This window comes from Artibeus jamaicensis, unplaced genomic scaffold (assembly GCF_021234435.1).
Source record: "Artibeus jamaicensis isolate MK-2021 breed Jamaican fruit bat unplaced genomic scaffold, CSHL_Jam_final contig_452, whole genome shotgun sequence".
In the NCBI taxonomy this organism is placed as follows: domain Eukaryota; kingdom Metazoa; phylum Chordata; class Mammalia; order Chiroptera; family Phyllostomidae; genus Artibeus; species Artibeus jamaicensis.
Genome location: NW_026521837.1, coordinates 16,158,620 through 16,230,708, shown reverse-complemented (window position 1 = coordinate 16,230,708; position 72,089 = coordinate 16,158,620). Strand labels below are relative to the sequence as shown.

The 72,089-nt window shown below is 39.3% G+C and overlaps 1 protein-coding gene across 2 annotated transcripts; it reads left to right on the top strand.

Annotated features, from left to right (window-relative positions):
• The first annotated feature begins 28,291 nt into the window (after positions 1-28,291).
• LOC119054086 (all-trans-retinol dehydrogenase [NAD(+)] ADH7) lies at positions 28,292-55,820 on the top strand. Of its 2 annotated transcripts, XM_053666436.1 has the most exons (10): positions 28,292-28,427; positions 32,254-32,355; positions 33,204-33,342; positions 33,648-33,735; positions 33,833-34,049; positions 37,044-37,133; positions 39,691-39,951; positions 41,375-41,510; positions 53,364-53,502; positions 55,413-55,820. In XM_053666436.1, the coding sequence occupies exons 1-10, from the start codon at positions 28,410-28,412 to the stop codon at positions 55,435-55,437; spliced, it is 1,215 nt and encodes a 404-aa protein (XP_053522411.1). In that variant the 5' UTR covers positions 28,292-28,409; the 3' UTR covers positions 55,438-55,820. The 2 variants fall into 2 exon arrangements, with proteins under 2 accessions (XP_053522411.1, XP_053522412.1); XM_053666437.1 differs by lacking the exon at positions 37,044-37,133.
• The last annotated feature ends 16,269 nt before the right edge of the window (positions 55,821-72,089 follow it).

Sequence of the window (72,089 nt, the reverse complement as noted above, 5' to 3'; positions counted from 1 at the left end):
TTATGGCTGGATTTGAGTCTTTAGTTTCCTGTTCAGCCAGCCCCACATCGTCCATGCAGTCTTCCACCTTGCTGCACATCCTCTCTGCTCCACTGCCCGTCTCTGACCCTCCTACCAGTCTGGGTGAATGATTCCTTAACTTCTTGGTTGTTGGAGTTCTATGCAGTTTCATTTTCTGGCACTTCTGGTTGTTTATTGTTTTTAAATTGCTTGTTGTCCTTCTTTTGGTTGTGTGAGGAAGTAAAGCATTTCTACTTATACCTCCATCTTGCTGGAACAAAGGGTTACATATGGGACTCCCATTATAGACAGTACTCTTCTGGCTACCATCACTTTATCCTCTCCAGATGTCATGATTATTAGTGGTATAGTTGTATTTTCTGTTTTTTCTATGTATTTGGCTCCTTTGAAACACATAAAATATATGCTTTTCTCATAAATGGGGATTATATTATCAATATTGTGGTGCATGCAATATGTTTCTTATACTTAATGTCAGGTGTAATGGCATGTTTTGGTTATTTACTGCTATTTAATAAACCAATCTAATACAGTTATTTATTGCTATTTAATAAACCAACCTAAAATAAGTGGCTTAAAACAAGAACAGATTTGTTGTTGTTTCTGTAATTTTGTGAGTTGACTGGGTTGTAGTGTTTTGTTGTTTTCTTCCAATTTTATACCTGAATAAATTCTTTTTCTATTTCCTCTAGATTTAAGTACTTCCAATACAGAATGTCCAAATTAAGGAGTCCAAGTCTAATAACTCTTCAGGTGAATGCATTTGTATCCTTCACATGCACCATCGAATTATGTAAACAATGCTTAGCTACCCTTCCAGTCACTCACTTCTTCAGTACCTTGAGATGCTCCCTTTGTCCTGTCATCTAAGAAATCAAAGGGGGTTATTGAGTCTAGAATGCAGAGAAGTCTTCAGTTCCAGGTAAATGTTCTTGAACTATTTTAAATTCATTAAAAATGTTAATGAATGTATTGGGGTGACATTAGTTAAAAAATTATATGAGTTTTAGGTGTACAGTTCTATAATGCATCATCTATATATTGTATTGTGTTGAGCACCGGAAGTCAAGTCTTTCTCCAACACCATTTCTCCCCGCTTTCCCTTCTTCTTCCTCTCCCTTACTTCGTTTCCCCTCTAGTAATCAATGTATGTTGTCTACCTATGAGGGTTTTTTCCTTTGCCTAATCCCTTCATCTTTTCCACTCAGTGCCCCAAGCCTCCTCAGCTCTGACAGATGTCAGTCTGTTCCCTGTATCTGTGAGTCTGTTTCTATCTCGTTTATTTTGTTCATTAGATTCCGTCTATATGTAAAATCATATGGTATTTGTCCCTCTCTGCCTAGCTTATTTCACTTAATGACACAGATTTTAAAACTGCGTTCAAAGATGAAGACACCTGTTCTGAAAATTTCCACAGCTGATTTGATATGCAAGATCACCAATCAACAAACAGAAAGGGGGAGATGCCAAATTTACTTTTTCCTGCTTGTGGATGTAATTACCATCCATTCCTATTATGTGACCTCTCTAACTGTGAGGTTCATCTCTGCTGGAACTCAAAGTGGAGTGCCTCTGAATTGTTCTCCTGGCTCTGACAAGAGGTATTTTGCCCACTGAGAGAAGAGCTATATGTTTGATGTTTAAGTACTCATTAAAAAGTTTGAAAGAGCATTTCTGCATTTGCAAATCCATGTTAGATATTTTATGTATTGAGAGGTTAGGATGATAGTTTGTGTCTGCTCTTTTCTTTTGTTAACCTAAAACTACAACAGGATGTGAACAGAGAAATGTAGGGAAGGGAGCACTGGCATATCCCTGTTAAAAATAGCTGATTATATAATATGTAATCTTGTCAAACGATATATCAGGTCATTTCCTGTGTGGATGTGTGGAGGGCGAATGGGGATTCAAGATTGTTTTCCAATCCATGTTGCTAATCCACCTCCTCTGAGAGATTTTTAGATCAGTCACAAAGTAAGCGCCATACTTACCACTAGGTGGCGGCAACATGCTACACATAGGCTTGCTGTACCCAGCTCAGCCCAGGCAGGGAGGAGCCCTTGGAGAAAGCTATTGCTGTGGCCTTCCAGTTTCCTAAACGAATAAACCCCTTCGGAGGTAAAAATCAATAAAAACTCTGTAGAGTCCTGTCAGTAAGATACTCCTGATAAATTTGAACATCTGCAATAGGTTGCTGCTGCTAGTGGAGCTGACACTCCACTACTAGATATGGCCATTTATTAGCAATGATCTTCAGTTTTCTCTTAACTAAAGTAAGGCTATAAATACTTGTAATATTACATCCCAGGATAAGCAGAGTGAGCAAATAAAATAATACAAATTGTATTTCTATAAATATGCCTTACAAGTTTAAAAATGCTAGAGGAATATGGGTACCATTGACTATTAAATTTATTTTTCAATTACAGTTAACATACAATATTATTTTAGTTTCCATTTTAACAGTAGTTAAGCATTACATATCTTATGAAGTGATGACCCCAATAAGTCTTGTACCCACTTGACACCTTTCACAGTTATTATGATATTAGTGACTGTACCCCCTGTGCTGCACTTTGCATCCCCTGACTGTTTTTATAACCGACAATTTGTACTTCTTAACCCCTTTCATCCTTTTAACCCGTGTCCCTCCCCCCTCCTCTTTGCCAACCATCAGTTTGCTCTCTGTGTCCATGAGTCTGTTTCTGTTTTGGTTGTTCATTTATTTTGTTTTTCAGATTCCAAATACAAGTAAAAGCATATGATATTTCTCTTTTTCTGTCTGACTTATATCACTTAGTATAATATCCTCTAGCTCCACCATATTGTTGCAAATGGTAGGATTTCATTTGTTATAGCCATGCAATATTCTATTGTACATATGTGCCATCTGTTCTTTATCCATTTGTCTATCCATGGACACTTAGTTTGCTTCCCTATCTTGGCTATTGTAAATAATACCACAGTGAACATAGGGGTACATGTATCTTTTCCAGTTAGTGTTTTGGATTTCTTTGGATAATGCTCAGAAGTGGAATTGCTGAGTCATATGCTAGTTCCATTGTTTTCTGTAGTGTCTGCAGGGTCTGTATTCCCACCAAAAGTGCATGAAGGTTCTCCTTCCTCTCCACACTCTCACTGGTACTCCTTGTTGTTTGCGTGTGGGAAATTTTTTTGTGTTAATTTGTACGAGTTCCTTATATATTTTGAATATGAACCCCTTAACAGATGTATCATTGGCAAATATTTTCTGCCATTAAGTAGGTTGTCTTTTTGTTTTGTTAATGGTATCTTTTTATGGGCACAAACTATTAAGTTTGGTGTCCTATTTGTTTATTTTTTCCTTTTGTTTCTCTCACTTGGGAGGCATATAAACACACACACACACACACACATATGTATATATATGTATATATATATGTTTTATACATATATATGTATGAGTAATGTCAAAGAGTTTACTGCCTACATTTTCTTTCAAGAGTTTTATGATTGGGGACCTTGGATTTAAACATTTAATCCATTTTCAGTTAATTTTTGTGTGTGCTGTAAGTTGGTGGTCTAGTTTCAGGGTTTCTTTGTTTTGTTTTGTTTTGTTTTTGTTTTTGCATCTGTCCTGTTTTCTCAAAATCATTTATTGAAGAGACTGTCTTTACCCCATTATATGTTCTTGCCTCCTTTGTCATAGATTAAATGACCATAGAGGCATAGTTTTAATTCTGAACTCTCTATTCTCTTCCATTGATCTATGTGTCTGTTTTTATCCTGGAACTATGCTGTTTTGATTACTACAGCATTGTAGTATAGTTTTTTTTCACAGTTAAAATTGGATTTTTTATTTGATTGTGTTAATAATCAAACCATATGTTTTGAGTCCCAGTGATTAAAGTTTACTTGATACAAATCAAAACATTTAAACCCATAAAAATTAGGTCCTCTTTTAAAAAAAATTATTCTCTTGTTGTTCAATTACAGTTGTCTGCATTTACCGCCCACCACTCCCCCACAACCCAGCCAAACCCTCCTACCTCCCTTGCTTCCACCACCCCTCCTTGGTGTGGTCCATGTGTCCTTTATAGTTGTTCCTAAAAACACTTCCCCCAATTTTCTTCTCCCACCTCCCATCTGGTTACTATCAGATTGTTCTTAATTTCAATGTCTCTGGTTATATTTTGCTTGCTTCTTTTCTCTTGTTGATTAGATTCCTGTTAAAGGTGAGATCATATGGTATTTGTCCCTCACCACTTGGCTTATTTCATTAAGCACAATGCTCTCCAGTTCCATCTGTGCTGTTGCAAAGGGTAGAAGCTCCTTCTTTCTTTCTGCTGCATAGAATTCCACTGTGTAAATGTACCATAGTTTGTTGATTCATTCATTTGCTGATGGACATGTAGGTTGCTTCCAACAACTTGGCTTTTGTAAATTTTGCTGCTATGAACATTGGTGTGCATAGGTTTTTTTGAATTGGTATTTCAGTGTTCTTAGGGTATAATCCCAGCAGTGGAATTGCTGGGTCAAAAGGCAGTTTCATTTTTTGATTTCTGAGGAAATTCTATACTGTTTTCCACAGTGGCTGTACTGGTCTGCATTCCCACCAACAGTGCACTAGGGTTCGCTTTTCTCCACATCCTCTCCAACACTTGTTTGTTGATTTGTTTATGATGGCCATTCTGAGCAGTGTATCTCATTGTGGTTTTAATTTGCTGTACTGGTATCTCATTGTGGTTTTAATTTGCAGCTCTCTGAGAGCTAGTGTTACTGAGCATCTTCTCATATGCCTCTGGGCCCTCTGGATGTCCTCCTTGGAGAAGTGTCTGTTCAAGTCTTTTGTTCACTTTTAAATTCGTTTTTGTTTCTTCCTGGGGTGGAATGATGTGAGTTCTTCATATATTTTGGAGATCAAACCTTGTCTGAGGTACCACTGGCAAATATGTTTTCTGATACATTTGGCTCTCTTTTCATTTTAATGTTGTTTTCTTTAGCCATGCATTTTTTTAATTTGATGAGGTCCCATTTGTTTATTATTTCCTTTCTGTCCCTTGCTCTAGGGGACATATCAGTGAAAATAGTGCTGTGTGGAGTATCTGAGATTTTCCTGCCTTTGTTCTTCTCTAGGACTTTTATGGTGTCATGGCTTATATTTAAATCTTTAATCCACCTGAATTTATTTTTTGTATGGTATAAGTTGGTGCTTGAGTTTCATTTTTTTTGCATGTAGCTGTCCAGATCTCCCAACACCATTTATTGAAGAGGTTATTTTTACTACACTTTATGCTGTCTACCCCTTTGTCAAATATTAACTGACCATAGAGAGTTGTGTTAATTTCCAGGCTCTCTGTTCTGTTCCATTGGTCTATGTGTCTATTCTTATGCCAGTACCAAGCTGTTTTGATTACAGTGGCCTTGTAATACAGTTTGATATCAGGTATTGTGATCCCTCCTGCTTTGTTCTTCTTTCTCAAAATTGCTGCTGCTATTCAGGGTAGTTTAGGGTTCCATATAAATTTTTGAAGTGTTTGTTCTATGTCTGTGAAATATGCCATTGGTACTTTAATAGGGATTGCATTGAATCTGTGGATTGCTTTGGGTAGTATGGACATTTTGATGATGTTAATTCTTCCAATCCATGAACATGGTATATGTTTCCATTTGTTTGTATCTTCCCTGATTTTTTTCTTCAGTGTTGTGTAGTTTGTTGCATACAGGTCTTTGACCTCCTTGGTTAGGTTTATTCCTAGGTATTTTATTTTTATTTTTGCTATGAAATGAGATTTGTTTTCCTGATTTCTGCTTCTGCTGTTTCCTTGTTGGTATAAAAAAATGCCTTTGATTTCTGGATATTGATTTTGTATACTGCTGTTTTACCAAATTCATTTATTAGGTCGAGCAGTTTTTGGGTGGAGTCTATAGGATGATCTATGTACACCATCATGTCATCTGAAAACAATGACAGTTTGCTTCCTCCTTTCTAATCTGGATGCCCTTTATTTATTTTTCTTGTCTTATTGCTGTAGCTAGGGCTTCTAATATTATGTTGAATAGGGGTGGTGAAAGTGGGCATTATTGTCTTGTTCCTGATCTTAGTGGGAAAGTTCTAAGTTTTCACCCATTGAGTATGATGTTAGTGGTAGGTCTCTCATATATGTCATTTATTTTGTTGAGGAATGCTTCCTCTATTCCCACTTTGCTGAGTGTTTTTATCGAAATGGGTGCTGTGCTTTATCAAATGCTTTTTCTGTATCTATTAATATGATCATGTGGTTTTTGCCTGTTCTTTGGTTATGTGATGTATTATGTTTATTGATTTGTGAATATTGTATCATTCTTGCATCCCTGGGATGAACCCCTTGGTCATGGTATATGATCCTTTTAACATATTGCTGGATGTGGTTTGCCAATATTTTATTGATGATTTTAGCTTCTATGCTAATCAGCAATATTGGCCTGAAGTTTTCTTTCTTTGTTGTGTCTTTATCTAGTTTTGGGATAAGGATGATGATGGCTTCATAAAAAGAGTTTAGGAGTCTTCAACTTCTTGGATTTTTTTAAATAATCTGTGAAGGATAGGAGCTAACTCTTCCTTAAATTCTTTGTAAAATTCCCCTGTAAAACCATCTGGTCCAGGGCTTTTGTGTGTTGGAAGTTTTTTGATTACTGCTTCAATTTCATCTGCTATTATTGTTCTATTTAGGCTCTCTGCTGCCTCTTCATCCAGTTTTGGAAGATTATATATTTCTAGAAATTTGTTCATTTCACCTAGGTTTTCAAATTTCTTGCAATATAGTTCTTTGTAGTAATTTCTTACAATCTTTTGTTGTCTTGTGGTATTAGTTGTACTCTCTCCCCCTTCATTTCTGATTGTGTTTATTTGGGTCCTTTCTCTCTCTCTCTTTTTTTTTTTTTGAGGAGTCTGCTTAAAGGCTTCTTGGTTTTGTTTATCTTTTCAAAGAACCAGCTCTTGGATTCATTGATCCTTAGAATTGTGACTTTAGTTTCTATGTCATTTAATTTTGCTCCTACCTTGGTTATTTCTGTCCTTCTACTTGCTGTGGGCTGTCTTTTTTGTTGTTCCTCCAGTTCTTGTAGGTGCAGGGTTAGGTTGTTTATTTGAAATGTTTCTATCTTTTTTAGGTAGAGTTGTATTGCTATGAACTTCTCTCTCAGGACTGCCTTCGCTGTGTCCCATAAGTTTAGGGTTGTTGTGAGTTCATTTTCATTTGTTTCCAGAAACTTTTTGATTTCTTCCTTGATCTTGTTATTATTTCATTCTTTGTTTAATAGCATTCTATTCAGTCTCCATGGGTTTGAGTGCTTTTGAGTTTTTTCCTTGAGGTTGGTTTCTAGTTTCAGTCCCTTATGGTTGGAGAAAATGGTTGATATAATCTCAATTTTCTTGAATGTGTCAAGGCTTGTTTTGTGTTCTATCATGTGGTCTGACTTTGACAATATTCCATGTGCATTGGAAAAAGAGTTATACTTTGCTTCATTGGGATAAAAGGCTCTATATATATATCAGTTAAATCCATTTTATCTAGGACATTGATCAGTGCTGCAATATCTTTGTTGATATCTTGTTTGGAAGATCTATTTATTTTTGACAGTGGGGTGTTAAAATCCCCTACTATAATTGTGTTGCTGTCAATATCTTTCTTGAAGTTCTCTAAGATTTTTTTTATGTATTTGGGTGCTCCTATGTTTGGTGCATATATGTTTACAATGTTTATGTCTTCTTGATGGAATCTTTTCTTGAGTATAATGAAGTGGCCTTCTGGGTCTTTTTTATGGCCCTTGTTTCAAAATCTATTTTGCCTGGTATGAGTATTGCTACTCAGCTTTTCTTTCCTGTCCATTTGCTTGGACTATTTGTTTCTACCCCTTCACTTTCAGTATTTTGCTCTGAGCTGTGTCTCTTGTAGGCAGCATATATGTGGGTCATGCTTTCTTATCTATTCAGCTGTTCTATTCTTTTGACTGGAGCATTTAATCTATTTACATTTAAGGTTATTATTATTTTTTAAATTTATTTATTTTTATTGATTATGCCATTACATTTGCTCTATTCCCCCCTCCCTTCCCCTCCACCCTGCATACCCTTCCCCCACCATTTCCCCCTTTAGTTCATGAACATGTGTCTCAAATTCTTTAGATTCTGTATTTCCCCTACTATTCTTACCCTCCCCCCTATGTATTTTCTATCTACTGTCTATGCTACTTATTTTCTGTACCTTCTCCCCCCTTCTCCTCCTCCCACTCCCCTGTTGCTAACCCTCCCTGAGATCTTCATTTCTATGGTTCTGCTCCTGATCTAGCTATCCTCTTAGTTTGCTTTTGTTTTAGGTGTGGTTCTTAATAACTGTGAGTTTGCTGTCCTTTCACTGTTCATCTTTTTTATCTTCTTTTTCTTAGGTAAGTCCCTTTAACATTTCATATAATAAGGGCTTGGTGATGATGAACTCCTTGAATTTGGTCTTATCTGAGAAGCACTTTATCTGTCCTTCCATTCTAAATGAAAGTTTTGCTGGGTAGAGCAATCTTGGTTGTAGATCTTTGGTTTTCATGACTTGGAATACCTCTTTCCAGCCCCTTCTTGCCTGTAAGGTCTCTTTTGAGAAATCAGCTGACAGTCTGATGGGAACTCCTTTGAAGGTGACTGTCCCCTTAGCTCTTGCTGCTTCTAGGATTCTCTCCTTCATTTTAATCTTGGCTAATGTAATTATGATGTGCCTTGGTGTGTTCCTTCTTGAGTCCAACTTCTTTGGAACTCTCTGAGCTTCCTGGATTTCTCGGAAGTCTATTTCCTTTGCCATCTTGGGGAAATTCTCCTTTATTATTTGTTCAAATAATTTTTCAACTGGTGGTTGTGCCTTTCCCTTTTCTGGCACCCCTATAATTCGGATGTTGGAACGTTTAAAGATGTCCTGGAGGTTCCTAAGCTTCTCCTCATTTTTCTGAATTCTTATTTCTTCATTCCTTTCTATTTGATCATTTTTTTCTTCCTTCTGGTTCTCTCCCTTGATTTGAGTCCCAATTTTCTTTCCATTACTATTGGAATCTTTTGTATCCCCATCCATTTCAATTAATTTAGCTTCCATATGTTTCTCTAATTTGTGACTAAAGTCAACCAGTTCTGTAAGGATCCTTATAACCAGTGTTTTGAACTGTGCATCTGAAAGACTGGCTATTTCTTCATCACTTAGGTCTATCGGATCTGGGGCTCTGAGTTGTCCTAGAGCCATTTTTGGTCTATTCATGCTGTTAAGTGAGCGGAGCGAAGCCTTAGTTGTTTACCAGGACGGGGCGACCCAGGTCGCTGGTTTGTGATGCTGTGTGTGGGGGCGTGGTCAGAGAGGGAGCAATGGCGTTCCTCTCCGCTAGCCCAGCACTTCCAGTCACTCTGCATGCCTGGGGTTTATCCGATCGGAATTGCGAGAGCCTGCTGCCCCGAGCCGGCTTCCCTTCTCACTGGCTTCTCCGCTCGTAAATGCGCGTGACTGAGCGACCCACTGCGCCCCTTCTTTGTGCGCTCCGGCAGCCAGCTCGCTCGCAATCGCGCCCTCGGTTCCCTGCGCGCACCGCGCACCGCCCCGGGAATTTTTTCTTGCTAACCTGCTCCGCTGCTGGCCTCGCTCCTCGTACCGGTCCAGCCGAGTATCTAGTTGTCCTTTGGACTCCGTATTGTCGATTTTCCGTGTGGCTTGGTTGTGACTGCTGTTAAAAATAGTTGTTCTTAGATTTGGTTGTGCACAGAGGCGAGGTGGATCCTCCATCTACGTCTCCATCTTGGCGGAAGTCTCTCTTAAGGTTATTATTGATAGGTACTTATTCATTGGTATTTTTTGTGCTTGTGTTCTTCTCTTCCTAAGTCTATTTTTTTCCTTTTCTTAAAGCAGACCCATTAGCATATCTTGCAGAGCTGGTTTGGAGGAGGCATATTCTTTGAGGCTCCTTTGTCTGGGAAACTCCCTATTTGGCCGTCCATTTGGATTGAGAGCCTTCCTGGATAGTGTAGTCTCAGTTGCAGACCTTTGCTTTTCATTACTTGGAATATTTCTTGCCATTCCCTTATTGTTTGTAGTGTTTCTGTTGAGAAGTCAGATGCTAGCCTTATTGGGGCTCCCTTGTATGTTACTTCCTGTTTCTTCCTGGCTGCCTTTAAGATTCTCTCTTTGTTTTGGAATTTTGCCACTTGAATTATGATGTGTTTTTGAAGTGGGCCTCTTTGGGTTCCTTTTGATTGGGATTCTCTGTGTTTCCTGGATTTGTGTGACTTTTTCTCTCATTAAATTAGGCAAGTTTTCCATCATTACTTTTTCAAACAGGTTTTGTATCCCATGCTGTTCTTCTCCTTCTGGTATCCCTATTATATGGATATTATTAGGTTTCATGTTGTGCTGAATTTCCTCTAACCCCTCTTCATTCTTTCTGAGTCTCTTTTCCCTTTCTTGCTCTTTCTCAATGTTTTTTCTACCTTGTCCTCCAGCTCACTGATTCACACCTCTGCCTCATCTAGCCTGCTTTTGATTCCTTTTACTGTGTTCTTCACTTCAGAAATTGTATTATTCATTTTCTCTTGGCCCTAGTGGATAGTTTTTATTTCCTTTTTCATCTTCATATAGTTTGCAGTGAGTTAATTGTAGTTTTGTGTAGTTTTTAGTGATTCTCTCTGAGTTCTTTGAGCTTCCTTATGACCATTGCTTTGAACTCAGTATTTGATAATTGACTTGCCTCTATTTCATTTAGCATTTTTTCTGAGGCTTTCTCCTTTACTTTTATTTGGGTGTTGTTTCTTTGTCTTTCCATTGCGTTTGAGGCTCTTCTTATTAGCCTCTGCTTCTTAAATTAGTCTGTTCTGACTCCCTGGGTTTATGGTGTGAACTTGTATGGTAGGAGACCTGTGAAATTCAGTAATGCAGTCTCCTTAATCTCCTGAGTTTCCTGGTTTTGGTCTGTTGTTTATGTTGACTCTCTGTATGTCTTTGGGTTTTGATTGTTTTTGGGTCTTTCTTTGGTGGGTCCTTCCCTCCAGCTGTTAACTGAGGGTGACCCCATCCACCACATTTTGTATTCTGCTGTGTGGGTGTGGATAGGTTGTGTTGAAGCTGATTTTTGTGTCTGTACAAGGTTTTGAGGCTTCTCTCTCCCTATTCAGTTGTTTGTTCTGGGTAATTTCTCCATTGTTTAGGTGAATTTCCAGACTGGTCCTGGATGGAGGTTAGTATAGCTGCCACTCACTCCTTCACCTTCTTTTGTTATTATCTGTTGGTGGTTCCTTTGTTGGTGGGTTTCCTCTTCCAGCAGGTATATTGATGTTTGCAGCTTCCACCTACTCTTTTATGTAATCAGTTGGAGGGGGAAGGCAAAATGGATTAAGACAGCTGGAGTATTTAGAATACCAACCCATAGAGAAGAAATAGGGGATTCTTTGGATATGTATAGTGTTAACTGTGATATTTCACCCAACTAGTCACATTTTAGAAAGGGTGGAAAAAAGATAAGACTCTTGTTAGTGGTGGGAAAGGATTGCGAGTTAGATCTAGAAAGCAGTGAGCTTGTGGGAGGTCAGATTATGAGATATAGTGAGAGTAAAGGATAGAAAATAGATGTAGTGTATGAGAGAATAGAGTTAACCACAACAGTAATAAAGTTCCAGCAACAATGAAGTGAGCTAATGTTAAGGAGGGGTGCTGTGTAGTATGTACAATTGAATGGGACAGCAATTATTTAATAATGGAGCAACAATCATATGACATAATCTATGTAATCTGAATAAGAAGAATAATAAGTACATGACCTAGAGTAGTGTGCTATTGGAACACAAGTGAGGTGAAAGACAGAAAATTAAAAACACACTGTGAAAGAGAGAACAAGGAAAACTAGTCAAACTGCAATTTAACGAAGCACAGAAGACTAAACAGAAGAAAAAGAAATAAAAAATACTAATACAATAGAAGATGTGAAAATAAAAAAAATAATAATACAAATATACAATAACTTGCAAGTTGTCTGGAATAGCAAACTAAAATTTGTATCACTGTCTCAGTTGTTGAGGTGACCCCTATTTGGGTCTAACTGTGGTCCTTTTGCAGCTCCAGGTTTTACTGTTTCACTTGTGGGAATAAAAGAGAGAGAGAGAAGGAAGGAAAGAAGGAAGGAAGGAAGGAAGGAAGGAAGGAAGGAAGGAAGGAAGGAGAGAGAGAGAGAAAGAAAGAAAGAAAGAAAGAAAGAAAGAAAGAAAGAAAGAAAGAAAGAAAGAAAGAAAGAAAGAAAGAAAGAAAGAAAGAAAGAAAGAGAAAGAAGAAAGGAAAAAGGAAAGAAAGAAAGAAGAAAAGAAAGGAAAGAAAGAAGAAAAGAAAGTCTTCTGCTGGCTTTAAACTGGCCAAGCCAGTTCTGCTGATCTTCATGGCTGCAGCAGGCTGAGGAGGGATTGGTTTCACTGCTCTCCCTTCCTGTGGTTTTGCGAGGATGGGGACCAGGTCTGAGTCACACTGTTTGCAGTTGCCCAGCCTCCAGTCCAGTTCCTCAGTTTGCTGCCAGGCCCCCAGTGCCCTTCTGAGCCTGGCCTATGCCTTCAATCCACCAGCTATGCTGTCCTTGAGATGCTTCAATTAGGGGAACTCACACACCACCTTCTCGCTCTTTGCTGTCCTGGATGCTAGGGACTCTTAGAGTCTCTTCAGGGTAGTTCGGCCCACACCCCCATTGAGTTAAGTCTTTCCGAGGGACTCTTAGAGTCTCTTCAGGGTAGTTCGAACCCCCCCTCCACTGAGTTAAGTCTTTCTGAGGATTGCTGACTCCCTGAGCCCTGCTGCTCTCCTCTGCAAGGGCATCTCTGCCTTTCTCTTAGAGAGCCGGTCAGCCCTGCAGGACAGGGGCCCACAGTGGCTGAAGGGGGAGGCCCGGGCTAGTGCCTCTGCTGCTGTGCCCAGGGAGGTGGAGTTGGGTTAGTGCCTCTGAGTGGCAAGGTCAGGCATGCGCCATCCCTGGGGCTGTGGTCATGAGGGCTCGGGTGGGGCTGAGGTGGGGTGGGCTGGGTTATGGGTTCAGGACTATAGTATAGTTTTATATCAAGTGGTGAGATACCTCCAACTTTGTTCTGTTCTTTCATTTGGGACATGTTCTTTTGGCTCCTCATTTTGGCTGCTTCACTGTGTGTGTTTCTATGTAGGAGACAGGTCTTGGCAGACTGGCCTCATGTAGAAGGTGTATATGGGTGGGATCCAGTGGAGCCTCTCCCCTGTTACCTGAGCCATGTGTTCCAAGAATGGCCCCTTTGTGGGCTGCGTGCCCTCCTGTGCATTTGAGCTGCATCAGTGGAGTGATATTGACCCTCAGGCTGACCAGCTGTGTGGCTGGCTATGCCAGTAGTGGATGAACTGTTATGTGGGAGCTGACCCCACAGAGTGAGGTTCACTTTTGTGGGGCTCTGGTGCCAGCCAAGCTTGCTTTTCAGATGTGTCACTTGTGGAGCTGCTTAGGTTTGTGCTCCGGTGTGGTCTAAAGCCAGCCACCAGGTGTGTTAGTTTTGGACACTCTTGGGAGGGGGTCAACTGCTACTTGTGCCTGGTTTGCAGCCTCTTTGTAGTAGCTATGGTATGAAGTGGATTGCTGCTTATGCTGGGCTTGGAAGCCCTTGGGAGAGGCTGTGCTTCAAACTGAGGCTGGCTGCCACTTATGGCAGGCTTGTGGTCCTTCATTAAAGCTATATTTCAAGCTGACTGGTTGCCACTGATGCCAGGTTTGGGGACACGTTATGTGGGTTACAATGCAAGTTGCAACCAGTTGCCACTTGGGCTGGACTTGGGGCTGCTTAGCAAGAGCTACAAGGAATGCCAATGCAAGCTGCTGCTTGTCTGGTGTTTGTGGATCTTTGAGAAATTTTGCAAAAGTCCTCTGTGTGACCTGAGGCAGGCTGCTTGTATGGGAGAGCTGCAAAGAGGCTTGGATTGGCTGGTGAGGTGAGCAAGGCAGGGCAAATGGTATTGGCCAGGTTAATGGAGAGCACAGATTGCTGCCCACCTGCACCAGTTAGCAGGATGGAGAGAGCTCTACAAAGGAACTTGTTCAAGATATGGCAAGTACCTGGCCAAGTTCAGACACTTTAACTGTAAAAAAGTTTTTCACTACAAAACACTGAAAATGCACTGAACTGAAAATGACTAAGCAAATTACTTTATCTAGAAAGACCTAGATGGGTGGGAGGAAAAAATATAGTTAATAATTTTTAGATGAATCATTAATATTCAAAGTTTAACAGTATAAACATTCAAATATATGAAACATTTCTGTCGTTGTCTTCTCATTTTTCTCTTCAAAAGGCACTACTTCAAACTAATAGTGCACTTCAAACAGTTAATAATTTGTTTATCTTGATGAATAATTTAAGGTTCTCCTAATTTGTTTTGTTGACATTCGCATCTCCACCAGGGATGGGTAGAGGGGAGGAACAGAGCTGCATCTCCAAAGTGGTTGTATTTTAGCATGGACTCGGGTTGAGCCAGTGCTAAGAGTATGAACACTCAAATAAATGAGTGACACGAAGGGATGCTGGTGAAGAGTCTTTCCAGACAAAAGCAGAGGTGTGAGGGGAGGCTGAGACAGCGATCACGTTTCGCTTCTAGCTTTTTTAGGAATGATTGCTAAGTCAGGCAGTGCCAATTACTGGTTTTATTATATTGGTTAAAATGCATGCAATTCTCAAAGCCTACTCACTGGAAGCACCTCATCGTCCTCAGCCACTGTCCTTGGTTGCCCTCTTTCCTTATTTCTCTACCGTGCCAATGTTCCCAGATCTTAGACACTTCATTTTCTTAGCTGTGAAAGAAATTATCCTTTATGAGAAGTAATCTATAGGAACATAAGGGAAACAGGGAATTACTGCTTAGAAAAATTTTCAGTGTGTTTATTATTCCTTCTTTCAATGATTTACTGGGTTAGAAAAAAGTAAAACATTCACTTTATTTCCAAGCAAAGATTTTTGCACTTAAATCTTCTAAGAATAAGAGTCTGTGGGGAACTGGTATCCAGATTCATGACTATTATTGAAAAGAAGGTTAAATTTATAGTTTCCAAATTGTCTTTAACCCATGGAACACTCCCCCCGCCCCAACTTCACTTTGGCTGTTCCTAAGAGGACCTAATAAAGAATATTTGAAACCTGTTTCTAGATGATTGGAAAAGGTAAGATTCCAGTCCTACTTCCAGCTAGTGGAGTAGCTGGCAACTGGGCTGAAGGAAATATTTATAATCACTAGCTTTTTGAATTAAGTAGATGTTATGGTTCACTTTGTTGGGGTAGCCCACGAACGATAGGAGTGTCAGTCTGGATGAAGTTTGCATTCAAATTCCACTGCTTCCTAGCTGTGTGACCTTGAGCTGCTTAACCTATCAACACCTTAGTTTATTATCTCTACTATGGAGATAATAATATTAATCACTTCATAAAGTTAATTCACTAGAATAAAATTATATAAACAGTGTAGTGCAAATGATATAAGCACTAAACACTGTATCTGGCATGTGATGAACATTCAATAAATATTAGCTAATATTTTTATAATTATATCTATTAACAACTCAAATTACTTTCTATCCATGCACAGTACAGGAAGTCTACTGCCCAATACAACTTCAAGCTATTGTTGACGCCTTTAGTCTAAGACTTCTATCTGACTGGATCTTTTTTATGCTGTTGAGGTTCTCACTAATTACCTTGAGCATCCTTATAACAAGTCTTTTGAGTTCTGCATCACAATTGCTTATCTCTATTTTGTTTAGTTCTTTTTCCGGAAATTTGATCTGTTCTTTCATTTGGACCAGGTTTCTTTGCTCCCTCATTTTTGCAGCTTCCCTGTGTTTGTTTCTATGTGTTAGGTAAAGTGGCTATGACTCCCTGTCTTGGTAGCAAGGCCTAATATAATAAGTGTCCTGTAGAGTACAGTGGCACAGCCTCCCCTATCACCCAAGATGTGTATTCAAGGTATGTCCTTTATGTGGGCTGAGTACGCTCTCTTCTTGTAGTTGAGCCTTATTACTTTTGGCAGGTCAGTGGGAGAAATTTACCCAGGCCAGTTAGCTGCAAGGACTATCTATAACCACTGACCACCAACCACCATTCTCTGTGGGGTATCAGCTGTGCAGGGGCAGGGTGGTGGTGCTCTGACATGGTCTGTAGCTGTCCACTGGATGTGCAGGCTCTGGGGTTTCCTGGGTGGTGCAAGCCAAGGTCAGCTCCCACCTACATTCTTTCAAGCGTCTGTCTGCCTGAGCTCTAAAGCAAACTGAGATAGCTGAGCTTGGAGATTGTGCTGAGCTTGGATATTCTCAGGTGCAGCCAGGCTGCAAATCCAGCTGACTACTGCTAGTGCTGGGCCTGGGACCACTAAGCAAGAGGTATGGGCACTGGAGGCTTACTGAGGCTACCTCTTGCTTGTTTGAGAGGATTTAGGAGGTTGTGAAACATGGGCTCCCCAAGATCAGTTCTTCATATGGAAAAGCCACTGTCAACAGATTGGGTGGGCCAATAGGTGGGGTGAGATGGAGTTTCAGGGGAGCTCCTGGGCAGGGCAAAAAGTTTTAGGCAGGTTGATAGTCTCCAATATGGCATCATCCTGCTGGCTCTGTGGCTTTGTGGGAGGAGGGTTCAAAAAAGGGACAATGGACTCAGCATATCTTTCTGTCTGAGAGAGAGCTGTCCCCTAGCTCTTGCCTTAATGCCAGATACTTCAGTTCCTCCCTGTATTCCATTGGTGCCTTTCAAACAGCAACCCCAGGCTGGAGCTCAGAGGGAGCTCTGAGCAAGTCTGTGTGTGGGTTCTTTAAGAGGAACCACTTGAGACTCCAGAAGTTTCTTACACTGAATCAATTCTCACCAGTTTTTGCAGCCAGAAATTACAGGGATTTATCTTTCTGGCATTGGAACCCTGGGCTGGGGGTCCTGGTGTTGGGCTGGAACTCCTTGCTCCAGAGATATCCCCCTCGAATTTTTATTTATGTCTGGATGAATGTGGGTTTTTATTTCCATAGTTGTCTGGCTTCCATTCAACTTGATTTCTTATTGTTCTAAGTGATAGTTGTTCTATAGGTTAGTAGTAATTTTGATGTGGTTGTGAGAGGTGAAGACCATGTTTACTTATGCCACCATTTTGACTGAAAGTTTGCATAGTTTCTGAGTGTCAGGCATCAAGGAAGGCTGAGGTTGCTGATCCTGGCTCAGCATCTCTCATGAGGTCTCATTCAAGCTGTCAGCTAGGGTTTCAGTTCCCAAAGACTTGGTTGGAGCCAAAGTTTAACTTCCAATCTCACTCAAATGGCTGTTGGTAGGAGGCTTCTGTTTCTCTCCACAGGGATGTTTACTACTTAACTTACCTCAATGTTAGTGATCCAAGAGATAGAGAACATAGAAACAATAAGTTCCAATGACCTCTATGATCTAGTCTCAGTGCCATACATCATACCTCCACCTTGTCGTCTTCATTAGAATCAAGTCCAGCCCACTCATGGAGAGGGAAAGCACCACTTTCTCCAGGGAATAATATCCAAAAATTATGGACATATTTTTAAATCACCACATGGAAAAGCAGGATGTTTTGTCTTTTTGTTACTTGGACAATATTCTTGGAGTGTGTTGTGTGCGTGTGTGTGAGTGTGTGCATGCATGCATGCATGCTCAGACATGATTATAGAGTGGCCATGAGTTGTTGCTCATATTTTATCTTTACCTTTCTTTAAAATTTTTTTAATGTTATTTAGCTGAGACAAAAGATTATTGGGAATCTGTTATCTTCTAAGTTTCTTGTAATAGATGCTACCTCATAATTATTTTAGCACCTGACCCAACCACCAAAATCTTAGCACCTATATCCTCAGTAGAAATTGATAAAATTTTGTTGAATGCATGCAAGATTCACTGAGTGATTGAATAAATGAATGAGCACTTACACTGGTAACATCTGTGACTTTTAGGAGATACAACTGAACTCAGTTACTCATATTCTGATTTGATTCAGTTCTTTCCTTTTTTGTGTACCCAGTCAGGCTTTCTTGATCATGCTGTTGCCTTTGATTCTGGAGAACTAGTCAAGTAGTCGTTCATATTCTTTGGATTCTTCCAGATGCCAGAGGGAAGTTCCATTCTCACCAGGAGTTAGCTCTTTTCCAATGCTTGTTTGATGAACTACTTGCTGAATAGATTTCCTGTTTGAGTTTGACAAGAAAGTTTTCCCAGTGGGTGTTAAAGTGAGGTCTTGGTAAGGTGTCTCTGGACAATCCCTATCCTGAGGCTGAGGACATCTAAAGTAATACAACATTCCATTTAAAATGTTTTAAAGTTTTTGGTTTACAGGCTATCCTTGGGTTAAAATGTGTAAGCATTAGATTTAAAACTGGCTTACACAACATGCTTTAATACAAGATAGTAGCAGTGTTGTTTTCCCCTCATAAGAAGGAAATCAGCTTTTGGCTATGTACTTAAAATAATTTGTGACAGTGTTACCTGGAGTGCCCCAGATCTGCCTGGTGGGTCAGCTTAAAATTCTTGGTCAGTCCAATCTCTGCATATCTGCCCCCTTTTAATACAATTATGCTTTCTTGACCCTTCATGCCCTGCAACTGCTCTTGATGGTATAGAACTACCTAGCATCAGGTAGACCATGACTGAACATGTACCAGTACCCTTTGCTGAGACCCATGGAGGTCCTGTGTGTTTCTGCATACATTGAGGACCCCGTACATACACCTCTTCACCCCTCCTGTCTGACCCTACCTGAAAAGGAGAGATGTTATAACACTTATTTCTGCTTTTGGCTAGAGATCCCTCATGTATTAGTTTTCTAGAGCTACACTTAAGAATTACACAAATGTGGTGGCTTAAAATAACAGATTTATTCTCTCATAGTTTCTGGATGCCAGGAGTTAAAAATTAAAGAGAGTATTGGCAGGGTTGAGTCTTTCTAGAGTCTCTGAGGCAAAATCTTTCCCATGCCTCTCTCGTGGCTCCTGGTGGTTGCCAGCAACCTCTGGATTTCCTTAGCTTGTAGCTGCATCGCTCCAATCTCTGTCTCTGTGATCACATGACATTCTCTTCTGTGTATCTGTGACTTCACATAGCCTTCTCATAAGGACAGTACCCTTCAGGTTTAAGGCGGACCCTAATCCAGTATAACCTTATATTAACTATTTACATCACATCTGAAAAGACCCTATTTTCATATAAGGTCATATTCTGAGGCTCTATTGAATATGGCTTTTGAGGGGCAACATTCAACCCACTCTTTTCTTCCCTGCTAGGATCTTACAAGAGCTTGGTTGAGATTTTGCGCACTCTTTGAACCTACCATATTTTTTCGGACTATAAGATGCACTATCTATCCCCTCCCCAAATTTGGGAGGGAGTTGAGGGTGTGTCTTACAGTCCAAATGTAGCTTACCTGGGTCACTGTGGCAGGAGCAGGGGTGGGGGCCGTAGAATGGGGTCACAGGTTATTAAATATTTTACCACATTTTTTGCTTCAAAATTTTCCCCCTATTTTCTTCCTCTAAAACCTAGGTGCATCTTATGGTCCTAAAAATATGGCATATCTCTGCATGAAGACTTATTTATCTAAAGAGAAAAGACCTGGAAAACTAGTGTTTTATCATTAAATATGTATTTGAGTGGCAGCTCAGAGAATATAATGTACATATAAATCATTCAATGCTCGTCATGTATACCTTAATAAGGGCAGTTACCATTCATTGGGCAGCTACATGGCATGGCATTTATCACTGATCTTTAGTGATTGTAATAAAAGCTAACAGTTGTCGATCAGTAATTATTTATCAGGGAATATGTCACATGTTTAATATATGGTATCTCATTCTATCCCCATAGGAATTCTGTGAAACGAATGAATAAATTAAGGCTTGCAAAAATTAGTTATTTTTCAATGGTAAACACATTCTCAAATGGATGTCAGAATCCAGAGATTGAACTCTTCAACTCTGTTCAACAGTCTCCCTAGAAAAAAGGTGTTATCTTTACCACTTAGCAGATGAGAAATATGTGGGTATAAGAAATTGAATCATCTGCCCTGGCTGGGATAGTTCAGTGGATTGAGAGTGGGCTGCGAACCGAAGGGTCACTGTTTCGATTCCCTGTCAGGGCGCATGCCTGGGTTTCAGGCTAGGACCCCAGTAGGGGGCATGAGAGAGGCAACCACACACTGATGTTTCTCTTCCTCTCTTTCTCCCTCCCTTCCCTTCTCTCTAAAAAGGAATAAATAAAATCTTTTAAAAAAGAAATTAAGTCATCTGCCCAAAACCTCCTGGCCAATAAATCTGAAGTGCAAATTCTAGTCTGTTTTGCTTTAATCTAAATTTGCCAGTTTGGGCTCTATAGAGGCTCAGGTAAAGATAACAATGGAAAGAAAGAGGGTAGTTTGGTCTTTGAGGATTCAGTTGGTAAAAAAAATGAGGAAGTAGAGACATGGATAATAAACAGGTAGGTTTACCCAAGAGTTTGTTTATCCCAGCTAACCTTGCAGTGCCTGATGTTTTGTGTTCACAAGCCCTTTCTTCCTTGTTGAGGCTCATTGTCTGTGTGTGGATGTTGGGGTGGGGAAGACAATAGAGGCTCATACTACTCTCTTCCTTGGATTTAGGGCTATGGGACTATCATAGAGGGTGCTCCGTGCTCTGAATGATGGCTGCACACACAAGATGGTGTCAGAAGTCAGACCACTTGCTTTGCTTCTAGCTCATTTCCTCCCCCCTTTTTCAGCTTTGCTTCTGCTCTTCTCCTCCCTCCCCCTTGTTCAGCCATGTTATAAACACTTCCACAACTGACCCATAGTTCTCATGTCACTCAGTAGCATATCAATTCCTCTTTGGGATTACCTTTGAGGTTTATTTAAATTGTGTCTTCACTCCTCATCTCTAAAATGGGCTTAATAATACCATCTGCTTTGAAGCTGTTATATGAGTATCAAATGAGATAATGATTTACTGAGCCAATAAATATTAGGTACTATTAATAACGTCATGAAGAGGAAGTTTCAGAGCATGTTATGACCAAGTTATTTTCTACTCTCCTTCTTTAACATTGGCATAAATTTGGCCATATCTCTGATTTTCAAATATGCTCTGATATAAAATATTCTGTTCCACTTTTTTCATAAAGCACTGAAATGTTTCACAAGCATTTGAGTGTCCACATTACATATACAAAATGAGGTCTCAAATCTGAAAAGAAATGACATCAACAACATCAAAACCAAATCTTTTATTAGACTCTCAGTTGATTTTTATTAGGAAGATAAATTCACTATATTTTAAGCATAACCAAGCCTTTTTGTAAAATTAGAAGTTGTTTGTTGAAGTAATCAAGTACAGATCACACCTATGTTCTCAGTTCAGTCATTTCCTACAGGATCATAACTCAGACCTCAATTTAGCCACTAACTTTGCCACATTATACAATCCCAGGTCCTGTCCTCTGTGAGCACTGCCATACAGCTTGATCCTGTCCCATAACTTCATTCCTAGGGCCAGGAAAGAAAAGCAAGGCCACGGTTCAGCCTGACTGCAGGTCTTCAGCAACACCTGGGGCTCTTCGACCCTGAGCAACTTTGGCTGAGGAACCCCATATTTCCTATGAGACAGGCACCCACTTCTTCATCTCAGAGTGCAATTGAACTCCTCATTTCACTGTTATCACATAGAGGTACTCTGTGTTTTACACTCACACATTTCCATTGTTCTTAGGTGCCTTATAGAAGTGAAAAAGGGCTGCAACCATGTCCTCTAAGAGAAACTGGGAAAGATAAGCCAACCCTGAAAGATGCTATCTTTGACACTGATAATAAAACAAAAAAAAATTGATAAAGGATCCAGTAGCAGTCTTAGAAGGGCAGCAGATGCTGGTGGCATTTCCCACAGAGTGTGACCTTTGGGATGAAGCAAGGTGATCCTAATACCTGCTGCTGAGCTGTGCTTCCCAGTCCATCTTCCTCCCCTCCCCTACTCCAGCACAGACTGACTTTTTTGTGAAATATAAACAAATTACTAAAAAAATAAGATGAAGATCAAAAACATACAAAACATTAGCCTGTATTTTTTATTATCAGATTCTATTGAAATATTCTTAATTTGTGAAATTGCTATAAAAGTTTCTAAACACTCTCAGTATTGGTGCTGTTCTCAGCATGGACCAGTAACGGACGGGATTGGCATGGGGACATGGACCACAGTTTGAGTGGCAGGCAGCACTAGACTGGTAAAATAGTAAGTAGTTCCATACAGACTGCATACTAGCATCACCTGGGAAGATGTCCCAAATTTGTTTTTAAATGAAAGGGGTGGGAGTGTGACAGCTGGTCTGCTATTGAGTTTTTGAAGGTTTTTCTAATGTGCAATCAAAGTTGAGGAACATTAATAAAATACCTCATTTTTATTTCAGCTTCATTCCTGCCAAGCACTGACAAACAGCCAACTCTGCCACATGTGAAATGACCCTGAAAGTCCAGAGATCCTGGACATTTGAGCCCAGTTTTGTCAAAATAAAGTAAATGTCTAGCTCGTCTTTTTACTAATAGTCTTGGCATTCATAAGGAAAACTATTTAAGAATTCAAAGAATTCCTTAAGAAAGCCTGGTATTTTTCTTTTGCTTTAATCATATCAATACTAGCTGACTATCTGATCTAAATTTGTTTCCTATGTGTATATACCAGGAAGGTTGGGGAGGGGCAACTTTCCTTTGCAATATGGTATGGACCTGCATTTAATAGCAGACTGGACATTTACTATTTCTGAGACCAAGGACAAGTTCTCTAAAGTCTCTGAGTCCTAGTTTCTTAAATGTCTTTCTCAAAGGGTCATTGTAAGCCTTCAATGAAAAAATTGTAAGTTGATTATATAGTTGTGTCTGGCAGGTAGACGAGTACCTCGAATATTAACTCTTGCCCCCATTTCAAGGCTGACATCTCCCTAATATAAGCTGAAATAGCAAATCAACTGGCATCTACCATAATGGATTGTGGAACCATTATGATTAATTGATACCCATGCCTTTCAGGCTGATAAATATTTTGAGTATTATATCTGTCCATTGTGTTTCTTTGGCAGAATCCATTCAAAGTTATAATACCTGGCATTATACATTAAGAAATTGGTATCTAGTTGATCTATTTTTCATGAGTGTGATTCATGTGAATCAGCCTTTGGAATCTAATCAATCTAAGCCACACCAATTAAGTTCTTGAACTTGCAAAGTAGAGACATACATAGAGCCAAGATGACCTCATCATATTACAGACTCCCATGTAGGTGAGATTCAACATGATCCTGGATCTGCTCTCTAACTTTCTAAAGATAATAGGAAACACGAGGAGCAGAAGGAGCAGTGGGGTGGAGGCACGAACACAAAAACAGCTACTCACTATGAGAGCAGCATTTGTACTGTGCCTGGAAGGCCAGGACAGCAGGAAAGCTCTCACTGGTTCAGTGAAATGGAGGAAATGGTGGAGAAGTTAAAGAGTGTTGTGGGTTTTATACAATTTAAGATTCTTTGTACCTCATCTTCCTTTCTTTCACTTTGTTCACCCATCCTTGCAAAAAAGGCTACATTTCAAGGTTAATGTCATGTGACTGTTTTAGAGACTTCGACCCCAAGGTCCCTGCAGTCTACCTGAGAGACATGTTGATCCAAGTGTGGCTTCTTATTTCTAGCAGCAGAAACAGCAGCGCGTCAGAGTGAAGGAAGGAAGGATTCACAGTGACCTCCAGGGGCTGGAGCCCAGCTATGTGCTGTCTTTGCAGGTCCTTGCATTTCCAATGATCAGTTCTTATGTTCCTGTCTTAGCTGATACTAAGGCTAGTCTAGCTTCCCCAACAATGCAGGAGTTTGCTTTCTACTGTTACTAGCAGGTGGTTCTGCCCTTTTAACAATAAGCAGCTCAAAAGCTTTGTAAGTTAATCCATTTAATGTTGGAAAATTCTTCCTTCTACTGAGACCAAGGAGCTGGGATGGGATGGGGGCTGAGCAGCCTGCCTGTAAGCCTGCTCTGACCCACCACACTGATGCTGCCCCAGGGACTTCTGGAAGAGCCCTCTGACTCCGCAGGGACCTCTGCAGTGGAGACATGGTCTGCAGCCACTTTGAGCTGACCTTCTGGAGTCTCCTCTATGTTCTACTGAGACAAGCCCTGAGGGGAGCTCTGAAAATAGGTGCCAAGAAAGAACAGATTACAACTTGTGTGAGACATGCAGTGCCTTCCAGAGCCATGTCTGCCTTCTTCCCAAGGCCTCTGCCTTCCAGTCCTTAGCCACACTCCCAGTTGTGATAGTTTGTTGCCTGACCTACTCTGTGAGGAACAGCCCTAAGGCTCCTCTTTGTAACCAAGAACCAATGTCCAGCCCTGCCACCTTGACTTACTTTCCATGCATCCTCAGGAAAGTCATGAGGGAACAAAACGACTGGGATTCATATTTTTCCACAATTCTGATCTTTTTTAAAATTTTATTTAGTTATTTTTCAAGTACTTTTTTTGTCTATTTCTCCCATCCACAATTCTGATCTTGAATGGAAACTCTCATCAGCCAGCACACTCAGGTGGTGGGCTGAGCACAATGGAGAGTTCACAAAAGCAGAGACGAAGCTCTCTGATTTAGGAAAAATCTGCTTTGGATTCTCTTCATGGGCAGGTGTGTGTGCACAAGAAAATTTTCTGAAACTGCCCAGCACAATCTCACATGCAGCAGTTCCGACAGCTGGTGCAGGGGACCTGAAGGATTAGAAAAATCTGTCAGGGCAGAGCTGTGGAAACCCCACCCTGACCCTTCTTTCCAGTAAAAAAAAGGCCCCACCCTCACAGGGCTTGGCAGAGCACAAGGATCAAAGGATGGGTTTCAGCTTGCAACCAGCTGAGCTGCAGGGTTGGAGAGAGAAAATGTTAGGAAGAAAGGCCAGAATACAACCTCACCCTGTTTGTTTGGCGTTGGCTGAGGCAGATCAACAGTTGTTAATGTTCGTGGTGATCCTGGACGACTAGCAGTTGAATGCTCTTTAGCATTACAGTTGCATAACACTTTCTGCTACTAAGAATGATTCAGCAATAAACTAAATTCATTTTCCTGTGACACAAAGGACCTTTTCTTACTCAGTCTTGGAGATATGACTTATTGTATTTTTGTTTTCTGACTGTGTGACAGTGTAATAAGCAGGTTGGCACACATGACCTCACTTAGGCTCATGACAAGCCTTCAAGTTGTGAAGTTTTGAGCTCTTAGTATGTTGCTATTAGTTCTTCCTGGTCACTGCTGGAACTGATGTTTCACCTAGTTCTTCTGACTCTAGTGACCATCTCTCTTCCCTGCTGTCATCCTGAGGCCAGGGTGAATAGAGTCCTAGTTGGTGTCCATGACAGAAGGCTGTTTGTTACTGAGGGTGAAGGATCAGGGCTGTGAATGGGGAGGGCCAGCACTTGAAGCTGACATGACCCTGTGGACCACACAGGCTCATGGACTTGAGGTGAAGCAGAGTGTGCATAGGATGATAGTCCCCATTTGCCCAGACTCTCCTGGGTTTAGCACTGACTTTCCTGCATCCTGGATCTCCCTGGATCAAACACACGTTTGGATCATATTGTGCCCCTTTGATTCCACCTGAATTTCTGGTAGCACCTGCAGGTGCAGAAGATTCTCAGCGCCAAGTTCTTAGGAAATCTTGGAGGCTCTGGGACCACACCATTGATTTCTCTAAGACAGTTCTACTGAGCCTGGACTCTAGGTCATTTTGTCCCCACTAGCTATGTTTTAAATATTTTTAAAAATCTAGATCTTTGGTTAGCAGTGGGAACCAAATCAATCATAATCTTATTTGCTACTGAACCAGGCAGTATAGGAAGTGCTTCACCTTGATCCCCAGGACACACACACAACATATACTGATCTTTATTCCCATTTTACGAATGTGGCAGCTGAGGGCATGCATGTTCCAGGTCCTGAACCAGGTGTATCTGACACCATAGTTCTTACTCCTGCAGCATACTTCTCAAAGTCCTTCCTGGTGTGTTCTGTCCAGAGAAAATTAGAGTTCCATGGGTACTTTGAGATTTGCACGTTTCTTTGGAGACTCTTGGAGACTTTTGGAGTGGCATCAGGCTCACAGCTTTCGGAGATTCAGTACCCTGGGAGATTTGGCCCCAGAATTTTGTGGAAATGCTGTGAAAAGGTTTACAAGAAGGAGTCAGATGGTAATTTCTGCAAACCTAAAATTAGGACTGACATGCTATATTATCCAACACAACCCTGAATTTTTTTAGCTCAACTTTAAAAAAATAGGTTGCAGCTGTTGACATTTATATCATCCAAGCAATTCCCCCTGAGAAGGGATGTAGGGTAAGTGGAGGCAGTCTGGCTTCCTCACCCAGGTGTCTGGGTAACTAAGGGAAGCAGTGTTCCCATAGCCTTGGAAGGGCCTGTTAAGTAGTGTTCTCATAGCCTTGAAACTGAGTCTGATAAACTGTTCCCATAACATGAAGTGGGCTGATACGCACAGAATTATGCTATGTTATATAATTTCTGGCATCTTGCTGGCTTTGTTCCCCTCTAGTATTTAAACAGGTAGGAATTCCATGCTGGGAGCAATGATGATGAAAGACATGTAAGGGGGCAGGTGCCAAGATGGGTGCCTCTCTGAGGAGCAAGGGCCAAAACTTGAGATCTGCAGATAGACACAGAGCTTGCAGCGTCTGTGCCTCACCCACCTGTGAATACATGCAAGCCAGACAACCCAGTGGCTCCGTGCATATTTTCCATTTGCACGAATACCATGCACCGGACTGACCTTGGAGGGTCACAACACAAGGGATTGGGGTCATAAAGATTATAGAGATACTCACTCACTAACATTGTTTTTTGTAAAACTTTTTTCATATTAATGCACTAAAAGGTTGTGCCAAGACCTTAAGAGTGAGTTCACCAAACCAGTATTTTTTGTGTTTGTTCTGGCACTGCCTATGTTGGTACTCTTTTGCTCTTGTCCATAAGTAAACAACTTTTCATCGCTGAGACAAACTGGTTTCTTTGTTTTAAAGATTGGGACACAGAATAAAATGTGCCTGATTTCATCAGTGTTTGCAGCTAAAACAGTGGCTCACACTAAAGCCTCACAGATGGGTAGTACTTTCACCTAGTGCTTGTAATTTGGCTACAAGTTAAAATAACTAATTGTAATTGCCAGCTCTCAATTAGGCAGAAATATATGTTAAGTTGAACCTACTACACTTACTATATATACTACGTTGAGAGAGATCTTTGTGGTACAACTGATAACAGTTTTTCAAAATAAAGTTTTATTCATAGCTGTTACCTGAAGAACATTCCATAGTCTAAATACCATTGTCTGTCGTGGTGGAAAACCTGCCCCACACTTCCAGTCCACAGCGTACAAATGTCTTTGTGTAGAATGAATTTACCTGGAGGTGACTGTGACAGTGTGTCTCACATACTGTAATTAATAAGATCCGTCTTGGACACTCCACATCGATCCTGGCAGTAAATTCAGGAAATTCATGTCAGCTGCTTCAGAAGTGCTTTGCAGCACTTGCCCAAGTAAAGCTCTTTGGCCTCTGAGAGCTAGTAAGCAAGCTGCATTTCAGATTTCTTCCTGCCTGCTTTATGCACCCTCCGTGCACACACTATACAACCAAATGAAACAACTCTGTATATAATGGGGGTTTGCATCCACATCATACTCTGTCCATGTGCAGGGGCAACAAGTTTTGCTTCCCTTTCTACCCCCCAAACAGCTAGAAATTACAGTTGTCCACATCATATGTTTTATGTACCCCCAGTTCTCCTTTCCCAACCTGTACCTTCTATTCTAATTAGATTACACATCCTTGGCCCTATTGCCATTTATGTTTGATTATGTTTTTCACAAACTATATCGAGTTTTTGCAGAATGAAGTAGAGCACAAATACAGATATACAAGCACATCCCTATAACCAGCTGTGCTGAGCAGAGCAGTTAAAGAAGCACACAAAACATTTTTCAGGTATTGTGTTGAACTCAACTAACCTGACTTGTTTCTATACCCCCAAATATAAGAAAGATAAAAATGCTTTCAGTTCTTTTCAATAGGTTTGACTATTCTGTCCTGGTTAGATCTCTGCCATTGGTTTCATCATAAATTTCTACATTTCTTTTCATGACTTGCTCTGCAGAGGGTGGGCGGTGCTTATGTAACACTGTAAAGTACTAGAGACTGTGAGTCATATTGTTGAAGGCAGACTTTTGGGCTGGACTATTTATCTGAGAGTACAAAATAATGTTATTTATAGCAGAGTGAGCTGAACATCAATGAGAAAAAAACGTCTGTTTCCTGAACTACAGAACGAGGAGTAAGACAGGATGGGCACTGCTGGAAAAGTAAGAAGACCATTTCTGTATCCTCGTGATCTTGCTCTAATATTGTGGGGTTGAATACATAAACTTTGAATACAGAACTTTGAATACATAAAAGTAATTGAGTACTTGGGGATATTTCTTGAGGAATTAAGTGCCTGTGGAGGAGACACTAGAGAGAACGTATCAGCATGCCAATGAAAATAGTATATGGAAAGTTTTTCAGTAAGACATTGATGGGAAATGGAGAAATGTGGCTTATACTGACATTAGTAGTAACTCGATTGCAGGATAGTTAGGTTATTTGTTCTGGGAAGCAAAATGTTTCCATAGAGAGACTTTCAATAGTTTCATTTACATGTGTTATATTCACCTCTTGTTCATTGGGAAACCTGGGTTCGTTCCTAGCTGTTGGGAAAAGCTATTCCTGCTGTTAATTGTGGAAAAATGCTAATTCTGGAATTCAAAGTAGACAACAAAGATTGTGCTTGGTAAAGATATTGTTTGTGCCAAAAAATAAGTTAAAATTATTAAAAACAAAAATATATTGTAGTAAAGTTCACTTCTTATTTAAGAAACAGAGTTGACAATGACTTTAGAAACAGCTTTGGCATTTTCTCTTCATTTGCCAGCTCCTTGCTTTAAATGTAGACAATTTTTTATAGTGTCAGGTGCTTTTGTTTGTTTTATTTGTTTGTTTGTTTTAATTTAAACAACTTCATCTTTAGCCTACCTTAAGGTTTGTAAAATAATGAAGATGCCTTTGAAATCTGGGTAATGTGATGAGTGAGAACATGATGTTAGAATTAGAAATCTTTGTTCCTGTAATTGTGTAGAAACACAATAAGAACATTTTAGCTTGAATCAGGAACCCAACAAAATTAGGTTAATTGGGAAATTGATGTTGCACTCTAGAAGCTAGCAACTCAACCCACAGAAGTTAATGAATTTTATGGTTGAAAGGTATCTTAAAAATTTGTAAGTCCATCCAACCAACAGATGCTCAAGTTCTACAAAGTAGATATCTAACCATTGTTAGAATAGTTCCAGTGCTGGAGAACTCAGTAGGCTCAAGGAAACACTTTCTAGTTGTAATAAATTAGAAATGTAATAAATAATACAGTGTATAGTTTAAGGTATAACATAAAGCTTGAATAATTTTGATATGGAGATAGTTATGCAATAGTGTGGTTTGCATAAGGGTTATATATATTCCACGTTGCTTTGGTGTTTTATTGTAGCTCATGAGAGCAGGGGATCCCTTTACATTGGGGATTACTTTTTCCCCTTTTTATAGTAAATGTTGCCAGGGCTGCCTTAATGATATACCACAAACTGGGTGGTTTAAACTGCAGAAGTTTATTGTCTCACAGTTCTGCAAGCTAACGTCTGAGATCAAGGTGTTAGCAAGGTTGGTTTCTTCTGAGGCCTCTCTCCTTGTCTCGTAAATGACCATCTTCTGTTCTCACATGGTCTTCTCTCTACACACCTCTTTGTCGTTATACAGACATGGGTCATATCGGATTAAGGTTCACTTTAATAACCTCATTTTAATTTAATTATCTCTTAAAAGACTGTTTCCAAGTACAGAGATATTCTGAGGTCCTGGGGGTCAGGACTTCTGCATATGAACATTGGGTAACACAATCCAGCCCATAATAATAATCATCATAGCAAATTGAAATGATTGGCAAATATGAGGGAAGAAAATTAACCATTCCTTACATCCTAAATACTACCATCACTTTTGTTTGTACTTCCCTCCTTACATATTTTCACCTATATTTTATGTAGTCGTACTCATACTATAAATATTTTTACCCTATTTTTCCTACTTAAATTTATAAACATGCTTTAAATTTATAACTCTGACTTCTAGATTTATCACAATTTATTTCATCATTTTTCTATTATTTCTTACATGTTTGTTTATACATACTGGTTATATATTTCCTTTTATAAGGAGTGCTATAGTATCCTCTAATATATTTTAAGACTTTTCTGAGGTTAGCATTTTTAAGATAGATTTTAAAAATAAAATTGTAGGGTGAATGGTCAAAATAGTCCTCTGTTTAAACTTTAAATAGTTCTTTAATTTATGAGTGACACTGATATTGGAAAAACTCCAAAATCTGCACTTTATAGAGCAATTAAAGAGTGAAGTACTCTGTCAGGAAATGACATGACCATTGTCATCGTCTTCGATTTGACTTGATATAGCAGAAATCCTCATTTTTTTTGCGGTTACGGTCCAACCTGAACATTATCCAAGGCTGGTTTCATGGGCACAGCACAGTGGCCAACTACATGCTCACCAAGCTTACCTCCACTCAACACCTTCCAGTCTCCGCCTGGCCCTCCACACAGTCACTGTAACATTACTGACTATGTTCCTTATGTTGTACTCAAGACTATTTTGTAGCTACAAATACATACTTCTTAATCCCTTTACCCCTTTCATCTAGTACCCCCAAACCTCATTCCCCTCTGGCATCCATCAGTCTACTTCTTGTAGATACTCTTAAGTAAGGTACAAAGCTTTGGTTATGCAAGATGAATGAGTGCTGGTGTTGCAGTGTACAACACGGTGATGATACTTAACAATATTTCATTGAATAGTTGAAATTTTCTGAAAAGGATGGATGTTACATCTTTTCAACACACACACACACAATACAACACACATACACATGCCCTAGTAACTATGTAGAGATGATAAGTTATTTAGCTTGATTATGGTGATACATATAACATCAAGATATAGTCCTTATATATATCAAAGGTTTTTGTATGTCAAAGATATCTCAATAAAGTTACCAAAAAATAAAATGTGATCATCTACAACAAAGAAAAAGGTGTAGATATTAATGAATTGTCCATTTGCCACCCCTTTTACAGCACTGCGTGTTCTCATTAAACAAAAAAGTTATTATGGACTTAGAATTATATTTCAAATAGACAAAAAACTGTACTTGAAAAATAACTAAATAAAATTTTTTAAAAGAGAATTATATTTAATTATTTCTATTAACAAAAAACCTTTTTATAACTGAGGAAAAATACTGCCTTATATATTTATTAATTTGTTGCATCTTCCTCTTTATATCCTTTGCATGAATCTCTAGGTGTGTGTGGTGTACAGGAGGGCAGGAGTAGTAGGAGAGCATGGGCGCCTTTGTGCTTTCCTTATAAATTTGATTAAGCATGGTATGTCTCAAAAATGTTTACTTTTGTTATTTTTTGCTTTAAGCATTTAAGACCCAGTGAGATACAAATACTGGGCTAGGTGCAACACAGGGGTACAGAGATGTAAAGTTCATGACTGAGTCATCTAGAAACTTCCAGTCTATTCCACTTCATGACATTTGTGGTTCCATTCATCTCTACCATGCTAATTTTTAATTCCCTCCCCTTTGCTACATGATTATACAGCACTTAAATATTGGCTTAAATTCTTGCAGAAAAATCAGCAGCATCTTCGGTTTTATAAATATGCTTTTGTGGATAAGTGATACAAAGATGACGGTTATGTTCATTTGAAATCATAGTACAAGAACCTAATTTAGTGAAATATTATGTGACCACAAGCAAAAAAAGCAAAGGACTGTGGCTCAGGTCTAGTCCAGCCCTGCTCCTCAGGTGTCACATGGCCGTGGATCAGTCATTTGGGCCACATTTCTCATATATCAAACATGGTTGCACATAAGATGATCTCTAGGGATTATAATTCTAGTCTTCAGCGAAAATCATCCTGGTCAAATTAGAATGTTATATAAAAGTGTCCATATTTTTACTATTTGTGGAATCTGTATTTGTGAAGACATAATTATATCTCTCACCAATTTCTTAGGTTATTAAATGCAAGGCAGCTGTGTTATGGGAGCCAAATACACCCTTTTCTATTGAGGAAATAGAAGTTGCCCCACCAAAAGCTAAAGAAGTTCGTATTAAGGTAATGAGCCTTAGATTACATAAGCCTAATGTGTTAGCACACCTATACTGAGCATATCATTGTTGTGAGGCTGGATTCTTAAATAAGAAGGTTTCTCAAATTTTGTATATTGATTCTCTTACTGGTTCTTGTTTATTGTTTAAATTGGCAATTATCCATGAACAACAATGGTACTAATCAGCTCTATTAAAACTTTTATTTGTTGAATTTGTATTGACATGATTCTGATTTTTTTAAATGGTTAGTAATTGTGACTAATGATTGGAAGTCAGATAGTATTGGGATCACTATTCCCCAAGAACAAGAAACTCCTTTCTGCCTGGAGAAACGATAGCTTCCTGGAGCGCTTCTCCAAATCCTTTGGACATGGCCTCACTACTGCTTTGGTTACCAGCTTGTTGAATAGGTGTTGCTGCCAGTCCTTTTTTGTCCATGTCCTGTTACCTGTGCGCTGTAGTAACAGTAAGATTTTGCTCTGCACTTATGTTTGTGCACGCTATTCTCTCTACCTTCCATTAAGAGAGTTTTAGGAGGGCCTGGCTATAAAAAATCTACTAACATACTGGCCACATAGTAACATCTGCACCACTCAGAAGAGCACTGATTTATTATAGACAGGCCCTGAGATTCAAAGTAGGGTCAGAGGCAGCAACATTGTGAATCCCTTGATGAGAGAGATCATGAATGGTGGTTGGTATTAGGCTCAGAGTCTTGAGTCAACACTATTATATATTAGGCAATCACAATGAATACACAATTATAACTTTTTCAAGAACAAGTTAAATATCCTCCCAAATGTGAAGTGACCAGTGTGCTAGTTAATGCAATGTTCTTCTTTCTGAGCACAGATTTTGGCCACAGGAATCTGTCGCACAGATGACCATGTGATTAAAGGAGTAATGGTGTCTAATTTTCCTGTGATCATGGGACATGAAGGAGCTGGGGTTGTGGAGAGCATTGGAGATGGAGTGACTACAGTGAAACCAGGTGTGCACATGTCAATTCGGAAGTCTGAGATAAGTAGGGTCTGTTTATCCCATCAAAGGAAACAGCACAACTAGGGATTTTTAGACATAACCTTAACACAACTTAAGAAAATAAAAGGATACAAGGAGAATGAATGTATGATACAGAGTGAAGTTTAATTTGGCAGTGTCAGCCTTTAGCAAGCAAACCTTATGATGCTTATAAACTTTAAAATATTTGCATATTGCATGGACTAATTCAGATTTGTTTATTTCATATTTTAATGTTAAAGACCAACATCTTATATCATGATGGTTTCCCTCTAGGTGACAAAGTCATCCCCCTCTTTCTGCCTCAGTGTAGAGAATGCAATGCTTGCCTCAACCCAGATGGAAACCTTTGCATTAAGATTGAGTAGGTTTTGGTGATTTTTATTTTAATGCCATTTAAATCGTTCCTGTGCTAATTTTTGAATTGAATTAATGACATGTGTATTTGATGTATCAAATAGCCTTACTGGTCGTGGAGTACTGGATGATGGCACTAGCAGATTTACATGCAAGGGCAAAACAGTGTACAACTTCGCTGGTACCAGTACATTTACTGAGTACACGGTGGTGGATGAATTTGCTGTTGCCAAGATTGATGACGCGGCTCCTCTCGAGAAAGTCTGTTTAATTGGATGTGGGTTCTCCACAGGATATGGAGCTGCTATTAAAACTGGCAAGGTAATAAGGTGCATGGACTAGTTTCTTCCTTTTTTTTAACTGATTTTTTGGAAATCCTAAAGATTTGTGAAAACATTTAATATTCAGGCTGTTTCTACACAATGTCAAACCAACTGAAGATAAAATAAAAAATTCATATTAGACATTTTACTTCTAAATAAGTGAAAATAAAATTTCTGTATTTAATTTTGTTTCCTCTACATTTCCTTCAGATTTATTTCTAAAGTTTAAAATTTAGATTCTGAAACTCATCTTTTTTCTCACACAAAATAAGTATCAATGCTGGTTTGTTAGTTTGCTAGGGCTGTCATAGTGAAGTACCGCAGACTAAGTAGCTTAAATGGAAATGCATTGTCTCACATTCTGGAGACTAGAATCAAGGCACGGGCAGGACTGGGGTTTTTGAGGGCTGTGAGTGAAGGATGTGTTCCAGACAGCTCTCCACATCATTTTCCAGCTCTCCAGTCTTTGTGCCTAAATTTCCCCTTTTTAGAAGGACAGAAGTCATATTGCATTATGGCCCACCCTAATGAGCTTATTTTAACTTGGTTAATTTTGCAAAGACCCTGTGTTCAAATAAGATCACATTCTGAGGTACTAGGGTTAGGATTTCAGCATATGAATTTGTAAGGAATACAATTCCATTCATAGTAGCTGGTATATAATAGAACATATAAATGAAGTACTCAGCAAAATAAAATTCCAGTTTATTACCTTTTTTTTGCATACAAATGAGTTTTTAAGAATGCATATTTGGACTCAATTTATGTTACTCAATAAGTCCAAGAAGAAAGTAGAATAATGTGTAATTTATGATAGGACAGCCATTCCCTCAAGCAATCCAGGCAACTTCCTTACTGTGGTGTTCTCATCAACTCCAAAGTCTTTAGAAAAAGCTATGTATGTTAATTGACTCCAGATAATGCAAACTTTCTCCAAATTCTTTTATCCAAATCCCTATCTGACACCTCCATGTGGATGTCTTACAAGTATTTCAAACTGAATAGGTATAAAACTGAATTCTTAACTTTCTTATACCCTGACCCTCAAACATATATTGCCCATTCTAGTTTTCTTCATTATTTGTCTGTCCTCTCCACCACCTTAGATGAAATCCAAGAGCAAGTCCTATTAACTTTACATACAAGGTATATTTTAAATCTCTCCATTTTCTTCAATGTATTATCATCATTCTGTCTTGACTAGATAAATGCCTTGGCCTCCCTTCTCCTGTCCTCATTACTCTTCTTGACCATCTCCAATGATTTTCCATTTATAAGTCAATGTAATTTCATAAAACATAAACTGGACCACATTAGTTTTGCCCAAAAATCCTTTAGTAGTTTTCATACTTGGAACAATCTCATCACACACCACATTTACTTGTTTCAACATCTGCAAACCTGCTGAGCTGCTTCTGCATGAAGGCACCTACACATGCTATTTGATTGTCTGAACACTCTTCTAGTGAGCCCTCCTCTGGTTGGTTCCTTACCATCACTCTCAGTTTACAGTCACCTGTTTATTCAGAAAAGTTTCTGTCTATTCTATCTAAGCAGAAACTTCTTCCCATCATTCAAGAGAATGTTGTTCGTGAATAGGGTGTATCCCAAGTATCAAAGTCTCATTACATCTTTAGTTTTACTTAATAGATGATTGCCACAGTCCAGCCACAGCAGGGTCCGGGGTTTCCTGAAAGGTGGGTAAGGCGTCAGCAATGGGTAACAGACGACAACACGCCTCAAAGGACAGTGAAGCTCTGTTCCGTTTATTGCAAGTACAAGCAGGTTTTTATATTTTCATTTTTGGTAATGATTAACATTTGCAGCATAGCATGATCAGCTAAGCAGAAAAAATCAACACAAAGGTAGCAGGAAAGGTACAAAAGTTCCCATAGATTCAGTTATATTAAAGATTATTTTGACCAGGAGAGCCATAAATCAGACAATTAGAAGTAGCTGCATGTACAGAATTTGAATGTCTTATTGTATATTAAAGTTCTCAGAATTTATCATGGGGCAAAAGGATATGCTAGATTGAATAGAGGTAATAGGAAATTTATTATAAGGCCTTTGTGATGTCTAACTTAGCTATCTAGCCTTTTCTGTCTAAAATGTTTCTCTGTGTACTATAAATTCTGACCCCCTAGTAACTGTTTGCTTAATAGCTAACAAGCTTCTTTTATTTCTTTGGCTGTCTAATTGATATATATTCCTATTCAAGGTAAAGGGGGGGCTGTTACTCTAACAACTTTTAGACATACAGGGACTTTGTTCTCTAGTCAAGAAATTATTTTGTACAACTCCATTGGAATTATGCAAATTAATGAACCTGAAAACAGGTGTCTAACAATCCCACCACCTTTTGATCACCCAAACAAACATGTAAGGAGAGATAGACAGGAAATCCCGCCACAATTGCCTCTGCCTAGCAAATGCATCTCAACCATCCCGACCATATCCCTGTGCTGTGGGTAGGGATCTGTATAGTTTTTACTTGTCTTCTTGGAAGACCCTTTGTATCTGAGAGTAAGGAACAGTCGTGGTAAAGTCTTTCTAATTCCCTCAACTGTTGGCAGCACAACCTGTGCTTGCAACAATAACCTAGTTCTTTATTAACTGGCCTTAACTATTGATTTAAGAGATCTAACTTGTTTTTCTTATTTCTGGTACACTATGGCGGTCTTGATCTCTTTAAGTTGCTCAAACCAGGGCAATTTACACAACTTGACATGTTTTCCCTTATGGTTAACAATTATATTACCCTGGCTGTCGTACTAAGAAAGAGGGGAATCTGTGGGGATTTTTCCATCCTTTCAGGCAGTTCCATGGGGAATACTAATGTTTTCCCCTGAACTGTCCCTTCCTCTTGGGTGATTTTCACAGGAATAAGTAAGTACAGTACAATGCCTATATTCAGTAGCAAGAGTAAAATAATTAAAATAAAACAACCAATTGTTAACCTATTTTGGATGCCATGTTCTCTTCCGGACAGACGAATTCCTTGAACTCGAGTCCTCCATGCCCAGACCTTGTCAGACAACATGGTTGGAAGAGGACGTGGCAGATGATAAACTCCAGGGAGGTAGTTTTTCCCAGACATGGATTCAGGACAGGTCTGAGATCTGTGAATGTAAAACATTGACATGCATGCATATGTCAGTGGAATATTTTAGTTCCCTCCTGCTTCTACATTTCTTTGGAAAATCTTGAAGATGGAACATTTTTTCCCAAGAGTCTCTTGAAGTTCTACTTAAGAATTTTTGTGAAAATTTTTCTAACAAATTTTCCACCAAGATAGAGGTGAAAGAAGAGACATTGATACAGTTCTACATTAGTACTTATAAGTTTTTAACAGTATTTGATATATTAATACCACATTATTACTTAAGTAATACGCTATTAACCAATACATTCTTTACTTTCAGGTGTATTTTTTTTCTTAGAAGCTATATCTTAAGGCAAATCAATTAAAGGGACATGCATTCTTGCCTTTGCCTATTTAGAAATAGGTCAAACTTATGTAACTTTAAAATGAGGGTGTGTAGTTATCTTCTCCCAGCATTGTCCCAGGTGTAGAGCTTAACTCTCCCAGTAACAATGTGTGACAACACACATTCGTCAACCAGGGAAGTTCACTCAAGTCTTGGTGTCAGGGTTTCTTTGGGGGGATGCAGGCATACAGCACTCCCATGACTGACCTCAACACTCAGACCCTGGCACCACCAGAAGTCAAGCTGATGGCTCAAAGCCCCAGGCTTCCATTCACCATAAACCACAGTGTTCACATAAACTGTCTGGCACAGCACAGGTTGCAGGCACACAAAGACTCTTGCATCAGGCAGGATGTTCTGAAGAGCCCAAAGCTATCTCCCAGGAGCCCATGAGGACCAGTCCTGAAGACCTCTGGAATGGTGACACAGACCATTATTAAAGAATACTAAGGGAATCAAAACAGGGAATAAAAACAACAGCAAAAACTTTTGCTTTTTAAAGTATAGAAAGTACAGAAACTTTCTATACTTTAAGTTTAAAAATATTTTAAAATAACCTATATTTAACACTTTTATTTTAAACTATTGTTTTCTTCCATAGTACTCATGTGATAATTTACTATAGATGGTAATCTTCAGCTCCTATTCTTTACAACAGGAAAATTGGAAAAGGGAGAGAAGTTATTGGTTTGTTGTTGCTGTTGGGTTTTTTTGGGGGGGGGGTGTGGATAGAGGGAACAATCTAAATTTACCAGACACTGAGGCCTTAAAGATTCAGAGGCAGGTAACAAGGAAGTCAAGAATCAAGGACCTAGGGAGAAGTGTTTAGTGCTACAATTCTTTAATGATCAGAAATATCATACTCCAGGGCTACAAGAGTCTAAGGCATATTAGAGATTTAATATGGAAGGCTGAATGAGATTCCAGCAAACACATCTAGAATCATAAACTTCTGTACCTAAAACTAGAGCCTGAAATTCAACCATCAACAAAAGATTCCATCTCAAATCTAGACAGTTAAGCTACTAGATAAACTGGAAAAAACTAGGGGTCTTGTTTAGTTTCTGGCATAAAATTGTAAAATGTTGACCATCAAGGAATCCATCGATAAAGCTTGTTGAGTGGATGAATAAATGACTGAATGATACTTGAGAGAATGACTGCACTGATTTCGAAGCTCCAAATTCAGGAATGAAATTGAAGGATTAGGATGCTGCAGCTGAAATTAAAACTCATGGAGAGTGAGTAAAACATCCCTGTAGTTCTCTATAAATCTTTGCTTATAGGTGCAAACATTTCAAAATACATGCATACATATACACAGACAAGTTACTTCTTTAGGTAATTTCTGCAAGAGTAGATAATACCAGATAAACAGGAGTTCTAAAAAAAAGAAGAGGGAAGAAAGAGGGAGAGGAAGGTGGGGTAGAGGAGGAAAGAAGGAAGGAAGGAAGGAAAGGAGAGGGGGAAAGGAGGAAGGGAGAGGGGGAAAGGGTAGAAGGAGGAAGAAAGGACTGCAATGAGTGCCGCACTCATTCTGTGGGTTTTCCTGTATTCAGGTCTCGCGCTACCTGATGCTTAGGATTCCTCTAGCAAAAAAATTACTTTTGGCTAGACCATCCTGTAACATAGCATAGTACAGGGTAAAAATATAAAAAATAATTTCACTACATTTCCTTCCTGCAGCTACATATGGATCATCTAATTAAAACATGGAGAGTGGATCTTGATGAAAAAACAGTTTATTAAAAAATAACTCAGAGTTATGTTTATCAAGAAAATGCTAGTCAGACCAGAATCTCAAACAGATTTAGCATAGCTTTGTGGAGAAGAAATAAGAGATCTTAGTGCTTGTTTAATCCTGCTGTGAGGTTAGATAAGGTTAGAAGGGTGCAAATACTGCCTTTACAAAGGGCTTTTATATGATGGACCCTTTTATAAAAAGTTTTCATTTACCTAGCAATACTATGTTTGTTCCTTTTCTGTTCTCAGACATTCTATTTGTAGTCCTCTTTTGGCATTATCATCAGAATAAGTGATACAATCTTAACATCCTCTGAATTTTGTGTTCCTAATATTGAAGATACTTTATATATTTAAAAATGTTTTATCCTGCCACTAGCATTTGCAAAACTTTTCTCTCCACAGGTCACCCCGGGTTCCACATGTGCTGTTTTTGGCCTGGGAGGAGTTGGCCTTTCAGTCATCATGGGCTGTAAGTTAGCTGGTGCTTCCAGGATCATTGGAATTGACCTCAACAAAGGCAAATTTGAGAAGGCCATGGCTGTAGGGGCCACAGAGTGCATCAGCCCCAAGGACTTTACCAAGCCCATCAATGAGGTGCTGTCAGAAATGACAGGCAACAATGTGAGCTTCAGTTTTGAAGTTATTGGGCGTCTTGATACGATGGTAAGAACCATGATTAGGGGAGCCACACAATACACAAGCTATTTAATCACACCAGGTAAAACTCATTTTCCCTAGCTTTATTAACAAATAACTATGGAAATAGCTCTTAGGTGAAAACTGGTAATCATGAAGCAATTTTTGCTGAAAAAATCAAAAGCTTATGAACAGGTCTGAGTGAGCAGGTCTGAGTGACCAAAGTGTCCCATCACACCAGTCTAATGTGATTGGCGTTCAAAGTAATCAACTATCTAAACAATTTTTTGTGTGTTCAGTTCCTTCTGTGTGTATGGGAATGTATTGGCAAAAGCAATCCCACCTGTTATACTTTAGCAAGCCAAACAGCACAAAGTGACTTCCCAAAGAGAAATAAGGACACCCAGGGGGAAAGAGACTATTCCAAATTGTCAGTCTCTTCCCCCAAATCTGTGATGTAGCCCACTTCTCACTCCTTACACCTGAGTTTCATTTTGTCTGAATTCCCTTGGAGCAGGAGCCTTCAACTTCTCAAACATGGCTCCATTGTGGCAGCCAGCAGCCCCAGCCTCCATGCAGAACTAGGTGCAGAGTTTCAGGATAAGGAAGCCCCAGCCTGGGGAGGGAAAGGAGACTTGGAAATGTGAGACAAAACTAATCCTGCTCATGGCAGAGTAGGAGATTTGATTCACTTTACTGCCATTCATAATTTATGAATAATTAGTCTTTAATTTACCATTGTTGTCATAGTCCTTTTCCAGTGAGACCTAGAATTACTCCATACCAACAAATAGCATTCTAGGTTGTACATTTGCAGAGCCAACATGTAATATTGGATATATTATTAGGGCCTATTGATTTCCAGATAATATATTGATGAACATCAATGTCTGATAAATGTCATCATCCACTATGACAATCTAGCAACTATTCAAAAATTATGAATTAAAAACCAGACATGCAAATGACCAGAAAATGTGGGATTGATCTAAAAAGAAACCCCAAAGACTTCTTTAAGTCACGTTTTAGTATTTTATTTAATTTTCACAGTAAACTTAAAAAATAAGCTAACTGAACCAGTATAGTTCATTCAATTTAGTTTAGATCAAATAACTTTCCAAGGCTTATCTGAAATGGTGATATTGATCTATATCACAGGAATTTCCCCTGTGCTTTAACCCATAACACACTGGAAATGCCATGAACACTGACCACAAGAATTTCTGCTGTCTGTCTTAAAGCACAAATGTATGAAAGACTAAGTTAAGACTAGAGTTGTCTTGAGAATTTTATGACACAAGCGGAAAACAAAATGTGTGTAGGCCTAATTTAGCCTCATGACTTGAAACTTGAACTAACTACTAGAACTGTGAGAGTATATAGGCACTTATGAGCCCATGAGATATTATGAGACAGAGGAAACAAATAGCCTCCTTCATTTTAAACTTAGGTTGATGCCCTTGCATCCTGCCACATGAACTATGGGACTAGTGTGGTGGTAGGTGCTCCTCCATCAGCCAAGATGCTCACCTGTAACCCTATGCTGCTCTTCACTGGACGCACATGGAAGGGGTGCATATTTGGAGGTAAGCACGGCAGAGCCTCGGGCCCAGGAAGGCTGCTTTAACTGTTGCTTTCACAAGTGAGAGAAGCCTATTATCTCATCATATGTCCCTTGAAGTTCTTTGTTCCAAGGACTGGTATGAAGTGATCTAACACGAGACTATGGCCACAATGACACAAAAGATAGTTGCCCATCCATCCTCACCTTGAGGTAGGGGTAATATTGGTGGGCACATTTTTAATAGTAGCACTTGCAACTCAAGTTTCTCAAAGGCCTGAATGAGGAGCACCAGCAATCTCTCTATAGGAATGATATTAGGGGACAGGAAATGCTGATTAAACCCATTTTCTTAATATATGCAAGAACATGTATGAAATATAGAATTTATTCAATCCGCAATAACATCAGCAAAGAATCTGGACTTATTCAAAATAAACAAACAAAAACAGATTGTTGCACTTCATAGGAAAAATTGAGATAAACACCAGAATGACCGACAAAGAGGTTAGGTCCCAGTCCTAGTCTGATATGAGCTCTCAGCAGGATTTGCTACAGTTGGTGGCTCTCTTACTCTCACTCTGTTCACTTGGTTTCTAAATATCATGTCCTTGTTTGTTGCTCTTGTTCTGTTTCTTCTCCTCCTCAATTGTCACACCTTCTAGGAATATTTGCTGGAGCCTCCACATCTTCAGATCTACAACTTTTGTGTGTCCTAGGGCTCAGTCCTCAGAACTTTTCCTTAATTACATGTATTTGCAAGGTAATCTCATCTGGTCTCATGGCTGTAAGTTTATATCTTCTGCCTAGACCTCCACCTGAGCTACAGACTCATGTACCCAATTTCCCACCTGACATATCCACTTGCATAGTTGATAGACGTGAAAGCCTCACCTGTCCCAAACCTCTCTGGCTGCCACCTCCTCCACCCCTGCCCCCAACTTACTCCTCCCCCAGTGTTCCCATCTCAGTAAATGATGGCCCCATCTTTCCCATTGATCAGGCCCCAAACCTTCAATGGGGATTGAACTATTTCTCTCATGCAGTGAATAGTTCAGTGAATCCCGTTGGCCTTATCTTCAAAATTTACCCAGGACCTGACCATTTCTCACCATCACTTGTCCAGGCCACCAACAGCTCCTTCCTTTATCATACTCCTTTTTTATCTTTATTATTATTTTTAATATATTTTATCGATTATGCCATTACACTTGTCCCATTTTCCCCCCTCATTCCCCTCCACTCTGCACACCACCTCTCCCCCATTCCCCCTTTAGTTCATGTCCATGTGTCACAAGTTCTTTTGCTTCTACATTTCCCTATTATTCTTGCCCTCCTCCTGTCTATTTTCTACCTACCATTTATGCTATTTATTCTCTGTACCTTCTCACCCCTTCTCCTCCTCCTACCCCCCTGTTGTTAACCCTCCTTGTGATCTCCATTTCTATGGTTCCGCTCCTGATCTAGTTGTCCACTTAGTTTGCTTTTGTTTTAAGTGTGGTTTTTAATAACAGTGAGTTTTCTGTCCTTTCACTGCTCATATTTTTTATCTTCTTTTTCTGAGATAAGTCCCTTTAACATTTCATATAATAAGGGCTTCATGATGATGTACTCCTTGAATTTGACCTTAACTGAGAAGCACTTTATCTGACCTTTTATTCTAAATGAAAGCTTTCCTGGATAGAGCAATCTTGGATGTAGGTCCTTGCCTTTCATGACTTGGAATACTTCTTTCCAGCCCCTTCTTGCCTGTAAGGTCTCTTTTGAGAAATCAGCTGACAGTCTGTTGGGAACTCCTTTGTAGGTGACTGTCCCCTTATCTCTTGCTGCTTCTAGGATTTTCTCTTTCATTTTAATCTTGGGTAATGTAATTATGATGTGCCTTGGTGTGTTCCTCCTTGGGTCCACCTTCTTTAAGACTCTCTGAGCTTCCTGAACTTCCTGGAAGTCTATTTCTTTCGCCAGATAGGGGAAGTTCTCCTTTATTATTTGTTGAAATAAGTTTTCCACTAGTTGCTCTTCCTTTCCCCCTTCTGGTACCCCTATAATTTGGATGTTGGAATGTTTAAAGATGTCCTGGAGGTTCCTAAGCTTGTCCTCATTTTTTTAAAATTTTTGTTTCTTCATTCTTTTTGGTTAGGTGATTTCTTTCTTCCTACTGGTCCACTCCATTGATTTCAGTCCCAGATTTGTTTCCATCACTATTAGTTCCCTGTGCAATGTGCTTCATTTCACTTAGTGTAGCCTTCATTTTTTTCAATCAATTTGCGACTAAAATCAACCAGGTCAGTGAGCATCCTGATCACCAGTGTTTTGAACTGTGCATCTGAAAGGTTGGCTATTTCTTGGTCGCTTAGAGTTATGGGCTCTGGAGTTTTGAGTTCTTCTTGAGCCATAATGTTTTGCTCTGTTCACACCTTTGTCATAGTAATTTCTTAAATGCTCTCCCTGCACTTGCCCTTGTCCCCTACATAGAACATTCCCCACAGAGCAACTAGAGTATGACTGTTTCAGAAGTCAGATCAGGTCACACCTCTCTCCAAATTCTCTAATGTAATGATTTTCAACCAGTGTGTGTGGCACACTGGTGAGCTGCAGAAATTTTTAAAATATGCAGTATTTGACTATGTAGTGAGAAGGACTGACTTCTTTTACTGCCTCTAGTGGCATAAGGTTGCAAAAGGTTGGGTTATTTTTTTAATACAAGAAATCTTATATTCAAGTATAGGCACCTGATTTTTTTAAATTTTATTTAGTTATTTTTCAAGTACAGTTTTTTGGCACCTGATTTTTTAAAAAGTCACTTTAGAGCAAAAGGGTAGATAATTACTATTATTTTTTCTTGTAAATTTGTAAAAATTATATCTATATTTTTATTTATTTATTTTTGGAAGTATTTTTTTTAAATTTTATTTAGTTACTTTTCAAGTACATTTTTTTTTCCTTCCCCCCCCCGCCCGGTCTCCCCCCTCCCTCCCATTCCCCCCCACCCCCAGTCCTCATCTCTGTGTCTTTCATACTTGTTCCTCAAAATCCCTCCCCCTTTTTCCCCTTAAGTTCCCTTCCCTCTCCCCTCTGGTCGCTGCCCACTTGTTCTCTATTTCAGCGTCTTTGTTTTTATTCTGTTTGCTTGTTTGTTTTATTCTTTAGCTTCCTGTCAAAGGTGAGATCATATGGTATTTGTCCTTCAATGCCTGGCCTATTTCACTCAGCATAATGCTTTCCAGTTCCATCCATGTTGTTGCAAAAGGTAGTAGCTCCTTCTTTCTCTCTGCTGCATAAAATTCCATGGTGTATATGTACCACAATTTTTGGATCCATTCATTTACTGATGGGCACCTAGGTTGCTTCCAACTTTTGGCTATTGTAAATTGTGCTGCTATGAACATTGTGGTGCATAGGTTCTTTGAAATTGATGTTTTAGGATTCTTGGGGTATAATCCTAGCAGTGGAATTGCTGGGTCAAAAGGCAGGTCAATTTTTATTTTTCTGAGAAAATTCCATACTGTTTTCCATAATGGTTGTACCAGTCTACAATCCCACCAACAGTGAACTAAGGACCCCTTTTCCCCACAACCTCTCCAACATTTGTTGTGTGTTGCTTTGTTTATGATAGCCATCCTGACTGGTGTAAAGTGGTATCTCATTGTGGTTTTAATTTGCATCTGTCTGATAGCTAATGATATTGAGCATCTCTTCATGTGTCTCTGAATGTTCTGTATGTCCTCCTTGGAGAAGTGTTTGTTCAAGTCCTTTTCCCATTTTTTAATTGGGTTGGGTGTCTTCTTAGAGTGGAGTCGTGTAAGTTCTTTGTATATTTTGGAGATTAAACCTTCGTCTGAGGTATCATTGGCAAATATGTTTTCCCATACAGTTGGTTGTCTTTTTAATTTAATACTGTTTTCTTTAGCCATGCAGAAGCTTTTTATTTTGATGAGATCCCATTTGTTTATTCTTTCCTTTATATTCCTTGCTCTAGGGCACATATCCGTAAAAATGTTGCTGCGTGGAATATCTGAGATTTTCTTGCCAATGTTCTCTTCTAGGACTTTAATGGTGTCATGGCTTATATTTAAGTCTTTTATCCACCTTGAATTAATTTTGGTGTATGGTGTAAGTTGGTGCTCAAGTTTCATTTTTTTGCACATAGCTGTCCAGTTCTCCCAACACCATTTGCTGAAGAGGCTATCTTTACTCCATTTTATGTTACTGCCCCCTTTGTCGAATATTAATTGACTGTAGAGGGTTGGGTTGATTTCTGGGCTCTCTGTTCTGTTCCATTGGTCTATGTGCCTGTTTTTATGCCAGTACCAGGCTGTTTTGATTACAGTGGCCTTGTAATACAGTTTGATATCAGGTATTGTGATCCCTCTTACTTTGTTCTTCTTTCTCAAAAGAGCAGCTGCTATTCGGGGTCGTTTATGATTCCATATAAATTTTTGAAGTGTTTGTTCTATGTCTGTGAAATACGCCATTGGTACTTTAATAGGTATTGCATTGAATCTGTATATTGCTTTGGGTAGTATGGACATTTTGATGATGTTAATTCTTCCAATCCATGAACAAGGTATATGTTTCCATTTGTTTGTGTCTTCCTTGATTTCGTTCTTCAGTGCTGTGTAGTTTTCTGCATACAGGTCTTTTACCTCTTTGGTTAGGTTTATTCCCAGATATTTTATTTTTCTTTTTGCTATATCAAGTGGGATTTTTTCCTTGATTTCTGCTTCTGCTGATTCGTTGTTTGTATACAAAAATGCCTTTGATTTCTGGATATTGACTTTGTATCCTGGAGTTTTGCCAAACTCATTTATTAGTTTGAGCAGTTTTTGGGTAGAGTCTATAGGATTTTCCATGTACACTATCATGTCATCTGCAAACAGTGACAATTTTGTTTCCTCCTTTCCTATTTGGATGCCTTTTATTTCCTTTTCCTGCCTGATCGCTGTGGCCAAAACTTCTAATACTATATTGAATAGGAGTGGTGAAAGTGGACATCCTTGTCTTGTTCCTGATCTTAGTGGAAAAGCTTTTAGTTTTTGTCCATTGAGTATGATATTGGCTGTAGGTTTCTCATAAATGGCCTTTATTATATTGAGGAATGTTCCCTCTATTCCCATTTTGCTGAGTGTTTTTATCATAAATGGGTGTTGTACCTTATCGAAAGCTTTTTCTGTGTCTATTGATATGATCATGTGGTTTTTGTCTTTGCTTTTGTTTATGTGATGAATTACATTTACTGTTTTGCGAATGTTGAACCATCCTTGCATCCCTGGGATGAATCCCACTTGGTCAGGGTGTATAATCTTTTGGATATATTGTTGGATGCGATTTGCTAATATTTTGTTGAGGATTTTAGCGTCTGTGTTCATCAGCGATATTGGCCTGTAGTTTTCTTTCTTTGTTGTATCTCTATCTGGTTTTGGAATTAGGATGATGCTGGCTTCATAAAAGGAGTTAGGGAGTTTTCCATCCTTTTGTATTTTTTGGAATAGTCTGTGAAGAATGGGGGTTAGCTTTTCCTTAAATGCTTTGTAGAATTCTCCTGTGAATCCATCTGGTCCAGGGCTTTTGTGTGATGGGAGTTTTTTGATTACTGCTTCAATTTCTTTTGCTGTTATTGGTCTATTCAGGTGTTCTACTTCTTTTTCATTGAGTTTTGGGAGATTATATTTTTCTAGAAATGTGTCCATTTCCCCTAGGTTCTCAAATTTCTTGGCATACAGTTCTTCATAGTAATTTCTTACAATCCTCTCTATTTCTGTGGTATCAGTTGTAATCTCTCCTCTTTCATTTCTGATTGTGTTTATTTGTGTCCGTTCCCTTCTTTTCTTGATGAGCCTACTTAAAGGCTTGTCTATTTTGTTTATTTTTTCAAAGAACCAACTCCTGGATTCATTGATCTTTAGAATTGTACTTTTAGTCTCTATGTCATTTAGTTCTGCTCTGATCTTAGTTATTTCCTTCCTTCTACTTGCTTTGGGCTGTTTTTGTTGTTGTTCCTCGAGTTCTTGCAGGCGTAGAGTAAGTTCATTTGTTTGAAATGTTTCTGTTTTCTTTAGGTAGGCCTGTATTGCTATAAACTTCCCTCTCAGGACTGCCTTCGCTGTGTCCCATAAGTTTTGGTTTGTTGTGAGTTCGTTTTCATTTGTTTCCAGAAACGTTTTGACTTCTCCCCTAATTTCATTCTTGACCCATTCATTGTTTAATAGCGTACCGTTCAGTCTCCATGATTTTGGGTGTTTTGGGTTTTTTCCTTTGGGGTTGGTTTCCAGTTTCAGTCCCTTATGGTCAGAGAAAATGCTTGGTATGATTTCAATATTCTTGAATTTGTTGAGGCTTGTTTTGTGCCCTATCATGTGATCTATCTTTGAGAATGTTCCATGTGCATTTGAAAAGAATGTGTATTTAGCTTCTTTGGGGTGAAGAGCTCTGTATATATCAGTTAGGTCCATTTCATCAAGGGTGTTGTTTAATGCTGCAATGTCTTTGTTGATATTTTGTTTGGAAGATCTGTCCATTTTTGATAGTGGGGTGTTAAAATCCCCCACTATAATTGTGTTGCTGTCTATATCTTTCTTGAATTCCTCTAAGATTTTCCTTATATATTTTGGTGCTCCTATGTTGGGTGCATATATATTTATGATGTTAATGTCTTCTTGGTGGATTCTTCCCTTGAGTATTATGAAGTGACCTTCTGGGTCACTCTTAATGGCTCTTTTTTTGAAGTTTATTTTGTCTGATATGAGAATTGCTACCCCGGCTTTTTTTTCTTGTCCGTTTGCTTGGAAAATTTGTTTCCAGCCTTTGATTTTTAGTCTGTGATGGTCTTTTGTCCTGAGGTGGGTCTCTTGTAGGCAGCATATGTGTGGGTCATACTTTCTTATCCATGACGCTATTCTGTGTCTTTTGATTGGAGCATTTAATCCATTTACATTTAAGGTTATTATTGATAGGTACTTATTCATTGCCATTTTTGTACCTGTGTTTCTCTCTGTCTGTCTCTTTTCCTTCCTTTCCTTAGAGCAGACCTTTTAGTATTTCTTGTAGAGCTGGCTTGGTGGCAGCAAATTCTTTTAGACTTCTTCTGTCTTGGAAGCTCTTTATTTGGCCTTCTATCTTGATTGAGAGCCTTGCTGGGTAAAGTAGCCTTGGTTGTAGGCCTCTGTTTCTCATTACTTGGAATATTTCTTGCCAATCTCTTCTTGCTTGGAGTGTTTCCATTGAGAAGTCAGTGGCTAACCTTATTGGGATGCCCTTGTATGTTATTTCTTTTTTCTCCCTTGCTGCCTTTAAGATTCTCTCTTTGTCTTGGAAGTTTGCCATTTTAATGATGATGTGTCTTGAAGTGGGCCTCTTTGGGTTCCTCTTGAATGGGACTCTGTGAGATTCCTGGATTTGTGTGACTTTTTCTTTTGTCAAATTAGGGAAATTTTCTCTCTTTACTCTTTCAAATATGTTTTCTATCCCTTGTTCTTCTTCTTCTCCTTCTGGTATTCCTATTATTCGGATATTATTACGTTTCATATTGTCTTGCATTTCTCTTAATCTCTCTTCATTCTTTCTGAGCCTCTTTTCTCTTTCCTGTTCTTTCTGTGAGATGCTTTCTACTTTGTCCTCCAATTCGCTAATCCGATCTTCTGTTTCATCCACCCTATTTTTAATGCTTTCCACTGTGTTTTTTAATTCAGAAATTGTATTCTTCATTTCCTCTTGGCCCTTGCTAATAATTTCCATTTCCTTTTTCATGTTGATATAGTTCACAGTGAGATCATTGTTACTTCCCTGTAGTTTCTGGTAGCTGATTGTGAGCTCTTTGAACTTCCCGATCACCAGTGCTTTGAATTCAGTATCTGATAGTTGATTTGCCTCAGTTTCATCTAACATTCTTTCTGAAGATTCCTCCTTTCCTTTCATTTGGGGATTGTTTCTTTGTCTTCCCATTGTTTGTGAGACTCTTCTTGTTAGCCTCAGCTTCTTAGATTAATCTGTTTTGACACCCTGGGTTTATGGTATGAACTTTTGTGGTGGAATGCCTGTGAATTTCAATGGTGCAGTCTCTTTTGGTTATCCTGTTGTTCTCTGCTTCCACCTACTCAAGTATGCAGCAACTTGTGGCTTCTCTCCTACAACAATGTGCAATTTGTCTCTCTGATTCTACTATTGGGAAGCCTCTTATATGGGTCCAGCTCTGGTCTTTTTATATTTTCAAGTTGATTGTGACTCTTGTGGGTAAAAGAAATGATAAGGAAAGAAATAAAAGGAAGAGAGAAAAAAATGGTAGGGGAATGGAATAAAGAGCAATAAGTTTAGAAAGAAAAGAAAAAGAAATAAAACAGGAAATCCGGGAAAAGAGGACAAAAGTATGGAAAGATGAAACAGTAATAAAGTTTAAAAGAAATAACAGATTACTTTAAAAAAGCAAAAAGATAAAGAAAAGGAATGGAGAGGGGAGAAAGGTAAATAAAAAAAAAGAAAGAATAAAAATAAAATAAAGTAAAAAAAAAAAGCACCAAAATAATCTCTCAAACACAGCCTCAGAAAAAGGAATGTCTCTTGTTGGCTTCAAACTAGCCAAACCGGTTTTTCTGGTTGCAGTTGGCTGAGGGTCTATTGTTGTGATTTTTTTTTCAGCCAGCCCCTCTCAGGATCCAGACACTTGGTGCCTCTCCCCCAGCTCCCTACAATGGGGAGCTAGGACTTTCTCGCAGCGCTCCCCTCCCAGGGGTTACTGCCATAGCCTGGTTTGCTGTGTTTGCAGGCACCTGCACCGGCCTAGTTGCCTGGTTCCCTTGGGATTGAGCACAGGCCTGTCCCCGTTCAGTTGGGAGGCCCCAGACCCTCTGCCCAATCCTGGGCTCGCTGCCAAGCTGGGTGTGAAGCAGAGCAGGCTGCCGAGTCTATCGGATTCAGAGCCCCAGGCTGCACCTCTGAGTTCTCCTGGGCTGGCAACCACAGAGTCTTTGGTTGGGGCCCTTTGTCCTCCGCACCCTCTCTGTAAACTCTATCAAACAAGTCTCTCCTGGCCCCCCACCTTGCTTGGCCAGAAAGGGAGGGGGTTGAGGGTCTCAGCTCTTTTCCCAGGACCCCTCAGCATCCCGGGCTTCCAGATAGTCTGAGGGGGGGAGACTGGAAGCCGGGAGCCGATCTGAGGACTGGGCACAGACCTAAAAACTCTGTGTGCTCGTCATGGCACGCTGCGTGGTGTGTATCCCTTCTGTTCCTGTGTTTGTCTGGGTCGCCTGGCCAACCTCTGGTAAAAAAAAAAAAAAAAAAACAAATAAACAGTAACAGCAACAACAGAGAAACCTTTCCCTTGTTGGTTTCAAACTGTCCAGACTGGTTTTTCTCGTTGTAGCAGGATCTCCCTGTGTGCTGGGATGCCGGCGCAAGTGCGCGCATCAGCCGCGCTACCAGCTTGGGGTGTGGGCGCCTGTGCACCCGCCGCGCGCACTAGCCAGGCTACCGGATTGGGGTGTGGGTGCCTGCGCACTTGCCGGGCACACTCCCGGGCTGTCCGGGACTGTGCAACCAGCGCTTCCCCGGTCCGCGCCGGCCCCGGGCACTTCCCGGGTCCGCACTGGCCCCAGCACTTCCCGACCCTAGTGGCGTCAGCCTAGAGTTCTCTGCGCCCCCACTCGCGTGGGAAACCGTCTGGCGTTTCAAGGACCAGTAGCCCCGGCTCAAAGAACCCTGCGCCAGTGCGCGCCAGAGTCCGGCTATGCGTTCGAGCAGGAAACCGGCAGGGAGCATCTTTGTCCTGTGGCGCCTCTCTGAACTCTCTGCTCCCGCGAGCTCGTCCTTCTGGGACTGGCGTAACCGGCAGCGGGCTTCCCGGTCCCCTGGTGTTGGCTCAGAGGCCTCCGCTTCCAACAGACCTTCTGGGACCCGGAGTAACCGGCAGGGCGCTTCCCATTCGTGTGGCTAGTCCCCAAAAAGCCTCCACTTTCCCCCTGGCTCGCTGCAAGGTCGGATAGGAAACAAGCCAATCTGCCTTGGCAGGAGAACACCTCAGTCCACTTTCAATAAAACAAAACAAAACAAAACTTTCCGGACATCCTGTCTCTCATTCCTGCTCAGTCCCCAACCAAACCCGTGAGGTTAATGCGTCTCTGGATTCCTCCCAGGCTTGCAATCACAGAGTCTGCAGTTGAACCGGGCCCTGTGTCTTTGTACCCCTCCCCAAAAATGCAAGCCGGCAAGCAGACAGGTCTCTGCCTGGTGTTATCCAGTTTTGCTTATACAGGATGCAGGGGAGCTGCTGGCCCACGCTGGTGGCCACTGGAGCCGCTGGGTGCCCAAGCTCCTGTGGTAGACCTCTCTGGTGTTGGTCTCAGACCGATGGTTCTGGACCCCAGCTGTAGATGCAGCACCCGGGCCACCTGGGCCCCCGGGCCCCCGCCGCTGCTTTGTCTTTACTCTGGACCCCAAAGCCCCACTGACCTGCTGCTTTCTGGTGTTTCAGCATCCAACAGACTCTCTGTTCTTTCAATTTCACAAATGCTGGATAACTGATGGATTAGTGCGCTGCTTTTCTATAGATCTGCCAGGATTTTCACCCACGAGTGCGGGAGCTAGAATCCGCTCCCTCTTACTCCCACGCCATCTTCCCCAGGTCCCTATATCTATATTTTTAGATCAGCATTTTTTTCTTTGGTGTGCTTCAGAATTTTAAAATTAATTTATATGTGCCATGACAGGAAAAAGTTTGAAAATCGCTGCTCTAATGGCTTCTTTTCCTGTTCAGAAAAAAATCCCCAAACATGCACTGGCCAGAGTCTCATATGACCTGGCTCTGACCCCAGCTGCTGCTCCTCTTCTGTTCTCACTCTGCTCCAGCCACTCTGGCCTCCGTGCCCTTCTCACTTGCCAAGTCTCCACCTCAATGCCTTCACATTTACTCTGCTCTCTCCCCAAAATGTTCTTTCCCAAGATTCCTGCCTAGCTCATTTCCTTTATGTTTTTGTACAAATGTCATCTAATCCAGCTGGCCTTCCTTCAGCTTTACAAAATAGCATCCCCTCGCTGCTCCCCACCTGTTCTGTCCCTCCAGCAGGGCCCATGACCCTTACTCTATTTTTCTCCTCGTGCCATCCTGGACAAAGTCCTCTGCATTGGGTTGCTCATGTCAGTCTCTGCAGTAAAGTGAGACGGTGCCCATGCTTCCTGCTGGCAGGGGCCTGGTATGTTTTACTTTGTTATATTCCCAGCCTGGTGCCTGTACACTCAATAGATATTCACGGAATAACTGCATTTTATTTTTAATATCCTGATAATTTGTACTCTCCCGACATCACACAAATAGTCAAAGTGAGGTGTCTCAACTTATATCTCTTATTGTTTGTCAGTTTAAGTCTTTTTACATCTAAGGAGCCAGACCTAAAGAACTACCTATGTATCAAGTAGCCTCTCATTGTTGTTCCCCAGATAACAATGTGGGAAGAGAACAAGCTTCAGCCTCCCACTGGGCCTCACCCCTGTCCCTGTGACCTTGAGGAGAGTTGCAGCTGCAGATGCCCAGAGGGCACAAGTGGGAATGGCAGGGTGGGCAGAGGAACTGGAAGCAACAAACCAGAGATAATCTTTTTCTCTAAAATAAAGAAGTCACTCATAAAAATGCAACAGAAATTTGGAGCAGCTAGAAGGAGATATGAGGTCATGAAAGGTTTTTCTATGGTTTTTTTTTTTGCATTTGGGAGAACAGGTTATTGGTGTGTGATTGAGAATAGATTCTTAGGATGGAAGAATAGCCTATTTGTGTGATGTTGAGAAGAGTTCAACATGGGGAAAAGGTAAAAATGCAAAAGAGAGAAGATACAAATATAATACATATAAATATTATGTAATAAAGACTAAAGAGAAAATATGTGTTTATTTACAGGTTGGAAAAGCAGAGATGATGTCCCAAAAATAGTGACTGACTTCCTGGCAAGGAAATTTGACCTGGACCAGTTGATAACCCACAGTTTACCTTTTACAAAAATCCAGGAAGGGTTTGAACTGCTGTATTCAGGGCAAAGGTACTTGGCTTTTTATGGTGATCTTGTCTTCATTACACAGGCTACTTCTAAATTTTGATACTTATAAATGTACCCATTTCTCTTGTATTTTATTTCTTATTTTTGTATTGTTGATGCTATTACAGATGGCCTCCATTATCCCCCTGTTTCTGATTTTTTACCCTTGCAAGATTGGTATAGCTGATTATTTTTTAAGACTTAGTATAACATTGTCCTATATTAACTAATTTTTTTAAATCCTCTAGGCCTTGGTTTTCTACACTGGATTGATTTCCTTATAGCTATTTTTATTTCATTATAAAGATGCTAACTTCTTTAAGTAATGCCACGAAATTTTCTTTACAGTTGCCAAGTGCTTTTTAAAATGTGCTTTCTTTCATTCTTTAAAGGTTACATGTTATTTCTCCCATTTGCAGTTGAACAAACTGAGACTGTGAAAAACAAATCAATAACTTGCTAGACCTTGTTGAGGCAGCACCAGGATGCAAAATCAATGCAAAGCCTGTGCTCTTCTCACCACACCCCGAATTCCTCTGACCAAGCCCAGCAAACATGGGCGTTCTTGTCACTACTCTTACTGCTTCTGAGGGTGGAGCAAGGGTAGATGTAGAATATGAAAAATTCACACAAACGTCAACTGGGATGTTGGGAAGAGCAATCAGAGAGCCTTCTACAAAGATGACATGAAATTTTACTCACTGGGGTCTGTTAATATTTATTGAACAGCTGCGATGTGCCAAAGATTTGGGTTTCATTAGCAAAAGGAGCTCTTGACTTGAGATCCAAATTCTCAGTAAGTTTTCTCCTGAGTGCTTTTTCAACGTTGTCTCCTGTCTCTACAACTGGTCCAGACTACCAGGTCATTGTACTGTGAACATACATTCAAACTTTTTTGAAGCAAGAAAATAATGGGTTAGACTATCAAAACAACCTTCACTCAGTTCAGCAAAACAAATTGGCCAGTTTGACAATAGTTACTAACTAATGCCCAAAGACACAAAGTCTGCTCTCAGAAATTTGCTTCCAGTATCCCAAGCTGACCTTTATACTTGTAAACCTAAGAGCTTCATTTTCAACTGCTTCCTGCCTAGCTTCACTGGAGTGCTATACTTTCATTAACTTGACCCCAAATAATTCTTCCACCAGTACCTGTTATCTTAGCAAATAATGTTACATTTCTGCTTTTACAAACAGAGCATCACGTTTGATTTCTTCGGTCTTGCCGACCACATGGATACTGATGCTGAGCCCTGAAGATGCAAATCCCAGGGTCTCTTCCCTTGCTTCCTCTATTGTCCAGAGCATTACCTAGTTCAGTCCAATCACCTCTATATTAATATAAAAAGGCATGTTAATATAAAAAGGTCTCCTGCCTTCTTTGTTTTACCATAGTGCTCAGTCCTTTATTAAGCTACTAAAACTCAAGTTGCCCCAAATGTCAATGCCTTCACATGGTTTTAAAAGCCTTTACTATTTATTTGTTAACATAGCCAGTCATCCACAGCTGAGAACTTAGCACCCACTGGAGTGCAGCCTTGGTGCCAGGCTGTGGGGATGGAGTCAGGGAGTAGGTCTCACCTACTTCCACAATCTCTTAGGCATCCAGAAGTCTAAGCACAATGGATTACCTTTCCTGTTCACACCTTCATATTTTCTCTGCAGCCAGAAAATCCCCTTTCCCTTTCTCCACCTGGTACAGCTGTGCTGAGGCTTCAAGAATCATCTCAGATACCCTTATCAGAGACATGGGAGAAAGAAAATTAATTGGTGTGGCCCTCAGGGCCAGAGGGGTTTCCAACAACAGAATTTACCTGAAGTTTCCTCTAACAGATAGGACGGATAATTGCTTAAACTTTTCTAGTTTGGAATGTATGGGACAAATCACTAAAAATGATCATTTTCCATTTCAGCATTCGAACTGTCCTGACGTTTTGAGATTCTAAGTGGCAGGAAGCCTGTGTTGTGTGATGGTGACCTGGAACTTTCTTCTCACATGTCCCTCAGCTGAAACTGTAGAGCTGCTTCATAAATACAAGCAGGAACAGAAGATTTGGTGAGGATACAGAATCTTTATGAAATAAATACTTAGAGCCCTGACCAGGTAGCTCAGTTGGTTAGAGCGCCACCCTGATACACCAGCATTGCATGTTTGATCCCCGATCAAGGCACAATGAATCAACCAATGAACACATGAACAAGTGGAACAACAAATCCATGTTTGTCTCTCTCTCTCCCTTCTCCTTTCTCTCCCTTCCTCTCTCTCTAAATTCAATCAATAAAAAATAATAAATAATAAAAGAATTAGCAAATTTACTAAATATTTAGTCTCATGAGCACCTGGGAATTAGTATGAGCTGTGGGTCAACCATATTAAAACTTTTAATTAACATTTTCCAAGGCTATAATTACATATTTTGAAAATATATATATACTTTCATTTTTAAACTGGAATAGAAATTTTGTTTAAAAAAGTTTTAATTATCTGCCACCTCTTAGAGCATATTTAACACGTAAAGATATGGTATATGTAATTTCTATGGTAATATTCATTTTTTGCATGGTCTTTAACGAGTTACAAACATTCCTTTTTTATTCAAGTGAAAATTTTTTAAAGTTTCTTATAAATTAAGTTTGGTTCTAAAATTAAATCATTGCAAGGCATAAATTGATTAGATTAGGGAAGAACTTAGGGAAGTTCTATAAGGATTAACATTAAGAACTATCCATCATTATATAACTAGATGAAACTCAAAAACCATACTATCAGGGTGCACGAAACTATTTGCCAGCCCATGTTAATATTTCAGAAAAAAATGCCTTTCTTAATACTACTTGAACATCAAAATGCAGCTAGCTGGAATCAAATGGTAATATATATTTTACTGTTCAGTTCAATAAAGTAGAATTATAAGCCCTTTAGTGCCTGTTTACTTAGCAATTACTCCTTTTAAGTTTTCTCAGTTTGGGGAGAGATTACAACTGATACCACAGAAATACAAAGGATTGTAAGAAATTACAATGAAGAACTGTATGCCAAGAAGTTTGAAAACCTAGGTGAAATAGACGAAATTTCTAGAAGAACATAATCTTCCAAAACTCAATGAAAAAGAAGCAGAAAACCTGAACAGACCAATAACAGCAGATGAAATCAAAGCAGTAATCAAAAAACTCCCAACATACAAAAGCCCTGGACCAGGTGGTTTCACAGGAGAATTCTACAAAGCATTTAGAAAAAGCTAACCCCTATCTTTCACAGACTATTCAAAAAAATCCAAAATGATGGAAAACTCCCAAACTCTTTTTATGAAGCTAGCATCATTCTAATCACAAAACCAGATAAAGACACAACAAAGAAAAAAAACTTCAGGCCAATAATGCTGATGAACATAGATGCTAAAATCCTAAACAACATATTAGCAAACTGCATCCCACAATACATTAAAAACATCACATACCATGACCAAGTGGGATTCATCCCAGGGATGCAAGGATGGTACAATATTCGCAAATCAGTAAGTGTAATACATCACATAAACAAAAGCAAAGAAAAAAATTACATGACCATATCAATAGATTTGAAAAATCATTTAATAAGGTACAGCACCCATTTATGATAAAAACACCCAGCAAAATAGGAATAGAGAGAGCATTCCTCAACATAATAAAGGCCGTATATAAAAGACCTATAACCAACATCATACTCAATGGGCAAAAACTAAAATCTTTTCCACTGAGATCAGGAACTAGACAAGCTTATCCACTTTCACCACTTCTATTCAATGTAGAATTAGAAATTTTAACAACAGTGATAAGAAAAGAAAAAGAGGGGCTTTTAAGATGGCGATGGAGTAGAACGGAGCAGATACCAGTTCCTAGTACAAAAGGGAGAGAAACCTGTCCGATGGAGGAGGAGAAGCCAGCAAGCCAGCAGTTGCCAAGTATATATGAAAATAAGGGACCAGAAACCTTGACGGTCACAGAGGAACCAGGTGGTAGGGACACAGTAGTGGTACAGTCGTCTCGGGGACGGAGCAAAGAGAAACAACAGGGATCTACACCGGTGCACGGTTGGGGGATCAGTGCCCCATGGCGAGTGCCCAATGGCGCCTGGGTCAATGTTCAGCACCCGGAGGGCTCCCTCCCTGGGGTTTTTCGGCCGGGCTGGCCAAGTGGCCCAGGCAAAGAGATATGGAAGGGATTTCAGCCTGCACACAATTTGGGGGATTAAGCGCCCAAAGCGCAGTGTATCTGGGCGAGTGCCTGATGGCGCCTGGGCCAATGTTCAGTGCCCAGAAAGCTCCCTCCCTAGGATTTTTCAGCTGGGACCTGCCAAGTGGCCCAACCAGAGGGGAGCAGAGGGGATTTCAGCCTGCGCACAGTTCGAGGGATCAGTATACACCACACAGCGTGCCATGAGGTGCACACAGAGTTTCTAGGTCAGCGCCCAGGCCTAAGGATCGGCTCCCGGCTTCCAGTCCATCCCCCTCAGACTATCTGGAAGCCCCAGGCGCTGAGGGGTCCTGGGGAAAGAGTTGAGATCCTCAACCCCCTCCCTTTCCAGCCAAGCAAGGTGGGGTGCCAGGAGAGACTTGTTTGATAGAGTTTGCTGAGAGAGTACTGAGGACAAAGGGCCCCAACCGAGGACTCTGTGGTTGCCAGCCCAGGAGAACTGAGAGGTACAGCGTGGGGCTCTGAATCCAATAGACACAACAGCCTGGTCTGCTCCACACCCAGCTTGGCAGTGCACCCGAGATTGGGCAGAGGGCCTAGAGCTTCCCCACAGAACAGGGGCAGGTCTGTGCTCAATCCTGAGGGAACCAGGCAATTAGGCCAGTGCAGGTGCCCGCAAACACCACAAACCAGCCCATGGTGGTAACCCCTGGGAGGGGAGTGCTGTGAGGAAGTCCTAGTTCCCCATTGTAGGGAGCTGGGGAGAGGCACCAAGTGTCTGGATCCTGAGGGGGGCTGGCTGAAAAAATCACAACAATCGACCCTCAGCCAACTGCAACCAGAAAAACCGGTTCGGCTAGTTTGAAACCAACAAGTGACATTTCCGTTTTGTTGTTGTTTTGGGTTTTCTTTTTTCTCTTTATTTTACTTAATTTTATTTTATTTTTATTATTTTTTTTTACTTTTCTTTCTTTTTCCATTCCTTTTCTTTATCTTTTTGCTTTTTAAAGTAATCTGTTATTTCTTTTAAACTTTATTACTGTTTCATCATTCAATACTTTTGTCCTCTTTTTTGGGATTTTGTTTTATTCCTTCTTTTATTTTTCTAAACTTATTGCTCTTTCTTCCATTCCCCTACCCTTTTTTTCCTTCCTTTTATTTATTTCCTTGTCTTTTCTTTCTTTTACCCACAAGAGTCATAATCAACTTGAAAATACGAAAAGACCAGAGCTGGACCCATAGAAGAGGCTTCCCAACAGTAGAGTCAGAGAGACGAATTGCACTTTGCTGTAGGAGAGAAGCCAAAAGTTGCTGCATATTTGAGTAGGTGGACGCAGAGAACAACAGGATAACCGAAAGAGACTGCACCACCGAAATCCACAGGCACTTCACCACAGAAGTCCACACCTTAAACCCAGGGTGTCAAAACAGATTAATCTAAGAAGCTGAGGCTAACAAGAAGAGTCTCACAAACAATGGGAAGACAAAGAAACAATCCCCAAATGAAAGGAAAGGAGGAACCTTCAGAAAGAATGTTAGATGAAATAGAGGCAAGTCAACTATCAGATACTGAATTCAACGCACTGGTTATCAGGAACTTCAAAGAGCTTACAATGAGCTATCAGAAACTACAGGGGAGCTACAACAATCTCACCGCAAACTACATCAACGTGAAAAAGGAAGTGGAAACTATTAGCAAGGGCCAAGAGGAAATGAAGAATACAGTTTCTGAATAGAAAAACACAGTAGGAAGCATTAAAAATAGGGCAGATGAGACAGAAGATAGGATTAGTGAGTTGGAGGACAAAGTAGAAAGCATCTCACAGAAAGAACAGGAAAGAGAAAAGAGGCTCAGAAAGAATGAAGGGGGATTAAGAGAAATGCAAGACAGTATGAAACGTAATAATATCCGAATAACAGGAATACCAGAAGGAGAAGAAGAAGAACAAGGGATAGAAAATGTATTCGAAATAGTAATGAGAGAAAACTTCCCTAATTTGATGAGAGAAAAAGTCACACAAATCCAGGAATCACAGAGAGTCCCACTCAAGAGGAACCCAAGGAGGCCCACTTCAAGACACATCATCATCAAAATGGCAAAATTCCAAGACAAAGAGAGAATCTTAAAGACAGCAAGGGAGAAAAAAGAAGTAACATACAAGGGAGCCCCAATAAGCTTAGCTACTGACTTCTCAATGGAAACCCTCCAAGAAAGAAGAGAATGGCAAGAAATATTCCAAGTAATGAGAACCAGAGGCCTACAACTAAGGCTACTTTACCCAGCAAGGCTCTCAATCAAGATAGAAGGCCAAATAAAGAGCTTCCAAGACAGAAGAAGTCTAAAAGAATATGCTTCCACCAAACCAGCCCTACAAGAAATACTAAAAGGACTGCTTTAAGGGAAGAAAGGAACAGAGGGATACAGAGAGGAACACAGATACAAAAATGGCAATGAATAAGTACCTATCAATAATAACCTTAAACATAAATGGCTTAAATGCTCCAATCAAAAGACACAGAATAGCTGAATGGATAAGAAAGCATGACCCACACATATGCTGCCTACAAGAGACCCACCTCAGGACAAAACACCATCACAGACTAAAAGTGAAAGGCTGCAAACAAATTTTCCAAGCAAATGGACAAGAAAAAGAAGCTGGGGTAGCAATTCTCATATCAGACAAAATAGACTTCAAAAAAAGAGCTATAAAGAGAGACCCAGAAGGTCACTTCATAATACTCAAGGGAAGAATCCACCAAGAAGACATTAACATCATAAATATATATGCACCCAACATAGGAGCACCAAAATATATAAAGAAAATCTTAGAGGAACTCAAGAAAGATATTGACAGCAACACAGTTATAGTGGGGGATGTTAGCACCCCACTATCAAAAATGGACAGATCTTCCAAACAAAATATCAACAAAGATATTGCAGCATTAAACAACACCCTTGATGAAATGGACCTAACTGATACATACAGAGCCCTTCACCCTAAAGAAGCTAAATACACATTCTTTTCAAATGCACACGGAATATTTTCAAAGATAGACCACATGATAGGACACAAAATAAGAATATTGAAATCATACCAAGCATTTTCTCTGACCACAGGGGACTGAAACTGGAAGCCAACCCCAAGGGAAAAAATCTAAAATACCCCAAATCATGGAGACTGAATGGTATGCTATTAAACAACGAATGAGTCAAGAATGAAATTAGGGAAGAAATCAAAACATTTCTGGAAACAAATGAAAACGAACTCGCAACAACCCAAAACTTATGGGACACAGTGAAGGCAGTCCTGAGAGGGAAGTTTATAGCAATACAGGCCTACCTAAAGAAGATAGAAACATTTCAAATGAACAACCTTACTCTATGCCTGCAAGAACTTGAGGAACAACAACAAAAACAGCCCAAAGAAAGGAGAAGGAAGGAAATAACCAAGATCATAGCAGAACTAAATGACATAGAGATTAAAAGCACAATTCTAAGGATCAGTGAACCCGGGAGTTGGTTCTTTGAAACGATTAACAAAATAGACAAGCCTTTAAGTAGGCTCATCAAGAAAAGAAGAGAATGGACATAAATAAACACAATCAGAAATGAAACAGGAGAGATTACAACTGATACCACAGAAATACAAGAGATTGTAAGAAATTACTATGAAGAACTGTATGCCAAGAAATTTGAGAACCTAGGGGAAATGGACACATTTCTAGAAGAATATAATCTCCCAAAACTCAATGAAAAAGAAGCAGAAAACCTGAACAGACCAATAACAGCAGATGAAATCAAAGCAGTAATCAAAAAACTCCCATCACCCAAAAGCCCTGGACCAGATGGTTTCCCAGGAGAATTCTACAAAGCATTTAAGGAAGAGCTAAACCCTATTCTCCACAGACTGTTCCAAAAAAATCCAAAAGGATGGAAAACTCCCTAACTCCTTTTATGAAGCCAGCATCATCCTAATTCCAAAACCATATTGAGATACAACAAAGAAAGAAAACTTCAGGCCAATATCACTGATGAACATAGATGCTAAAACCCTCAACAAAATATTGGCAAATCGCATCCAACAATACATTAAAGAGATCATACACCATGACCAAGTGGGATTCATCCCAGGGATGCAAAAATGGTTTAACATTCACAAATCAGTAAATGTAATTCATCACATAAACAAAACCAAAGACAAAAACCACATGATCATATCAATAGACGCAGAAAAAGCTTTTGATAAGGTACAACACCCATTTATGATAAAAAACACTCAGCAAAGTGGGAATAGAGGGAGTATTCCTCAATATCATAAAGGCCATATATGAGAGACCTACAGCCAACATCATACTCAAAGGGCAAAAACTAAAAGCTTTTCCACTAAGATCAGGAACAAGACAAGGATGTCCACTTTCACCACCTCTACTCAATATAGTATTGTAAGTTTTAGCCACAGCGATTGGGCAAGAAAAGGAAATAAAAGGCATCCAAATAGGAAAGGAGGAAACAAAACTGTCACTGTTTGCATATGACATGATAGTGTACCTGGAAAATCCTATAGATTCTACCAAAAAACTGCCCAAACTAATTAATGAATTTGGCAAAACAGCAGGATACAAAGTCAATATCCAGAAATCAAAGTCATTTTTGTATACTAACATTGAATCAGCAGAAGCAGAAATCAAGGAAAAAATCCCATTTGATATAGCAAAAAGAAAAATAAAATATCTTGGAATAAACCTAACCAAGGAGATAAAAGACCTGTATGCAGAAAACTACACAGCCCTGAAGAAAGAAATCAGGGAAGACACAAACAAATGGAAACATATACCGTGTTCATGGATTGGAAGAATTAACATCATCAAAATGTCCATACTACCCAAAGCAATATACAGATTCAATGCAATACCTATTAAAGTACCAGTGGCGTACTTCACAGACATAGAACAAACACTTCAAAAATTTATATGGAACCATAGACAACCCCGAATAACAGCTGCACTTTTGAGAAGGAAGAACAAAGTAAGAGGGATCACAATACCTGATGTCAAGCTGTATTACAAAGCCACTGTACAGGCACATAGACCACTGGAACAGAACAGAGAGCCCAGAAATAAACCCAACTCTCTACAGTCAATTAATATTCCACAAAGGGGGCAGTAACATAAAATGGAGTAAAGATAGCCTCTTCAGCAAATGGTGTTGGGAGAACTGGACAGCTACGTGCAAAAAAATGAAACTTGAGCACCAATTTACACCATACACCAAAATAAATTCAAGGTGGATAAGAGACTTAAATATAAGCCATGACACCATTAAAGTCCTAGAGGAGAACATTGGCAAGAAAATCTCAGATATTCCAGGCAGCAACATTTTTACCGATATGTCCCCTAGAGCAAGGAATATAAAGGAAAGAATAAACGAATGGGATCCTATCAAAATAAAAAGCTTCTGCATGGCTAAAGAAAACAGTATTAAATTAAAAAGACAACAAACTGTATGGGAAACATGTTTGCCAATGATACCTCAGACAAAGGTTTAATCTCCAAAATATACAAAGAACTTACACGACTCCACTCTAAGAAGACATCTAACCCAATTAAAAAATGGGAAAAGGACTTGAACAGACACTTCTCCAAGGAGGACATACAGAATATCCAGAGACACATGAAGAGATGCTCAATATCGTTAGCTATCAGAGAGATGCAAATTAAAACCACAAGGAGATACCACTTTACACTGGTCAGGATGGTTATCGGAAACAAAGTAACAAACAACAAATGTTGGAGAGGTTGTGGGGAAAAGGGGACCTTAGTTCACTGTTGGTGGGATTGCAGACTGGTACAACCATTATGGAAAACAGTATGGAATTTTCTCAGAAAAATAAAAATCAACCTGTCTTTTGACCCAACAATTCCACTGCTAGGATTATATCCTAAGAATCCTAAAACATCAATATCAAAGAACCTATGCACCACAATGTTCATAGCAGCACAATTTACAATAGCCAAGAGCTGGAAGCAACCTAGGTGCCCGTCAGTAAATGAATGGATCAAAATATTGTGGTACATATACACAATGGAATTCTATGCAGCAGAGAGAAAGAAGGAGCTACTACCCTTTGCAACAACATGGATGGAACTGGAAAGCTCATTAAAATGAAGGAGAGGATCCTAGAAGCAGCAAGAGATAAGGGGACAGTCACCTACAAAGGAGTTCTCATCAGACTGTCAGAGGATTTCTCAAAAGAGACCTTACAGGCAAGAAGGGGCTGCAAAGAAATATTCCAAGTCATGAAAACCAAAGACCTACAACCAAGATTGCTCTATCCAGCAAAGCTTTCATTTAGAATGGAAGGACAGATAAAGTGCTTCTCAGAGAAGATCCAATTCAAGGAGTTCATCATCACCAAGCCCTTATTATATGAAATGTGAAAGGGACTTACCTAAGAAAAAGAAGATAAAAAAGATGAACAGTGAAAGGACAGCAAACTCAGTTATCAACAACCACACCTAAAACAAAAGCAAATTAAGAGGACAGCTAGATCAGGAGTGAACCATAGAAATGAAGATCACATGGAGGGTTAGCAACAGGGGAGTGGGAGAAGGAGAAGGGGGGAGAAGGTACAGAAAATAAGTAGCATAAGCCATAAATAGAAAATAGATAGGGGGGAGGGCAAGAATAGTAGGGGAAATATAGAATCTAAAGAACTTGAGACACATGGTCATAAACTAAAGGGGGGAAATGGTGGGGGAGGTGGTGTGCAGGGTGGAGGGAAATGGAGGGGGGGAATAGAACAAATGTAATGGCGTAATCAATAAAATTAAAAAATATATTTTAAAAAAGAATTTTAAAAGTACAGTTTACATTCAATATTATTTTGTATTAATTTCAGGTGTATAGCATATCAGTTATCCAATGCTATACTTTACAAACTGTTCTCTCAGATATTTGCAGTACCCAAAGGGCTTCATACATAGTTATTACAATATTATTGACTGTATTTCTTATGCTGTATTTTATAGTCCATGACTATTTTGTAACTTCCAATTTGAACTTCTCAATCCCTTCACTTTTCTCATTCAGTCCCCCAATACCCCCTGCCTTATGGCAACTGTAAGTCTGTTCTCTGTGTCTATGAGTCTGTTTCTGTTTTGTTCATTTATATTGTTTTTTAGATTCGACACATAAGTGAAATCATGTGGTATTTTTCCACATGATTTGTCTTTCTTTTACTGACATTTCACTTAGTATAATAACCTCTAGGTTCACAGGGTCTTCCTTCTGTTTGTGCATGGAGGAGGAGGAGGAGGAGGGGGAGAGAGAGAACACACTCTGGTGTCCCTTCCTCTTCTTAGGAGGACCCCAGTTCCATCAGATTAGGACCCATCTTTATGACCTCTTGTAACCTGAATTACCTCCTTAGAGCTCCCATCTCCACATACAGTCAGTCACATTGGGGGTTCATGCTTCAGCATATGAATTTCAGAGGGCACAGTTCAGTCTGTACACAAAATGTCTGGATGATGAACAACCTATGGAGTGTCTGGCTTATAGTTACCACAATGTTTTAAAAGTCACTAATCATCACTCATAAACTTATGCACATATTCTAAGAAAATCTCTCAGTCTATATTCTATCTTTTCTGAAAACAACAGAGTGTCTTGGGCTGGTAGTCTGTTTGTTACCAAAGCAACAAGGACATGCATGCTGCCCTGAGCACACAGCAGAGCAACCTCTGCATCTTGGCTCTCACAGAATTACTGCAAACTGCTCAAACACACTAATTATATCTTTTTTTCCTAGTAATCAGATGAGAAAGGTTCCCACAGGTCTTCATACAGTAAATATAATAAAGCGGTAGTTACATAGCCAGGGCTGTCTCCCTACAATGGCTTCAGCCCTCTCTAAGGGAAGTTACAACAACATAGAGTGTAGATACCTCTCACACAGGAGTAAGGTACAAAGACTGGGATCTGTGTACCTAGAGATTCTGTTCATAAGCCAATGTACATTTTCTCCCTTTTTGGTTAGTAACAATGCCACCGCCTCACTCTCCACCATGACAAGTTACATTTTCTATCCTCCCTTCTACTAGAAGTGATCAAGGCATCTAGATTATTGTCTGGGACTCCTGGAAATGATTTTATCGAGGAAGCACATGGCTAGCATGTGCCCTTGTCTGCCTTACCTCCATTTTTCCTCTTGTTTTCTGCTCGGACTATAGATTTGATGTCTAAAAATACAGCATCCACTAGAATGACTAGAACTTCAAGAACCATCTCAGGCAGAAGATAACTTCAAGGAGGGAAATCACATATTAAGGAGGATGGAACCCAAAAATGGAAGGAGCCTAGGTCCAAAAAGATACCATAGAGCTTCCATACCAGCCCTGGATTGTTGAACTCTTTCATGTGAGGAAGAAATAAGTCTCTCTTATTATATTGCTTTCAGACACTATAACTCAGAAATTAAAAATCATGTGTGGTCTGAAAAGAAAACTATATAATCCTGACAGCTGACAGCAACATATGTAAGTGTACTAATGTGTGCGTGTGTGCATATATGAAATTACTGGGTATGACTCTATCTTCACATAACTTTTCACAGACAAAGTTATGACTTTAACTGTATTGCTTAATGTTTATGACTTTTAATTAACATTTCAATTTTTTTCAAGCCTGTTGAACAAGTCATTAGCATGGACATCCTGACTACTAGAGCAGGATGACTGGGGTATATTTAAAATCATTCATACTTTCTTGCCATAGGTTTGGATGAGCTAGGTTTGAGAACATCTGCATGGTATGTGTTCTTTAAGCAGAATTGTGAGGACAATTATCAATATAATTAAAATTGTTTTTCTTCCTCTTTCTCTTGCATTTGATTCAACTCTGTTACACATCGAAAACTAAAGTCACTGCTGCCCCATGGTTTGGTCAAGCTGTGGGTAAATGGAGCTCTGAGAAGAATGGCACATGCAGAGGTTCTGGAACTCAGATTTCTTGAAGGAATGTTACCATGTTGCTAAGCTATGGGGAGAGTAGCTTAACAACCAGGGAGCCAAGTAGGCTCCTTGGAGCAAGAGTAGGAGAAACTAGAGGGAGATAGCTACATTCTTTTGGAAGCATTAGAGATTAGGCAGTCTTTGCCAACTGAAAGTCCCAGCTCAAGTAAACACATTTGAGAAAATTAAGGGCAACTCAGTGAAAATCCATTATGATGCTTGGAGGGTATCAACAGCCTTGAGTTCCTGTTGACAAGATCACCTTCTTCAAAACTGTCCTCAGGTACAATTTTAAATTTGTCACTTAAAAATGATTTTTTAAAAAATTTAGGTATGATTTAGTTAATGGACCTCAAGTTCATCTTCATTTTAAGACTTTGTAAAAGCCAAATAAGTCTGCTTTGAGGAAAGGACATATTGTTTTTAAAGTAAACCACCTATTTTTGAGATCATACAAATAAAATATGCTAAGTTTGTGAGATAAAGACATTTATTCTGTGGAAAACATGTAACTTCATTCAGTAAGTACTTATTGAGCACATACTATTGATAGGCACTGTTAACACAGAGGTGGAAAATTGGACTAGGTCACTGCTTGCTTCATCATCGTACTGAGAGAAGCAGAAAATAAAGAAATGTAAAAAACTATCAGGGAGTGACACACAGTGAAGACAGCTTACACAGGGTCAGGATAGAGAGTGGGATGATGGTGGGAACCACTGTAGGGAAGAGTGAGGCAGCCTTGTGGAGAAAGTCTCATTTAGACCAAGCAATGACTGCAGTGCAGGGGGCGGGGGAGCCATGGGAGAGCTCACTGGTGTGCATTCTAGGCCAGGGGACCTGCAAATAAATGCAGAAGGGCTCAACCTTAATCACCTAAATAATGATTTTTACATCACTAGGGATTCATAGTAACTTTAAGCTGTTCATTGATCAGGCATAGTATTCTCCTTTTGTAAGCATAAATTACATATATGCTATTTTAAACCTAAAATATTAATATTTGATGCAGATTTGTGTGGTATTTTTAAGTAACAATGGCTAGAGATAGGACTAGAAGAATTAATAATGCTTTGAAAATTGTTTTGAGGATTTTGTAGTTTAAATGAAATTCAATAATTTACTAATACATATAATAAATAGGTAAATTCAAGAGGCTGTTGGAAAGAAAATACTGCTCTAAGAAGGACTTACATAATCCGCTGAATGGTGGGTGGTAATTTTAATTAGATCTTTCCACAGAGCTGCCTCTACATAAGGTTTTCTTTTACTCTTTAAGGTAAAAGCAGTGTGTGTTAGCATCACCATTAAAATAGAGTTTAAATGGAACTCAGCTACTTTCACTCAGAGAATCTTTTGGGTGTATCTTCAAAGTCAGGAGGTCTCAGCTTAGGTGTTGCAACACACAGGTAGTAAGCTGAGACTCTAGATATTTCCTAGTAATAACAAAAATATTCATGTTTTCAGATTAATTAGTATTTAAAAGGAATTATTAACACAAAGAAGGGTAACTCTCTAACAGTATCTCTTGCATTAGTTGCAATGCCATGTGCTTAACTGATTGGAAAGATTGGAGTTAGGACCTGTTTATACAGCTCTTCTGAGCAACAGTTATTGACACACCATCGTTTTGGTGATAGAATTTTTTGGTTTTAGTATTTGCTTCCCCACAATTTTGGGATCCATTCTTTAACATATGAACATGTTATGAGAACCTACCTTTCATGTGAACATCATCTGTTATGTCTATCATGGTGGGAAAATAGGCTGAGAATCATTGCTCCATATTATATAGCAAATACCTATTAAACTAAAGTACTGGAAACAATGTGTGTTTTTGTTTTCCTTTTGTATTTTAAAAAAAATATACCCATTACTTATCACAAAACTGTATTTGGGCTATCATAAATAATCCATGGTACATTAGTAGAAATAATTATAATTAATTTAGTCTGCAGAATCCATTCATGATATACATTGACCAGCTTTGCATTGATGTATTTCTCTAATATTGGTTTAGAAAAAATGTTAGTCACTTCATAACAAAATAATAAGATTTCTGATTTTCCAATAAAGATTATATTTGTCAATCAACAGACAATTTATTTTTTCGTGTTCAATTCTATTAATTCTTTATTTTTATTAATTATTTTAATAATATGCCCATTTTATATTTCTTTGTCTTTTGGGAAAAATATACCCTTTTGCATGAAAATAAGTACTTTGTTATTTTCTTCTGTGCTTGTCTCTCCAACCCTTTGTGAAAGCATGGATGGAACTGTAGAGCATTATGCTAAGTGAAATAGGCCAGGTTGTGAATGTCAAGTACCATCTGATCTCACCTATAAGTGGAACATAATGAACAAAACAAATGAGCAAAATAGAACCTAAGACATGGAAACAAGGAACAGACTGACAGTGACCAGAGAGGGGGTGAGAGGGGGATAACAGGGGAAAGAAGGGGAAGGGTCTAGTCAAGGAACATGTATAAAAGACCCATAGACATGGACAACAAGGTGGGGATTGACTGTGGGAGCTGAGGAGTGTGGGATAAGGGAGAGCAATGGGGAAAAATTGGGACAACTGTAGTAAAACAACAATAAACAACTAGGAGTGGGGTGGAAATGGGAGGGAGGTGGGGAGGGCTGGGGGGATAGGCTGGGATGGGAATAAAAGACAGAAAACTGTACTTGAACAACAATTAAAATAAAATAAAATAAAATTATTTTCTCAGTTTGGCATAGCTGGCATATCTATATCTATATCTATATCTATCTATCTATCTATCTATATAACATATTTACAATGTTTTATATTTAAGTATTTTACAAAATGTTGTGTGGTGATATATTTGTTTGAAGAGAACAATTTCAATTGTTACTGAACTCTTATTGGCTATGGATAAAGTATTAAAGCACCTGAAACTTATGAAATACTTTATAAGAAAAACAAGTAAAGGTAAGGGTAGCAGAAATTGGTGATTTTAGTAGCAGGATGTAATATAGCTTGGGCAGTCCTGCCTTTGTAGATTGCAAAATATCCAGATAATTACAAGCCATTTTGCATTGTAAATATTTCCCAATAAAAAGTGCCTTGAACACTATAGGTAAAAGTTATTTTTATTTTACTAGTTTGTTAAATCTAGGATTAATCTAGGCTTATTTTTTAAAATAGCTCAAAGAGCTGAAAAAGTATATGAAATTCTTTTGTAAATTACCTTCAACATCAGCTACATTTAGCCTTGGCAGTCTTCAAAACAATTATAAAGAGTCAGAGTTTATAAGTATATAAAATCATATAAAATAAATTATACATAAATATATACATAAGTATATATTTTTATATGTATATAGTCTCCACATAAGAATCATTGAGAGACATTTTTCTTTTCTATTAGCAACATGTATAGTTAGGACCCTAGGTCACTAGGGTTTAATTAACCACAGAAAAGCTGCCTTGCAAAGAAATATTATTTACTAGAAAAATATTTAAAGTGAATTGATGTTTATGTCTTTTATCTCAAATTTCAAAAAACAAGTAAAGATATCTAAAGTTATATACAGACATAGTTATAGCATAAGAAATAAATCCAAGAAGGAATAAACATTTGTATTCTCAGACCACAGTTTTTAAAATGAGCTCCACTTTATGCCTAGAGCTTCCTATAAATTCTATTTTTATAAATGTCACATATGTCACAATGTTATATATTTAATAAGTATTGTAGAACTTTGGGGAATCATTTCTCATTTTGGTGTTTGTCATGGCTGAATAGTGAACAGAAAGTACTTTAGCATCTTGCCAGGGAAACCTGCCTATTAAGTTTTTCAAGTCTTCTGAAAACATTGATTCTAAGGAGAGATCAGGGATTGATAACTTCGTGTAAGTTTTATTTTTAGTCAAGGAAGCCATGAAGAGTTTCAAACAGAGTTCTTGGATGTTAAATCGAAGGATAAATGAGCCGGAAGTTAAACAAAATATCTTGCTTCTTGTTTAAAAAATAATCTAAAATTTAATCACTTAAGTAATGTGTGAAAGGCATTCATTTATTTGGCATTTCTGTTTTCCATTTCAACTTTGGACCAAGCACTGAATTAGGTAAACACCTGGCTCACAGTGGTGAATCAGATTGAGAGGGTTTTTACCCTTACGGAGCACACAGTGTTCTAAGAGACGCATTGAATCAGACAGTAAACAAACACAGAGGTGGGCAAAAGTAGGTTTCCAGTTGTGAGTACATAAAAGAGTTTATTCTTGTATTATTATTTGTTAATTATAATATTATTTATTTGTGTCACAGCTGCAAACCTACGTTTGGAGGACAAAACTCTCCCCTGTGTATAAATATATAACTTAAATTTATGACGTGTTAAATAGGGCAAGGATTGGCATTGGGATAGAAAAAAGTTTTCAGCTCTCTCTGCCTTGGAAGGCCACTATGAGAAGATCAATGGAACTCACATTGGAAGGATGAGCTGGGGCAGACCCAGTGAAGAGAGGGGCACAATTCTCCCAGTTGAAGGAACCATGTGCACAAAGGCCAGTATTTTGAAAAAGCTGACCATCTCCTGCTGGGAATTGTAAAAAGACCAGCATATTTGCCTCAAAACATTAATAAAATTGTTTAGGTTTATGAAGCTGAAAAATGCTAATATCTTAGGGATATTTTTAATGAATATCTGTCTCAATCATCTTGCTCAGACACTTGTCCAGGAAAGAACACAAAAGAACATAGTTATCACCATGATTGATATAAAATGATCTATACCCAGAGGAAGAATGCTTTACAGAGCTTTCCCAGGAATGCTCTTTCCCCACGACCTCAACTCCACTCTGCAAAAGCTCCTTCCACCAGCGTGTCCTTTCTTGTCCTCACTCCTCTCTCTATCTAGGATTTTTGTATTCCTCTGTAATAATTAGCTAATGAAGATCTCATAAAAGAATCATATGCTTATCTAACTATCTGGCATGCCTCAAATGTAGTACTATTTATTCAACAAAGCCTTTTGTTAAACAAATTTTCTACCAAAAAAAGCTTTAATGTTGTACTCTGTGTATTACAATTTTAGTCAAAAGCATAATATGGTGGCCTGATTCAAAGGGCTTGCGTTTAAAACTCTCAGCACCTGCCCTGACCAGTGTGGATCATTTGGTTGGGTTTTGTCTGGCAAAATGAAAGTTTGCCTGCTTGATTCCCAGTCAGGGGGCACTTGCCTAGGTTGTGAGTTGGGTCCCAGTCAAGACGTGTAAGAGAGGCAAACAGTTAATGATGTTTCTTGCCCTCTCTCCCTCCCTTCCATTCTCTAAAAAAAATCAATAAATATTAAAAAATATAACTCTCAACACTGGTTTTCTGAGTTCCCATCCAACTCTAACTTTCAAAGACTCTAATTAGAATGAAGGGT

Excerpts from the sequence above, each read along its gene's own strand:
- LOC119054086 (XM_053666436.1), top strand. Across the intron at positions 34,050-37,043 it reads CTGCTATTAAAACTGGCAAG|ACGAATTCCTTGAACTCGAG; the intron begins GTAATAAGGTGC and ends TCTTCCGGACAG. Across the intron at positions 53,503-55,412 it reads CTGCTGTATTCAGGGCAAAG|CATTCGAACTGTCCTGACGT; the intron begins GTACTTGGCTTT and ends TTTCCATTTCAG.